Below are 72,089 nucleotides of genomic sequence, written 5' to 3'. Positions count from 1 at the left end.
ACATCAGGCACAGACTTGCTACATGGCGCTTTACCAGACCAAACACCGTCCAGTCATCAAAATATGCCTCCAAGAACTTATGGATGAACTCATTAAAAACTGCTATAACTATGTGAGAGAATATCACAGGTGCATGCTTGAGTCCAAACGACATGACAATATATTGAAAACAACCTCATTCAGTTGCAAAGGTTGTTTTTCTGCTATCCTTTAGTGCAATCTTGATCTGATGGTACCCCAAAAACCCATCAGTGAATGAGTAGGCCTCCTACCCTTCAACATTATCCAATACCTCATCAGTAAATGATGTCGGAAAAGGATCATGGATGCAGACATCATTAAGTTTCCTTAGATATACGAAAATCCTTATTTCTCCCTTCTATTTCTTCTCTTGAACCACCATCGGGCTCACCCAATTAGATTCCTCTACAGGTTTGATGATGCCTGCTTCTAGCATCTTATCCAGTTCCAAGCAAACATTTTCCTTGTATTTGGGATTAAGGTGATACAACCTCTTCTTAATGGGCTTCGTGTCTAGTTTCAAAGTGATTTTCATCACACCCAAGTCACCTATGATGCCCTTCAGGTCTGAAAACTTGGTAGGAAAAAGATCCTGGTACTTGCGAAGTAACTCAACAACTTTATCCACGGTGGCATCATCCCAGTAGTCCCTGATCTTCACAAATTTTGGCTTTGCTTCAGTACCAATGTTTACTCGCTTGGTTTTCAATGGAGCGGTGATTTCCAAGATTTCTGATTGTGGACCTTCAACCTCGCGATGGCCTTCTGCCTCTGGAATATTGATATTTCTTGGATCTTCATCCTCCCCCTCAACAATCACATTATAGCATTCCAGTGCATGGCACAGCTGGGTGCTCCAATCTAGATTAAACAACACCAAAGGATCATGTGGAATTCTGAAGATTGTCACCTTAATCTCCTGCAGAGCTTCATCAATGCATTCAAACCCATCTTCAAAACCAAAGGTCATTAAGAATCCTTCCCTTAATATATCCCACTCCGTGGTGCCATGGCAGAGCTCCATTTCCAGATACCAATTTATAGGGATTGTATCCAAAGTATGAGGTTATCAGGAATTGATGGTCTCTACTTGAATTGAATTTGGTACTCTAACAATACTGGCTCAGGGATTTTGAAAGAGCTTGCTGAGACAGCTAGTGAGTCAGCATTCATATTTTCATCTCTAGGAATAGAAGTTATTTTAAATCCTTGGAATAAATTTTCAATTGTGTCCCAAGCTTCATTTCTATAGGACCTAAGCCTTGGGTGTTTCGTTTGACACATATTTCTAACATGCTTCACTATAAGCTCAGAATCAGAAAAGACACTCAAGTTTTGAACCTTTAAACTCTTAGCTAGCTCAAGACCAAGAAGAAAAGCCTCATACTCAACCACATTATTGGTGACCTAAAATTCAAGTTTACATGAGTGAGTTATGTTTTCTTTATTTGGTGAAATTAAAACAATTCCTACTCATGTTCCTTCTTTTGAGAAAGAGCCATCAAAAGTAAGTTTCCAAGTATTTGATTCTACAATTTTAGGTTTGGAAACTATATTTTCAATGGAAAGTTGAGTGTTTGATGAATTTTGTGAAGATAACTGAAAGCAACCAAAATCCTGATCTACTGCATAGATAGGGTGGTTTTCACTTGATCAGACCTACAAACAGTATGAAGGAATCTAACTTCCCTATATAACCTTAAATGTTCACCTCCATAGACTGGAATAGTAGAAAAATACATGTCCATCTGAAGTGATCCTCCAAGTTTAGCACAACATGATCTAGATAGGAGCATGCCAAAATTGGCAGGAATATCAGTGACAACTATGTCTAAAACTATACTCTTGATAGGTATTTGAGCTAAGGTCACAACTAGGTCTTTGATTAATCCTAGGCATGGTACTTTGTTTGAGTCAAAGGTGTAAATATCATGATAAGAATGAGTAACTTGTAACTGAACCTGGTCCATAATTACCTTTGGCATAAGGTTATGTGAATCTCCAAAATCCAATATGCAGTTATACAAAAGAAAGTCATGAGCCTTTAAAGTTACATAAAATGGTGGAACAATTTCATAAATCATATCAGAACTAGGGCCAAACAACACTGAGGGCTTTTCATCTTGCAAACTAATAACATCTCCCTTAGTGTCTACACTAGAGGGCTGTATCCATTTAGACACTTGAATTTTATAACCATGGTTTTTGGAAAGTTCAGCTGAAGGTATAGGAATCTTAACCCTTTCCAATTCCTTTTCAATATTAAATGTTTTCAAAATGGTATTGTTAGATGAAAAGGTTTCAGTGGATGACTTCGTATTCTGAGGTGTTGGATTTTGTGTTTGAATGGATTTTATTGCAGGTTCAATTATAGTGGTAGATTTTGAAGGTCTACCTGGACCTGATCTTGGTCTTAGATCATACCTCTTAATCAATTTTCAATCAAAAATTTAGAGAATGCTTGGTATTTTGAAATTTGAGCATCTCCTTGTTCTTGTTCAAAAGACTGAGGTGAAGATGAAGGAACTAATGCCATTTGTACTGTTGAAGAATCAATATTATTGACATCTTCAGTGATTAAAGGGCTTGTATCCTATGGTTTTTGATCATCAATCAACAAAGGTGGTTGAACATTTTGATCAGAACCTCATCTTTGAAGAATCTGCATTTGAGGAGTTCTTCAGAATTGAGTTTGAGCTTGAGGTCTGACAACAGTTTGCTGAGCAATTCTAGGTTGTGTTTCAATTTTAGAAATCCTATTAGAAAGGTTTCTAAGTAAAGATGTAATTTCATCAATTTTCTGATCTTCAAGTTTAGACTTGGAAGATGATGAGTCATCAACCCTAGCTTTTAGTTTTCTTTCTTCTTTCTTTGCTTTAGCTTTAAGTTTGCTAGAAGCTGACCTATTAGCTTCTACCTCTATAGCATTTGTTTGCATGTCTTCTAATGTATTAGAAACCCTTTCCCTTAGCATGACTGCAAAGTCATATTCAAATGATTTGGAAAATATGACCTTTGTAGCTGCTACTGGCGGTTTACAATCATCAGGCATTTTATGATAGAGTTTGTTAAATCTTTTGATGAATTCAACAACTGGTTCACCAGGGTTTCTCTTCAATTCTTCAAATTTAGTGAGAAAGTAAACATGATCTTTCTTTACCCCCCATTGGTTTTTAAATATAGTTAGGAGCTCATTCCATTTTCTAATAGAGTCAGCTCTAAGTTGCCTAAACCAAATCCTAACATTTCCTTCTAAAGATTGTACAAATAATCTCATATAAACATCTTCCTGTTCTATGTTCATATTGTCAGCAAAATCTAGGAAAGCTGATACATGATCCTCTACTGAGGGACTTGTTTCTCCATTAAATCTTGGTAGATGTTTTAGATATCCATCAAGAAAATTTGCCAAGTTTGCAAGGAGAACTAGAGCAGCATACCTTGCTTGCACAATGGGTCGAAAATCCATAATAGCAGGAGGAGTCTAGGGTGAGTGAGTGGATGATGAGGAGGAAGAGAAAGATGGTGAATATGAAGGGGATGAAGATGAATCGGTAGGGATATTAGTATGTGGACGAGAGAAAGAGGGAGGAGACCTCTTTGAGGATTTCAAAGGGTTTTTAATAACCAACTTCTGAACTCTTGGTGGAAAGTCTTCCCTATTATCAAACAAAGGATTTGAATAGACAGAAAATGTCTCTTCAAGATCAGTAGAGGTTGATGGAATAGAATAAGGAGTTGGAGAAATGAAGTCTGTAGGTTTGAATTCAGGTAAATGTAAACCCAATTCTTCCTTAGATGAAGGTGATTTGATAAGAATGGATGGGACTTGATATGACTCAAGTGATTGTATTAAAAAGGCTGATGGAAGATCTACTCCTCTAGAATGGAGTTCAGAAACCCTAAGAGGTAATTCAATCCAATCAGGATGGGATGGCACAAATGAAAATGGATCTACATAAGAGATGTCTTCAGGGTGTAAAGTTGAAGAAGAAGAAGGGGTTCTAAGTCTTCTCCTTAAATAGGCTCCCCTAATAAGTCTTTCTGGATCTGGTAGAGGGTTAACAATATCAGAATCATAACGTGGTCTAGTATGATTAAAAAGAGCCAGCTTGGACCAGTGGAATTGCTAGGTGAAAGATTTTGACCTATATCCTTATCCTTTATTCACCTTAAAGGAGAGGGAGAATCGTCTCCCCAGGGAAAACTTAGCTTTCAATCCTTCACTCCCCAGCAACAGTGCCAATCTGATGTTGTCCTTTGAGATAACCTAAGGTCAATTAGTTATGCCAAAGAATCTATAATGTTTTGTTGTTTTAAATGATTGGATGACCAGTGAACTGTTTATAAACATGTGCTTTAAACTTAGATAGATTCTTAATAAAATAAAAGGTTGTTCTTTAAATGCACATGGTTATTTTGATTTTAGTGGGATGGAGAAGTAGAATATGAAGAGGTATAATTGATTTAATAATAAAACTGAGTATTTAACCATTTATAAGCATAAATTAAGAAAACAATGTTTTCTTAATCAAAAAAATATAATTAGACTATCACAGAAATCTAGTGCAATTTATAATCAAAGAGGAATTTACAATAACAAATAGTTCTGTAAATTTATCTCTTATTTAAATTACAACTTCACATAGGATCCAAAATGAAACTAAAATTCAATTAAATTTTAAATCAGATAACTACAAAAGTCTTAATTTATATGAAGAAGACATAATGAATAAACAAGATGAAAACAAATCACTGAGAGACAGACCATATGAGGCAAATCCAAAATCTTTTATTATTTCAAAAATGCTCCAGCTTAGTACAAATCTGCTTGATAACATGTTTAAGGGTTTAACCCTTAATATTTCGACAACATGAAGTATTTAAACAAAATTTACAAAAAGATTACAATTAATGCCTCATTGACACGACATTCTATTATTGACTTTGAACTAATAGAAAAGAAATAATGTGATCAAAAGGAATGAATCTGGTGAAGTGATGTGGACATTTGGCCCTACTTTGGAGGAGAACAGTTGTTGAGTGGCCACTATTCGGGTGTTGCGCTGGTGAAGCTAACCTATCTTTTTAATCCTTGAATTCACACAACTTATCCCACCACTCTTCATCTGGAATATAAATATTTGTTACCTTGCGGTAGATCTCATCTACCTTAGTATACCGAGCAAAAGTGGGTTTTACTGCAAAAATGTGTTTAATCTCATGTTGGATAAAAATTATGTTGCTGATAGCTTCATAAAAAGCTCTCCCTGTCATAGTACCTTTGATGTGGGAAGACTTAGTTGTATCCTTTACAATGTCTTGAAGCTTCTTCTTGTAATCTTCTCTGGTCATCAATTTTTCATTGATCACAAATAGAGAAGGCAAACCTTTCTTGTTCAATCCATTTATTCTAGTGAAAAACCTGTTAACTGCTACCTCCAAAGTGTGACATTTCTCTGTCAGTTGTACAACCAACTTCTTCTTTATTAGAACTTTCTTTACTTCTAGGATGGTTTCTGTTCTGTCATCTACTCCTAGATCATCTAGCTCATATCTATTTTTGGAATTGAGGAACTTTATGATATTGTTGGATGTAGCAGGCATTTCTCCCATTTCAGCATTGATAGTGGAAATGGTTTGCTTGGATTTCTCCATCAATTCCTTCTGCTCGAATATAATCTGGATACATGGACAGATGTCATCTATTTCTTCAATGATATTGTTCCATATGATTCTTTAACATGGGCCAGTGTGTAGCCAATAGAGGACTCAACTGCTAACTTCTTCCATACCTCTATCTGATTTTGAGCTCTCTGTAGCTCTGCTATGTGAAAAGTTTCAGTCTTTGTCTGATGATCCTGTAGAAGTTTGACTTGAGCCTACAACCTTTTGATCTATTCAGTCTGGAGAGACTTGTTTTGTACTACATTTGCCAACTGATCTGCAACATCCCCTGTACTTGTTGTAGAAGATATGGATGTAGGAATGACTGTGATAGGGAGTGCTTCCAAAGGGAGAACAACCATTTTGGTATTTTTCTCCTTTTCTTTAATCATGTTTTCCATTTTCTGTCTCCATTTGCTTCAACTGTGCACTCTGCTCCATGATGAGCTTCATCATATCTTCCTTTTGTGTCTCTATTTCTTCAATATCCTTGGCTAGAGGATCTTCTGTAGATGGAAATTTCAACTACTTCCTTAATGTTGATATGTCTAAATTCTTTTTCTTTACAAGCTCTTCTACAACATTGATGTTTGTAGGGTCATAACCCACTTTGATCACCAAGTCCTCCAGAGTTTTGATCTTGGTGTCTTTGGAAAGTGCAGATATCTTCTCCATCTTTAGTTGTGATTGAACATTGGCTAATGTAACTTGCAGTTTAGACAAACTCATTTTAGTGTTAGTGACAGTGGAAAAAATCATTTTCCAGTCTTCTTGTGCATCTGCACTTGGTCAATGGGATGTATATATTTTACATCAAACTCAAATGTTATCTTCTTGTAGTTTGATGTTGCCTTGGGTTGGGGAACCTATGCTTGGAGGAATTCCATTTTCATTTTACCTTTCTCTGAATTAAAGGCTGACAGCAGCCTACTTTGAGAACTGGAAGTCTGCTTCCAGAATTGATTGTAGGTGTTAATCTTCAAGGTCTCATTCCTTACTTTTATCTCCTTAAAAATGTCCATTATACTTTTTGTTGTCTCCCCTGTAGTAGATGTGATGGTCTGCATTTGCTACTAATCTTGTGAATCCATGGAGGTAGTGGTAGAAAGTGTCGTTTGATCACCCACTAATGAGGAAACAAGTGGCTCATTAGTGGTGATAATGTTCTCCTGTTGTAATATTCCTAATTAGTTATGGCTAATTGGAATATTCGATTTTGTTCGATTTTTGCCTTCTATAGTTATTTGTAAATAAAAAGTGAGGAAGGGGGAACATAACTCACTTTAGAATAAAAAGTCACTTCCTAGGTAGCACAACGTTGTGACTTAAGGGGGAACCAAGGGGGCCAAAGGGGGACGCAGAAATGGGGCCCACGCAGACACATGGAGGGACTACGCAGGAGGGAAGGAACACATGGCAAGAAGGGGATCACGCAGGAGAAAGTGAGCCTAGGGATTGTGAGAGGTAGAGGCTATAAAATAGAGAGGAACCCCCTCATTTGGGATCGTTCTAGTTATGAGCATTTGTGATAGTGATTTTGACTTAGAGCACGCTGGCTGTTTAGCTAGGCTACAACACTGTTTAGTGCATTGAGTGTCTCCGTTTGGAGATCTCACCCTTAGCCCCAGGGGACTTCGAGTGCCTGCTCGGGCAAGGTATTTCCATTGGCATTCCAGCAGTAGTTTCATCAGCATTTCAGCAGCAGTTTCATCAACATTTCAGCAGCAGTTTCATCAGTGTCTTTGAGGAACTACACAATACCCCAAGGGGGTGATTTTTGGGGGTTGGCCATTTCAAAAAAGCTTTCTAGTTTTTTCTAGGTTTTTTTTAGTAGAGTCCAATTCCAGAGTTTTAGCCTTTTCTGAGGAGGGGAGCAGCCCCAAATCCTCATTCGATTTCTAGCAGCAACAGTAGCACAACAGTTTTCCAACAGCTGGGACGCAGATCAGTGTGAGGCCATTCCAGGAAAGCTTTCTGGGTTTTTCTGGGTTTCTTGAGTAGAGCCCGAATCTAGAGTTTCAACTTTTTCCGAGGAGGGGAGCAGCCCCAAATCATCATTTGTTTTCTAGCAGCAGTAGCAGCACAACAACAACATCCATGCAGAGAGGCCATTCTTGTCATTCTGAGAGTATTTCTTCACTTGCCTTGTGCAAGTCAAGGTGCCATCTGTCTAATCACCTCTTGTACTCATTTATTGCTCAGTATAATAAAATGGCTTAGCATTTCTCGCTTCATTTCTTGTGTATCTGCTTATATTTCCGGTTTACATTATTATATGTTGTTCCACTATTATTTATCACTTCTGGGTTATTATAACATTTGCACGTATTTGGTTGGAGTTTTGCTGGGGTTTGAGGAATATTCCAGGTTAAGGATATTACACCTGCTCTGAATCCTTGATGAGGCTTAGTTTGGAACTAAGCTTGGCCTTCTTTCTATACATAATTTTGAATCCTTCACTAAAAATTTCAGTCCCTGAAGGGGACTCTTCTTCTCTGCTTCTCTTAGCTGTTTTCTCTTGCATGGTAGGAGTCTGTACTGTAGAGGATGATACCATCTGCTCTTCTACCTCTTGTAGGGTATTCTCAACCCATTCTAGCTGGTTTTTGTACTTCTCTATCTCTGGTCTGGTTGTGTGAAAATAAGCAGTAGATTTGGTTTCCACTCTTAATTTAGAAATGATCCCTAATGGATCATATGACCAGGTGAAGCTAAAGCTGAACTGCATTTCTTTTAGTAGATTATCAACTTCTTCCCTTGCTGCCCTGCTGCTGCAAATGAAAGGCCCAATTTGTGTTTTAATTTTGAACTCAGACTTCTTCTTGGCAGCTACAAAGTGGATCTCATCCATATTGAGCATCTGCCTTATGTACTCTAGAGAAAAAATCCTCATTGGGAGGAATTTAGGCATCTTGTAAGGTGCAAGCTCACACCCAAATATTCTCAATTATGTATAGTTTTGATAGAGGTACCTGTTATCACTCAGGCTGTTCCCAAAAGTTGTAAGAAAGGGAATACGGCCGAGGTAACCACAGACCAATCTTTTAGATACAGGTTCTAGCCAATCTGTATCCAGAGAGGGCTCTCTCTTTATGATTTAACTTTGTTTTGAAAGGTTTTAGGCTAGTTATGAAGTTCAGGGGTTTTGTTTGATTTTTGGATGGTGAAATTCAATCGAACAGGGTGTAAGATTGAGAAGTTCAGTCCATTGGTCTAATGGAGTCAAAGATGGTGGTTTTCTAGATTTGGTTTCTTATCAGAGGATATTTTCACAGAGCAAGGTAGTCAAACAGGGAGCAAACAAAGGTTTGTGTTGGATGGAATGGGCTCAAAATGGCTGCAGGGCAGTTAAGAATCCTACAACATATTCAAGGAAGGGGAATAGATGATTATTACTAAGAAGCAATTAAGTATTTCTTAGCATGAAATAAGCATGATAGGATTAGGAAACAGGAGAAATTAAGAGTTACACTGTTTAATCTAATCCTGAAGAAAACACAGAGAATGATAGTGAATGAAACACAAGGTGTAGTCAAGAAAATTCTGAATTAATCTTTATCATTACCATTTAGATTATGAAACACAGGTGATATAATGAAACTAGAAAAGTTACAAAACATAAGATAAAGGGACTTATTGATCCATTGATTGAGTCAAGAATCCTGTGACAAGTCCTCTGCTACAATTCCACATCCAGAAAATCCAATAACAATTGATTCCAAGCGCTTTTGTATTCAGAAATTCCAATATTACAGCGCAGTCTAAGAATGGAATCACCAACCCCAAATACTTCGTGAAGGGGGGTATTTATACAAAAAATATTACAAAATATCTCAAGGAGATAATATCTAGTGATGATTCATCATTTTTCTACAAGAGATAGAGACACGTAGTCTTGAAAACAGGGAAGAAATAAATGAAGAAATAAATGATGTTGTGCTGGCTGCTCCGTTTGGTGAAATGTGCTGGCTGTAGGCTCTGTAAGTCGGTGTACAGCTATTTTCCACTGACATTCTATGCTGGTTACTCCAGATTTCTTGGGTGTCTTCAATTCTGATGTGATACACTTTGACCCATACGACCTTGATTCATTTCTGTTTACTACCTTATGGTAAATGGTGCAAAACCTTCAATTTACCAAAGATACCAAAGATATCAAAGATAAGTTTATAAAATTTCTAACATACTTTGCCACCACTGCTCTTCTGGTAACTTATGTCTTTGCAGCTTTCTTAAAGTCTCATCAGTCTCTGTGTACCTAAAGAAATTAGGCTGGATTGTGAATAGATGTTTCACTTCATGCTCAATATAAAACAGATTTTCTAAGTTGTCATAGAGGCTTTGGCCAGATGGAAGTGCTTTCACTCCTGAAGCACTTGTTGATGAAGTAATTTGATCAGTAGCATATGTATTCAATCTGTGTGCATAATCTACATGTTTCATCAGTCTGTAATTATTTGTTAATAGACTGGGCAGACCATTTTCCTGCAAAGCTGTGAACCTTTCTGTGAAAGAATTTATCTCCACCTACATGTCCTGGCACCTCCTTTCCAAATTTTGTGTCAGAGTTCTCTTGGTCAGAACTCTCTTGATTTCCAGTATGGTGCCTGTTCTATCTGTTATTTCCAGAGCTGCTAGTTCCTTGCTGGTCTTGGTGTTAAAAAAGTGTATTAGACTATTGGCTTGTTCAGGCATCTGTCCCAATAAAGCTCTTGTCTTTTGAATCTCTACTTGGGCTGCTCCTATTAAGTCAATCTACTCATGAATCACCTGGATAGATTTCCACACATTACTAAGGGATTGACCGATGTTGGCCCACAAAATTCCTTTGATTTCTGCCAGAGGTTTATCTAGAGAGAGATCCTTTTCTAATGCTCTCACTTTGTTCTCCAATGTTTTAACTTCCCTTGTTTTCTCTGCCACAGTCATCTTGGACTTGTCATAGCTTTTTTCTACCTTTGCCATTTGTTCCTTGACCTGTTTTAATTATGATACTTGGAGTTTTAATTCCTCCATGGCTTTTATCAATTCCTCTGTGGTCATGCTAGTACTGCTGCCAGGTGCTGTTGCTGTTGCTGTACCTGTGATTATTTCTGTTGTGGTTGCTGGGACATTGGAAGGCAGTGTTGCTCCAAGTGTGGAGGGGGCAGTTATAACTGTAGGGACTACTTCAGGTGGCTGGGAGGTTGACTCTCCCTGCCTTTCTTTGATTGATTTCTCCAATGCTTGCTCTGTCTCACTCAACCTCTCATTTAGTCTCATGAGCAAGTCCATCATGTCCTCTTCAGATTTCTGTTGCACAACTTCAGCAGTCTGTGGATGCATAGTAGGAGGCAGTTTCAACTGTTTTCTGAGGGCAGTAATTTCCTCCTCTTTCTTCTTCATCAGTGCCTTTATGCCTTTAGCATCCTTGGGATCATGTCCGAGTTCAATGATAATTTCCTCCAAAGATTTTATCCTGTTGTCCTTGGCTAGAGAGGAGGCCTTCTCCAAATCTAGTTGAGCAGAGGTGTTGTCCAAGGAATTTTGCAGTTTATGAGCTAAAATTGCCTTATCTGCCAGTGTGGAGTAGACCATCTCTCTAGCCTGTTTATGAAGCTCAATCTGGTCTATGGGGTGAATATCCTTGGCCAGGACCTCCAGATTTGTCCTGATGTAGTCAGCTGCTGACTGTGGCTGTTGAACCTTGGGCTTAAAGTAACTCATGATCATTTTACCCTCCTTAATGTCATATGCAGACATCAACCTTTGCTGGTTTGTGGGGGCCATCTTAAGATACTGATTGTAAATTTTCATTCTTAGTGGGTCATTCCTTGCCTTTATTTCCATGAATGTCCTTTTGATATCAGAGGCCTGCTTGCTTTGTGGCCTAGTAGATGAAACCTCCACATTGTGATGCCTTTCTAGATCTTGCTTGTGCGAGCTAGTTGATGTATCTATCACCGGGAATGTCTCCTGTTATTTTTCCCTATTAGACTGCCTGTGGTTTCCTCAATAAATTTATCTTTTGATAGAGGATTTAGTCTTTGCCTTTTTTCCCCTGGTTGCTCTGCAGGCCCGCTGATAGGTGTGGCATCTTCCTTGTCTCTTTTCTCACCCTTTTCCTCATTTAGAGGAGTCTGTAATGCAGGAATCTTTGCTGCTTTGGTTTGGACAGGAGGAATTTTCCCCTGCTGATCTGTCATTTTAGGTTGTTCTGTGTCTACCACTTCCTTGCCCTTTGCTGTCCCGATAACTGTTGTGCTGATTTCTTGTGCAGGCTGCTGAGAAGTTCCAGTAGAGGATGTACCAGCTCTTGTTTGTTGTGGCAGCTTGAAAGGTACATGTCCAAAAGAGTCCAGGTCAAGGGTTTTTTCAAGTTGTTTCATAGCTTTTTCCATTTTTTCTTACTCAGTGATTTCTTCTATTAATGTACCCTCTACCCACTCATCTTGATTAACAAACTGTTCAATTTCAGGGATGTTATGATGTACATACACTGACAGCCTGTTTCTTACTTTTCTGTCACTTATAAAACTATTTGGGTCATATGGCACCCACCAAAACTCTTCTTCAATCTAAGGCGTTCCCTTAATATCTCCTCAGCATCTTGCCATGCCTCCCTCTTATGGATGATAAAAGGGCCTAACTGGTTTTTTATTCTCAGCTGAGCCTTTTTCTTTGCATTACAAAAGTGGGTTAAGTCTGCATTGATAAGTTGTCTGAAATATTCTAATGCAAATAACCTCATGGGTACATATTTGACCAGCTTGAATGGACAAAGTTCACATCCGTATATTCTGATTTCTGTGTGATTCTGGTACAAGTACCAGTCACCTATCTTGTACTGTCTGGAAAGCTGTAAAATCTTCTTTATATCACCAGTGAGCCTAGGAAGGGGATGTCCTATCAACAGAGTGGATGCTGGGTGAACAAATAAGTCAATAAATTCACAGTAGGTGTAAGGACACTCATAGGTTTTATGGAAGACTGAGCTCCAGAAGATTACAGACCTCCTATTTCCCTTTGAATCCAATTTCCTGATGTGAAATGGAAAGCTGTTTGGATGATAGTATAATAGAAGGTGGTATATGAAAGATGAATACTTGAAGACTCCTTCTCTCTCCAAATTTATGAATTGGTCATGGATTTTGTTGGCAATGAAAGTGGCATAGTCATATTTGACAGCAGGGGGTTGTCCTGGAGTAAACATTGACAACAGAACTAGGGTTATGTCATCAACATATTCACTGGTATTGAACCCCAAAACTAGGGCTATCATGTCAACAATAAGCCTTCCTATTTTAGTGAACCAGACTTGAAGATAAGGGGGTGGGTCTGTAGGCTGACGCTCTGGTAGCATGAACATTTTAGCAACCCGGGTTATCTCTGAATTGGACAATTTAGTAGCTTGGTCAAGTAAAAGTCCCATGGAAAGACGGGTAGGGGGCTCAGTGGGATGGAAATGTATCATCTCATTGATGGATTCAACAGTTATGTAAAAAAGGACAGTTTCAGAAGGAGACCTACCGGTTTTGGAAGGACACATAACCGCTCTTCAGACAGGGTCATTGTTGGCGCAGCATTGGTGAATTATGTCTAGGAAGACATGGACAAAGGGAAGGAAATATCTGGGTAAGTTGGATTCCCAAATTCCAAAAATATCAGTGTTATTTGAGTGACTGTCCCTGACTTGGCAGAAGGCTTGGAGGTGGTTGACAGTAGCAGTCAGGTCTTTAATTTGAAAGTCTTTGTCAGCCAAGGACAAATAATCCTGGTCTTTATGAGGTGCATTCAGGGGAGCGACATTGAGGGCTGCGGGGGCTTCCATGTTTGGTTCTTGTGTCTTCAAACTTGGAGGTGGAGTTTCTATGGAAAGAATGGTCTAACCAGCAGTTCTGGGTGCCTTTCTCTGAAAGTTACAGGTTGAATTTAACTTGAATTCAGCTCCTTGGGTAAAATTCACAGAGGAAAATTGAAATTGCAGGTTCGGGAAGCGAATTGGGGTAAATCCCTGTTTTTAGAAGCGAATAGTGTAATTGAAGGTTGCGGGATGAGATGCAGAGCACGACGCTGGAGTTTGTTTGGCCGAGTGGCGGACTTGTACACTTCGAGCAATCAACTGGACATAGTTTGCATGCAAACAGCTTCGCAGTAACAACGGTGAAATTGACATTTTTTCACGGTTTTAACAAAATTTTGGCTTTGGCGGAGGATTTTCGACATTTATTGCATGGTGACGTCATGGTGACGGGATAGTTTGTTGTGACGCAGAGGGGTGGTAAGCGGTTTTCCCCCGCACCACCTTTGGAGTCAAGCGGTATCGGGTGGGGAGGCAGCGATCACCGGGGGAGCGCGACGCGTGGCATCTGTACGGGGGAAATACCATCGTTTCCCTGGGGGTTAATGTTTGGCAGATAGGCGGGTCCCGATATGAATGTCAGCCGTCGGATGCGAGGGACGAGATCAGACAGTTGGTGCTTTGCGAAGATAGTGGAGGGTTAATGCGCGGGGGCCCGATATAATAAACGTTAATAAATCATGTCGAGGCTGTGTTTACTGGTTGGCGGGTTGTTTAAGTTAGGTTATTAATTAACATGGGGTTAATTAATTCCTCATGTGTGCGGGGGATGGTTATTATAAGGTTTCAAATAAACCTATAATTCCATTTAAAACAACAATATATGGCTATAGTTTAGCTGTGGGGTGGGAATAATAAAGTCTTGGGGTTTTGCATATATTAATATAATACGGGAAAGGGGAATAAGTATAGGGAGTTATACAATAATGTTAATAGTTAATATGAAACTTTGGAAAATGAATGCGCGCTAAGCATAATGTTATAAAACTTAGGCAAAAGGGGAAAAAGAGGGTTTTACACAAGAAATGTGGGTATTTTTCCTAAGTAAAAATGGAGCTTCACTTAGGCATCTGATGAACAATGGGATGAGTGATTTTAATGATATTAAGCAGATCTCAATACCTTTAAGGGAGGTTAGTAAGTGACTTGGGGGAAAGACATGAAGGGGAGGTAGTGATAAAATCTGCCTTACTTGAGCTGCATCCAAACATTTTCCATGGTACTTGTGATAACAGTAAGATGAACATCTTTGAGAAACAAAATCAATCACAAGTATGCCTTTGCAACACCAATTTACCTACCCAGCTTACTTTGCCTAACATTTTTTCTTCTTTTTCTATGGGTGCATTTAGGCTTGCAAACCCTTTTCACCTTTTCTTTTCTTTACATTATAAGCCTATCTAAATCTACACTTATAACATCCAAGAGATCAGGTTTAACAGTTGAGCTCCTTTGTTTCTCTACCTATCTACTTATCTTCCAAGATTGAACAGTTTGGACAGATCTTATTCTCTATCTCTAAAACCAGTAAATTGAAACATGAATAAGCCAAGATTAAGCTGTTTGGCCATTCATCAATGGTGGCATGAATCAGCAAGCTGCACACCATCAGATTATTGCAAAAATGAGATAGTAGTGGCATTTTGAACTTGCCCACTTTCCTGGTCTATTTGATCAGGGTTCATTTCTTTCATTTTCTTGACCATTTCATTCTTTTTGCCCTTTGATTTTTCTTTTAGGGCATACCCTCTTTACATTTTTTGATTTTTTGATTTTTTGACAATATGGAAACCTTTGCAACCAGAAAAAGGTATGAACATATTACAGAGCTCACCAATGCCAATCATGAAATATGACACCTATTGGTATAGGAGTATAACAGTACCAAGCCCCTATGAACTATTTGTATGTGTATTCCTTTTATTTCTTCATCACTAGAGTAGTCCAAATGATGACTTACTGTTGGTTCCCTTCTTCATCTGACTTTTGTAAAGCAAGCTTGATGTTGTCTCCCTGAAAATATAAGAACATATAAACTAGCACAGAGGCATACTTGAACACCTCCTCAGTCTAGAATTTGATAAACTGCTCATGAATTGAATCTGCAAGAAATTGGCTAAAATTAAACATGATGGAGGGCTTAGAATCAATAGAGAAAATGGATAGAAATCCTATGATGGCCTCATCTACCCACTAATTTGAGTAGTAGCCAAGGAGGTAAGAGATGACTGCGATAATTTGCTTGGCTCTCTCAAGGAAAATAGAGGAGGGATAGGGAGGATTTTTCTTTGGCAATGGGGCATCTTCTTTCAAGAAAAGTTCGAGGGTTTTGTCCCTCTTGGCAAAGTCCAATTTCTGGTATAATTCAATAAGTGCTTCATAGGAAAAGGGGGTGGCGTTCTCTACTGTAGGGGCTTGCATCATCTGGTCTATGACTTGAGGAGTGATAGTGAATAGGATTTCTCCTGTGGGGGCAATGATGGCTCTTTGGGTTGGCAGATAACAAGCATGACATTTCCTCACAAATTCTGGGGTGTTGTGGGTACGAGGAAAAATATAGTGGGGTAAATTGGATTCCCACTCAGCTGAATGTCATCGGATTTGTCTATGTATTTGTCCTTGAGGGATGTGGTGAAAATAAATGGGAGGATAGATCAGAGGATTGACAAGTTCTTCTGGTCCCTTTTCCTTTGGAGGAATCCTCGGATAAGGCTAAGGATAGTAGTGAAAACTGGATTATAGGCTTCAATACATAGAGGGGACTTAGGATTTGAGGACAAGAACAGAGGTAATAGGTTGAAAATGAGTAAACAGACATTGTCGCTACTGGGTGAAAATGTCAGAGTTTGGTCCAGCAAACCTATAACAGAGCAATAACAGTGGTAGTGTATGAATTCAGTAACCAATTAATGAGTGGAAGGGAGGATTATATAACAGTCTGGTTTTTCCATTGAAGGTGGCGTAGGTCTGTTGGATTAACGGTTAAACCATTTAATTATTTAACACCTTAGTTTTGGAGGGAGTGGATGTGATTGGTGGAATCAACGGGAAAATGACGTGGCAGAAGGTGAGTGGTGGGAGCACAATGGGTAGAAGAGTGGTATCAGGAGGCGAAGAAACTACTTTTCGGGGGGGGGGTGTTAACGGTTTCGCCCGAGGGGGATCTGAAATGCTGCAGTGTTGACACGTAGGGGCGGGCGCGGTTTCAAATACTGCCCATTTTGGACGCCCCCCTGACTGTAAAGTTCATATGGTGAGGGGGGGCCGAAACGCTGTGTGGGCCATTGGATCTTGGGAGATGGGCGCAGATGAGGTGAGAGGTGGAAGAGTGTTAATGTGAGGTGATGGGTTGCTCGGTGGGGACGTCAAATCAAACTTGCATGTTACAATATAATTGAAATGCCAAAGTTTTTAAATTAAAGAATTAATCCCGATTAAGGAACTAATTATATATTAACATAATTTGACATTTCCCAATGTGGCGCATTTTGACTAGCAGCCTATGCATTTATAAAAATATGAAATGAAGCCATTCTTTTCTTTTTCGCTTCCCTAACATTTTATTTTTCTTTTGCCTTCTTTGTTTAGGGCAGCTAACACCTATCATTTTATTGATATGGATGTCTATAAAAACATTAAATTGGCCTAACATTTTAACTTTTCTTTCTTTTGCATCCATATCCTAACTTAACATTTTAAAATTATTTTTGGCTAATATACTAACTTATCAAAACCAAATAATGTTACAACAGTGGCGACTCGCTTCCTGAGCTTCTTGGTTTTTCCATTTGACTGATTTCTTCACTGACTTGAATTTCATGCATGTCTATTTCACTCAGATCTGCACCAGCTTCACGCACACTATTGGGCAGCGGATCCCCCACAGCGCAGTTTTGGGGCTTAAAGCCCAGATTTTGAGGAAGAAATATAGTGTAAAGTCTCCGCGAAGTGTGCGGAGCGCGAAGTATGGAGTCAAGTCAAAGGGTTGTCCGCCCTAAAATAATGTAATTTAATGTAAAGTGTGTCAGCCTACCCATGGTCCGCGGACCATGGAATTGTATAAATAGAGCGAGGCTCTAAGTTGAAAAATAGTCTTGGGTGAAGAATAGAAAAGGAATAATGAGCAGGGAATAGTAGCTCTGAGTCTGTAAGTCCAAGTCTGGGTCGTAGGAGTAGATAGAGGCTCCGCAGCTGAGTGCGCAGAGGCCTAGAGTCCGCAGCTGTGTGCGCGGACCCCTGTAGCTGAGTGCGCAGGGTAGGAGTTGGGATTGTAACCGGAAGAGATAATAATAAAGATAAGTTGATTTTGAAGTATCGTGTAATTGTATTTCTGTTATTTGCATGCATTGCTTTACATTTCATGGTTGCACGTAATTGCTATGAGTATTACATGGTAAATAAGAATATTGGGCCTACATAATTTAATCAAGAATTATAATAACAAGCACGGTAAAGAATAAAGACTCATCGTGCTCCTCACATAACTGCGCGAAGGTAGTTGCGCAGGCTGCGAAGGATAAATGGTTGTGCAGAAGCAGCGCAATTCGAAGGTTTGGATCACATACCTTCCAAAACTCATCAAGACATCCCAAGGGTGCGGAAACCTAGTTCCAGCACCCTCCCATACTACCTCGGGTGAGACCTCAGTCTGCGCTCCACGGACTGTTGCTGAAAGGGTCGGTAGTGTTGGGATTTGTTTGGCTAATTCACTGCTAAACCTGCGTGAGGCCTGTTAGAAAATTATATATTACAGAGCAATGGAACACATAAAATATTGCAGAAATATAAATACAGAAAACACATAAAACAAGAGAGACACAAATATACGTGGTTCACCCAGTTTGGGCTACGTCCACAGAGAAACAACCAGTCCTTCCTTTTATATTATCCAGCAAACTAAAGAGATACAACCTACAGTAGATCTGTTGTAATTCCCTCTTCGCTCTCAATCTCCTCTCTCTTCCTCAGTTAGAATACGTATCTACATAGACGCAATACAATTCCCTCATATATAGCGAGGGGTTGCCTCCTAGGGAAAAATACCCTAAATTAAACATAACTTCTACCATCAGATCTCTACCTAATGAACGATCCAGATTGACTACGAAATTACAACATTTTACAAGGTAATTTTACATCTATTCTTAGCTTCGGGGGCATTGGCCCCGATCCCCCCGCTAGGGGGGCCCTCCCAAAAGGTTGCAGCCACCCCCCCTGCAGTGAATATTTTATGGGTGGCGTTGCTGCCCCATTTTGAACTGGGGTCCAATGTGGCGATACCTTTGAATACAAAAGATAATCAGGCTCCACACCCAACAAGGCCCCCTCAAGCCAACACACACACTCAGTCCTTCATGTTTTCAGGTTGCCATTGGGCAAATCTAGGCTATCTAGGCTAGCATGCTCTGCGCATTCCTGGTAGTCAAGGCACTGCCTTGCCTCTAGGAATTGCACAAAGGTTGCCCACACTGGCTCCCAGATGTGCTCCGTGCAATCCTCGGAGGCAGTGCCCAGTCCTGCCCACTAGAATTGTGTAATGCGTAGTTTTAGCCAGCAACCCAACGTGATTGTTCTGCACATTGCGCAGTTTCAGTCAGCAGTCAGCCTCAATGGACTGGACATTGCGCAGATCCAGTCAGCAGTGAGCCTCACTGGCAACTGAGACTAATGCGCAGTTCCAACTGATAGTCTCCTAGCTTCCCCAGTAGTCACCAATTTATTTCCTGAATGTTTCTCGAGTTGCTTGATGTTTTTAGTTGACATTGTCTCGCCTTGCGTGTCTTCTCTATCTCTAGGTACCACAGGCTTCTGAGCAGCTTCTCAGTAGTACAAGTATCATGGCCTCCAAGATATCTGGATCAAAAGACATTTGAAAGCAGTATTGGGGATGTGGTTGTAAAGGGGACTATGAGATTGCCCGTGTACACAAACATGCACCTGTTCATTAAGAAGGATATCAAGATCACATGTCAAGGCATCAACACTATTTTCTCAGGTAGCTCTGAGGAGAATCTGTAGGACTGACAAGTCTATGTCAATATTCATATGTCAGGATTGTACAAGGTTTCATGCAGGTTTCAGGATGGAATATTATCAATAAATGTATTAGTTTCCACTATTGGTGAGAAGGATGGATGCATCATTCTACACTCCCAACAACAGCATGAATACAAGAGATATCTTGAATCGTTGGGTAATGGAACCATTACATTTCAGGATAGCATCCAACCAGATATATAGAGGGAAGACACTTAGGAAGGCATACCAATTCTTGGTCATTTTTTCTTGCCGCTTGTATGGCCAAGGGAGTATAGAGACCTTCCCGTAAAATTGTGTTGCTATGTTGGATCAGATGGCAAGTGAAGGAAAACGTTTCAACTGGTCAGACATGTTGGCTTTCCAGCTAAAAGTGCATGTATCCAATGCCCGAAGTCTGCCCAAGGTTCAACAAGAAAAATTCTTCATGTCTGCCTACCTACTCGATGCAATCTATGCCTGTCAATAGTTTCCTGGCATGGGTTGGGCATGGACAATTTCAGAGAGTGATGTGAACATATATTGCAAGTTTCTCTCAGACTCCAGCTACCGAAGAGTCATGGATAGAATATCTGACCATTTCATCGCCCCTCAATACATGATGATATTTGAACAAGATCTGCCTTGCATATCCTAGGCAGCAATGGAGGCATTGTTGAACATTGCAGATTGCTATGCCTCACCCAAGGGAACCTTCATCAGGATGTACAATGAGGAGAAAGATCTGCATGTGTTTCCAAGGTTTTCCATGGACAAGCTGGTCATGCAGGAGGTTGCAAACCACATCTCGATAGGCTTATCAGCTGGATTGCATAGGAAGAAGAAGGCACCATGGCCTATGCTCCCTGTGCGAATTGGGTTGTACGCGATCTAGAGTTTGAAAGAAGTGGATGCCAAGGTCGAAGACTTCAAGAAGTTTAAGTTCAGCACCAAGAGTTTCAATCCATATGATCCACATGGTTTATGAAGGACCACTATGTGAGAGTGTACTATTCTTGGATCCACGGGGCATGTCATTGGCCAAAGGAAGAGTCATGGAGATATTGTTATAACTCCTCTAGGTTCAATGAATCAGTTAGCATGACAGTAGAGTGGCTAGCAACACTCATGGCAGTAGCACCATAGGGAGCAGCAACAACAACAACAACAAGAAGCAAACCTGTGCAAGACAAAGGCAAGAGGAAGATTTTCAAAATCACAGAGATGGAGAAAAGCTACAAGTTTAAGGAAGACCCACTTGTGGAAAAAGTAGCTTTGGAGATAGATGTAAAGAGGCAAAAATGCGATAGGAGGATAGTGCAAAGAAAGAGGGAGAAACAAAGGCTGGAAGATGTAGAAAGGAAGTTGCAGGAAGTTTACCAGAAGCTCAAATAAGAACAAGATCTGTGTAGACGAGAGAAGGAAGTGCAATGTGAGAATGAACAAGAACATGAACAAGAACAGGAACAAAAACAAGAATAGGAGGAATTGCAAGGCACACAGACAGTGCAAACTGTGCTGATATAGGTTGAAGACTCTAAACTAGCAGCAGATGAGGAACAAGGTGAGCAACCACAGGAACAGGAACTTGCTCCATAGGATGAACCGATAGTAGAACAGATGGACATGGAGATGGAGTAGCCAAAACAAGATCAGGATACCAACCTCATGCCAAAAGAAACTGAGGTCACTCCACAAGCTTCACTGATCCGGGTCCGGGTGGGACAAAGGGCCCTTCCAAGACCTTTTACTTTCATGATGTGTTAAATTGCATTTTTAAAAGAACATAAATGAATACATTTGCATGTTGTAAAGAAGAGGAACATGACATTCATCAACACATGAAAACATAAGCCGTTGATAATAGAGTTCGTCCAGGAGGGACTACGTCTCCGGCCTCGGTGTCAAGATGGTGTAGGCTGCTGCATTAAGTGTTGTCAATAGTGATGATGTACATAAGAGGTGATGTCGCTATCATACAAGGAAAATTCCCTCACGCAGGAGTGGCTCCAAGAGATGTTCCGCTATAGGAACTCTTAGTCAAAAAGGACTCATATCAGTATGACATAAAACTCATGCATGATGATAATGAGCATCCCGCCGACATGGCATAAAAGGGATCTCAATGCAAAAATACATGGTGACACATGAGTATCCCATCAACATAACGACAAAGGGATCTCAAACAAAACATGATGACTCATGACAACAAGTACATCTTAAAAATGATTCCACATCACAACAAGCAGGAATCATGAAAACAAGTAATAAATAAGATCCCACATCAAACATCAAACAGGGATCTGTGTAGCACAATGCATAGCAAAAAGAAGTACATTAACGCACTGCATATACCTCACATCCAGGGCCATCTGAAGAAAAGGATGTCAAACTGTTGAAGCTAGTTGTACCATCAATCTTGTGGCATCGAATCTCATGGAATGGTTGCTCACACATGAATGTTGACACCTACACTCCACTTAGAAAAGTGGCCGAAAAATAGAATGAGAAAATGGAAAATATGAACACACCATCAGATTTGTGGTGTCGAATAATGCAAAATCGACTGTCAAATTTTTGAATTCTGAGAAAGTGGAAATATGGGGCTTAAGGAATCTTTTAGATTCCCCCTACATTCCTCAAAGATTCCCTCCTCCGAGTCCTCTGCAAATCTGCTACTCAGATAGGGAAACTAACTATGTCATCGGGTTCGTGTCACCGAGAGGTGTAAGATTGACATAAAATTTGTCCAATTTGGACATTGCAAAAATTTCACGCTCCTGGAAATTTCACTCAATCATGGTTCCACCTGCAAATAAATTAATTAAAAATTTCCTCGGTTTTCGTGCGCGCTCCTCTACTCCTCCATGTTTTCTTGTACTGATGAAATGACAGGTTTATATCAATGTTTGCAGGTGAATTAACCAATGATTCGGTTGTAGGTAGATTGGTATGAAGTCCAAGTTACAAGGAGGAGGTCAGGTGGTCAAACCACGATCCCTCCATATTAAAACATAATCAGTTTTAAAAAACCCGCATTATATTTTTTTGTGGGGGTCGGGTCCGCATTGGGAGGCCTGCCCCCTAACTCCCCGCAACACCTTGTATTAAACTGTTGGCACATTAAATATTTGAGGGCGCATTGTTTTTAGTTTATTAATGGTGCATGGAGGTTTGAGTTGGTACGATGGTTCATGGGTTGTACATGGGGCTGCCGCATGGTGGCGGGCCAGCCCACATGGCTGGCACGAGCTTGATACCCATCGTCCTCCTCATTTAATATGTATGGTATATATATGGTGAGGGGTGGGGTGGTGGGGGTGGTGGCCCACCACCTCCTAGATATATATATATATATATATATATATATATATATATATATATATATATATATATATATATATATATATATATATATATATATATATATATATATATTTGTTTTTATATATAACAAATGAAATTTTGAAAATTCCCGAACATTGACCGAAGGAGTCAATTTAATGAGGCCATAATTTTTCTCGGAAGATGGCCGGAATCCGGTGGCTGGATTTCTGTGAAATTGTGCCTTCCTTAAGCTTGCCAAGTCACCTGGTCAACCCTGAACTTTGACTGCCTCTAACTTTCGCATACAAGCTCGGTTTGATGAACGTTCACACCACCGCGATCACAACGACGAGATCTTCAACATGAACCTAATTCGAGCACAATCCAAACACTTTGATTTTTTACCCTTCCTGAGTCCTCTAGGACTTCTGCTTGTGTCTAGAGCCACCTGGATCAATCCTCACCACTGAGGAGCTTTTGGTCCTCCAAAAGCATGAAAAATAATCTGTAACTTCTTTGTACCTTGTCTGCATCACAAGTGTCCTGAAAATTCTTTCTTGCATCTCCTTCACCTTTGTTCTTCGGAGCCTTAAGCGATGGTCTAACACCTGTAACCTGTAGTACATTGTTTTGCAAATTACATGCTTGACTTCCATGACCCACTGATGATCCAAGCATCCCATACTTTTCACGAGTTTATAACACATACTCAATGGTCAAGTTTACATCAAGATGGATACAAATACCTCAGCTGTGAAAACAAGGCCAACATATCATTGTTGCTTCAACAAGTGATGGAAAACTCATCATCATTGCAACACATGATTTAGAAAAATAAGGCCAAACAATATTTTTCTTTGACAAGTGATGGAAACACAACATCACTTTCAGACGGTAAAATACAACACATAATAAGACCATACATCATTGTTGTTGAACAAGTGATGGAAACACGTCATCACTTTTACATTTTAAAATGCAACAAATGATTTGCAAAAGCACCACCATGACAAGCTAACATATCTAGAAACCATTTTTCACTTATCAATGTGAATGGGTCACCTCCTTGTGGTGGTTTTTCTTGTCAAACAACTGTTTCATCTGGTTTATGCATGGACACTTTGTCTTTAAGGTGCTGCTCTGAATGGAGCCTCGAACAAGTGGCTCATTGATGGCCACTTCTGTTGCAATGACTGCAATACATCTTCTTCCTCCAGATTTGCTTAACATGTATCTTTACCTATTGTTGAGAGGGTCTTTCACGCCTCTTCTTTGTTTGTGCTGCTATTCTTTTCCAACACTTAGAAAAAGTATGGTTATGTAATCCACAAAAGGTACATGTTTTTTGATGCCATGTCTTACGCTCATCATTAACAATATGATTATAATCGAAATGAACATTCGAATGTCGAGAGTGGTTATACCTTTCCTTGTTGTCTCTTGTGTAAGTATGGCTATGAGAGCTTGCCTCTGCACTTTCCCTGCAATGGGCACTGCCATGGGATGATGGGGATGTGTTCCCATCATTCTCTTTCCTCGACGATTTCAATGATGTCTCGAGCATTCTCCTCGGTGTATCTCAAGCCTGCAAATTGAGGTCTCTGCACAACCTCCAACGGTTGAGTCATGTCTTTGTTATTAACACCAAGTTCTTTTTCCACCTCGTGCCTCGTCCTGGTAAGGAGCCTCATGTTTGTCCCTGTAATTGGGATCTCCAAATTTCCAATAGAAATCATACTATGTGAAGAGGAAACCGAAAGGAAATCAACATCTTTTACCTCCTTTTTCAATTTGGAAATAATTGATGAGGGCTTCTTATCATCTGTTGTTGGTGGTTTGCTTGCTGTCTCGGTGCATTCCTCAATTTCTTTCCTGGCATAACCAAGTCCTGCCTGACGGGGTAATTCTTCTACATTGATGGGGTTGACAATGCCTTGGCCTTTAATGCCCAAGCCTTTTCCTTCATACCCCATTTTCTTCAATAGTTTGGAGCCAATCCCTGTGGTCTGATTTAAAAAAAAAACAAAATCATCATCATGAAACATACATAAACTCGTAGAATTACTTTTTACCTCACATGGGTCATGCTGCAGCTTTTCCAAGGCCTCATCCTTAGCTTGTAGATATTGTAGCAAACTCTATTTTTCCTCTTTTTCTTCATGTAGAAGCATCTTCAATTCAACACTCTCTATTTGAAGATTCTAGTTGTTGTGCTTTAGTTCTTCCAAGGCCTCTTCTATGGCTCACAACTAAAGCTGCAATCGCTCCTTTTCCTTTGTCTCTTTCTGTAGAGTTTCATACATTATTTCCACCCTTTTGGAAATTTTGAGCATGGTCTCGTACATCACTTTTTCATCCTTTGTTGCTGCACGTTCCATTGTTAACACTTGCAATTCACATCCACGCAAAGACTACTCTGATACCACTTGATCCGGGTCCGGGTGGGACAAAGGACCCTTCCAAGACCTTTTACTTTCATGATGTGTTAAATTGCATTTTTAAAAGAACATAAATGAATACATCTGCATGTTGTAAAGAAGAGGAACATGACATTCATCAACACATGAAAACATAAGCCGTTGATAATGGAGCTCGTTTAGGAGGGACTACGTCTCCGGGCCTCGGTGTCAAGATGGTGTAGGCCACTGCATTAAGTGATGTCAATAGTGATGATGTACATAAGAGGTGATGTTGCTATCATGCAAGGAAAATTCCCTCACGCAGGAGTGGCTCCAAGAGATGTTTCGCTACAGGAAATCTCAGTAAAAAAGGACTCCTATCAGTATGACATAAAACTCATGCATGATGATAATGAGCATCCCACCGACATGGCATAAAAGGGATCTCAATGCAAACATACATGGTGACACATGAGTATCCCATCAACATAATGAAAAAGGGATCTCAAACAAAACTTGATGACTCATGACAACAAGTACATCTCACAAATTTTTCCGCATCACATCAAGCAGGAATCATGGAAACAAGTAATAAACAAGATCCCACATCAAACATCAAACATGGATTTGTGCAGCACAATGCATAGAAAAAAGAAATACATTAACACAGTACATATACCTCACATCTAGGGCCATCTGAAGAAAAGGATGTCAAACTGCTGAAGATGGTCGTACCATCAATCTCGCGGCGTCGAATCTCATGGAATGGTTGCTCTCACATGAATGCTGACACCTGCAATCCACTTAGAAAAGTGGCTGAAAAATAGAATGAGCAAATGGAAAATCTGAACACACCATCATATTTTTGGCATCGAATAGTGGAAAATCGACTATCAAATTTCTGAATTCTAAGAAATTGGAAATCTGGGGCTTAAGGAATCTCTTAGATTCCCCCTACATTCCTCAAAGATTCCCTCCTCCGGGTCCTCTACAAATCTGCTGGTCAGATCAGGAAACTAACTGTGTCATTGGGTTCGTGTCGCCGAGAGGTGTAAGATCGACATAAAATTTGTCCAATTTGGACACTGAAAAAATTTCACCCTCCTGGAAATTTCGCTCAATCATGGTTCCACCTACAAATAAATTAATAAAAATTGCCTCGGTTTCCATGCATGCTCCTCTACTCCTCCATGTCAGACCACACTGATGAAATGACAGGTTTATATCAATGATTGCGGGTGAATTAACCAATGATTCGGTTGTAGGCGGATTGGTACGAAGTCCAAGTTACAAGGAGGAGGTCGAGTGGTCAAACCCTAACCCCTCGATATTAAAACATAATCAATGTTAAAAAACCAGCATTATATTTTTTTTGTGAGGGTCAGATCCGCATTGGGCAGCCTGCCCCATAACTCCCCGCAATACCTTGTATTAAACTGTTGTCACATTAAATATTTGAGGGCACATTGTTTTTGGTTTATTAATGGTGCACAGAGGTTTGAGTTGGTACGATGGTTCATGGGTTGTACATGGGGCCGCTACATGGTGGCGGGCTAGCCCACGTGGCTGGCATGGGCTTGATACCTGCCAACCTCCTCTTTAATACATATGGTATATATATGGTGAGGTGTGGAGTGGTGGGGGTGGTGGCCCACCACCTCCTATATATATTTTTTTTGTTTTTATATATAACAAATGAAATTTTGAATATTCTCAAACATTGACCGAAGGAGTCAATTTAATGAGGCCACAATTTTTCCTGGAAGTTGGCTAGAATCTGGTGGCTAGATTTCTGCAAAATTGTGCCTTCCTTAAGCTTGCCAAGTCACCCAGTCAACCCTGAACTTTGACTGCCTCTAACATTCGCATACAAGCTCGGTTTGACAAATCGTTCGCACCACCACAATCAAAACGACAAGATATTCAACATGAACCTAATTCAAGCACAATCCAAACACTTTGATTTTTGACCCTTCCATAGTCCTCTAGGACTTTTGCCTATGTCTTGAGCCACCTGGATCAATCATCCCCACTAAGGAGCTTTTGGTCCTCCAAAATAACAAAAAATAATTTGTAACTTCTCTGTACCTTGTTTGCATCACCAGCATCCTGAAAATTCTTGCTTCCATCTCCTTCACCTTTGTTCTTCATATCCTTAAGCAATGGGCTGACACTTTGTCTTTAAGGCACTACACTGGATGGAGCCTCCAACAAGTGGCTCTTTGATGGCCACTTCTGTCGTAATGACTGCAATACATCTTCTTCCTCCAAATCTGCTTAACATGTTTCTTTCCCTGTTGTTGAGAGGGTCTTTCACACCTCTTCTTTGTTTGTGTTGCTATTCTTTTCCAACACTTAGAAAATGTATGGTTATGTAATCCACAAAAGGCACATGTTTTTTGATGCCATGTTTTACGCTCATCATTAACAACATGATTATAATCGAAATGAACATTCGAATGTCAAGAGTGGTTATACCTTTCCTTGTTTTCTCTGGTGTAAGTATGGCGATGAGAGCTTGCCTCAACTCTTTCCCTGCAATGGGCACTACCATGGGATGATGGGGATGTGTTCCCATCATTCTCTTTCCTCGACAATTTCGATGATGTCTCAAGCATTCTCCCTCGGTGTATCTCAAGCCTGCAAATTGAGGTCTCTGCCCAACCTCCAATGGTTGAGTCATGTCTTGGTTATTAACACCAAGTTCTTTTTCCTCCTCGTAACTCATCCTGGTAAGGAGCCTCATGTTTGTCCCTGTAATTGGGATCTCCAAATTTCCAACAGAAAGCATGCTATGTGAACAGTAAACCGAATGGAAATCAACATCTTTTACCTCTTCTGTCGATTTGGAAATAACTGATGAGGGCTTCTCATCATCTGTTGTTGGTGGTTCGCTTGCTGTCTTGACGCATTCCTCAACTTCTTTCCTGACATACCCAAGTCCTGCCTGACGGGGTAATTCTTCTACTTTGATGGGGTTGACAATGCCTTGGCCTTTAATGCCCAAGCCTTTTCCTTCATACCCCATTTTCTTCAGTAGTTTGGAGCCAATCCCTGTGGTATGATTTTCAAAAACAGTGAAATCATCATCAGGAAACATACATGAATTCGAAGAATTACTTTTTACCTCACATGGGTCACGCTGCAGCTTTTCCAAGGCCTCGTCCTTAGGTTGTAGCTATTGTAGCAAACACTGTTTTTCCTCTTTCTCTTCATGTAGAAGAATCTTCAATTCAACGTTCTATGTTTGAAGATTGTAGTTGTTGTGCTTCAGTTCTTCCTGGGCCTCTTCCATGGCTCGCAACTGAAGCTACAATCGCTCCTTTTCCTCTGTCTCTTTCTGTAGATTTTCATACATTATTTCCACCTTTTTGGAAATTTTGAGCATGGTATCGTACATAGCTTTTTCATCCTCTGTTGCTGCACATTCCATTGTTCACACTTGCAATTCACATCCACACAAATACCACTCTGATACCACTTGATCCGGGTTAGGGTGGGACAAAGGACCCTTCCAAGACCTTTTACTTTTGTGATGTGTTAAATTGCATTTTTAAAAGAACATAAATGAATACATCTGCATGTTGTAAAGAAGAGGAACATGACATTCATCAACACATGAAAACATAAGTCGCTGATAACAGAGTTCATCTAGGAGGGACTACGTCTCTGGGCCCTGGTGTCAAGATGGTGTATGTCGTTGCATTAAGTGTTGTCAATAGTGATGATGTACATAAGAGGTGATGTCCCTATCATACAAGGAAAATTCCCTCACCCAGGAATGGTGCCAAGAGATGTTCCGCTACAGGAACTCTCAGTCAAAAAGGACTCCTATCAGTATGACATAAAACTCATGCATGATGATAATGAGCATCTCGCCAACATGGCATAAAAGGGATCTCGATGCAAACATACATGGCGAAAGATGAGTATCCCATCAACATAACGACAAAGGGATCTAAAAAAAACATGATGACTCATGACAACAAGTACATCTCACAAATGACTCCGCATCACATCAAGCAGGAATCATGAAAACAAGTAAGAAACAAGATCCCACATCAAACATCAAATAGGGATATGTGCAGCACAATGCATAGCAAAAAGAAGTACATTAACACACTGCATATACCTCACATCCAGGGCCATCTGAAGAAAAGGATGTCAAACTGCTGAAGCTGGTCGTACCATCAATCTCACAGCATCGAATCTCATGGAATGGTTGCTCGCACATGAACGCTGACACCTGCACTCCACTTAGAAAAGTGGCCGAAAAATAGAATGAGAAAATGGAAAATATGAACACACCATCAGATTTGTGGCATTGAATAGTGCAAAATTGACTGTCAAATTTCTGAATTCTGAGAAAGTGGAAATCTAGGGCTTAAGGAATCTTTTAGATTCCCCCTACATTCCTCAAAGATTCCCTCCTCTGGGTCCTCTGCAAATCTTCTGGTCAGATCACGAAATTGACTACGCCATTGGGTTCATGTCGCCGAGAGGTGTAAGATTGACATAAACTTTGTCCAATTTGGACACTGCAAAATTTTCACCCTCTTGGAAATTTTGCTCAATCATGGTTCCACCTGCAAATAAATTAACTAAAAATTGCCTTGGTTTCTGTGCATACTCCTCTGCTCCTCCATGTCTACCCACACTGATGAAATGATGGGTTTATATCAATGTTTGCGGTAAATTAACCAATGATTCGGTTGTAGGCGGATTGGTATGAAGTCCAAGTTATAAGGAGGAGGTCGGGTGGTCAAACCCCGACCCCTCCATATTAAAATATAATCAGTTTTAAAAAACCTGCATTATATTTTTTTTTGTGGGGGTTGGGTCCACATTGGGAGGCCTACCTCGTAACTCCCAGCAACACCTTGTATTAAATTGTTTGCGCATTAAATATTTGAGGGCGCATTGTTTTTGTTTTATTAATGGTGTGCGGAGGTTTGAGTTGGTATGATGGTTCATGGGTTGTACATGGGGCCACCGCAAGGTGGCGGGCCAGCCCACGTGGCTGGTGCTAGCTCGATACCTGGCGGCCTCCTCATTTAATACGTATGGTATATATATGGTGAGGTGTGGGGTGGTGGGGGTGGTGGCCCACCACCTCCTATATATATATATATATATATATATATATATATATATTTTGTTTTTATATATAACAAATGAAATTTTGAAAATTCTCGAACATTGACTGAAGGAGTCAATTTAATGAGGCCACAATTTTGCCCGGAAGTTGGCTGGAATCTGGTGGCTGGATTTCTACGAAATTGTGCCTTCACTTGCCAAGTCACCATTCAACCCTGAACTTTGATTGCCTCTAACTTTTGCATACAAGCTCGGTTTGACGAACCGTTCACACCAATGCAATCACAACAACGAGATCTTCAACATGAACCTAATTTGAGCACAATCCAAGCACTTTGAGTTTTGACCCTTCCTGAGTCCTCTGGGACTTCTACGTGTGTCTGGAGCCACTTGGATCATTCACTAGCTCAAATAACAGAGCAAGTCCCGAGTGAACAAGGGGATACCATTATCCTTGAGGACAAATGGGAATAGAGGTGTACAACATAGCCTTTGATGAGCCACAACACAGAGTTATACAAGCATGTAGAGCGTGCACCCCGGATGAGCATGCATCACCTGCGCACTTTGAAGAACAGGTGATTGTGTCAGATGTACGAAGACATCCAGATTCCCTGGGAGATGCTACAAAGCTTTATGCCAAAGTCACGTGCTTGAGTGTTAAGTTCTTGTTAGCAGAAAATGAGTGCATGGCTAAGGAGTTGCAAGCAGCCAGGAAAAGAGAGGAACAACCAAAAGGATCCACCAGAGCAAAGATGAAGAAAGCCATACTTGATGAACTATCGGCTCTTGAGACATTCATGTGGAGACTGTATGACATGTTTGTCACCGTGCACAAGGAAGTTTTCGATCTACATGGTCATCAGCAACACTACAACAAGATAGCCTGAACACTCACATATATAGATGTTGCAGTTGGCCATGTACAGACATGGACAATGAGGTACTAGGGAGACCCGCTTCACTTACACAAGATGATGAAGTCGCAGGTAGAGTTGGACAAAGCATGCATTCGGAGTCTGATCCGAAAATATGAGGAACTCTCGCCACTCATCACTAGTATTGAGGCTTTGTATGCATGGTTGTATAGGAGTTTGGATCTCGTAGTCAGAAAGTATGGCGCCTTGTCGATTGGTACGCTCACCGAGGCCAAAGAGAAGAACCAAGTCATCCTAGTGCTTGATGCATACTTTGATCAGTTGATGCTCATGGCCACCAGCATAGATTTGCAAGTCAGTGTAGATAACGTGCGGATGTACATTGTCAGTCCGATATTGCTCAGGACTAAAATGCACATGTTACAGGACGAGTTGGATAGAGATTCCAAATAAGTATACCCATAAGCAATGGAGGCAAGAGTTCGTTTCCAGAAGGACATCATCAAAGAGTACGTAGACACCATTGTGCACTACTAAGAATGGCATCAGTTCGTCACTGAGGATCACGAAGAGGAGGTTGATGATTCCATGACCATTTGAGTCTTAGTGTTTTCTTGTTTGGCTAACTCAAGCCAATTTTGTCCCACATGGGTATATGTGCAAAATGTATCATTTTTGTAAACATGAAGTAAAGTTAAATTCCAATTGTCATTAGTGGAATACAAACATTCATATGTAATGTAAAGAATTATGTAATGAATTTGAAGAGTCATGAGGGTAGTCCAAAAGTCACAAACGGGAATATCATGGGTCACCCCACCCTTGTTTATAAATAAAACCTCATAATTCATAGAAGAGGCTTTTGAGAGCCAAGATTTGGCTAGGCATTCATTAGAGAGGGCTTGGACAGTAATTTGATGAGCCTTGGTTTCTCCACAATGTAGAGCGAGTGCATCTCTTTGGAGGAGCAGGTGGTGTTGACTGTAACATTCCACTATTGGGGCTAGTGGCTATCATGATTGTATGTATGGATGGAACTTTCACTTTATATAATATAACATAGCTAACACATTTCATGCAGATGTTGTTATTGTAGTTTGACTATTCTGGTTACTTTAGCAATGTATGTAGTTTTAACTTATGCATTTGTGTATGGACTATTCCCTATGTGATTGTACGAATCTTATTGAAGCACGTTGTTGGTTTAACTCATAACTTTGGATTCTCAACTATTCTGCTTTCCAGCTTGTGATGTCATTCATCTCGTGTGTTCCTTTCAGGTTGTGTACTATTACAGGCTTCCAAGGGACACACTTCTTTCCCCCTCTGTGTGTTAGAACCTCCCCATGCATCTCTCTTGACTCGTTACAAGGTCACACACTTACTTCCAACAAGGATATGTTGCTTACCTCTACACGCTATCGTAGTCAAGACATAGCTTTACTACCGACTGCGGGGACTCCTACTCCAAATGGTCTGAGGTCTAGTTGTTTTGGGTAGAATCACCCTAGGGTCTTTGGTTGAGAACCCCAACAAAGCAAAGGGCATAAAGAATAAAGAGACACACAAACAAGCAGTCCTAATACTTAATTAGTTAAAGTTCGTATAGAAGGTCTTACCCGTAGGTCCTATGTTTGAGGTCATTCCTGTAGGGTTCAAACCCTCTACTTCTTCCTTGCACTTTAAGACATGCAATTCATTCAAGGCAAAGCATATACACCAAAAATAATTGAAAGTGTGTTCATGATATCAAGGTTAGATCATATAAGTATGTAAGAAAATAAACATTAATGTGAGATTTTATAAGCAAATCATGACATAAATTAATGCATAAAGACTATAATCATCAAGAACAAGACATCACCTCTTTATTAATGTAAGCTAAAGAAAATATGAAAGAACTACAACCTAAGGTGTTCGTCGGCTCAAAGCAAAACAATCCTGAAAATAAGTCAAGAGACACTGCAGAAAGGTCGACTCAAGTTTACTTCCCTTGAACAAAAGCATGACTTAAATGTGATAATATGGCAGCATATGATAACTTTGCATAAATTTGTCATGCAAGAGGCACAAACAAACTATCCATATGATTGGAAGAGATAACCAATCGGAGGAGTACTGACTCAATGATAAGGTTAAGGCTCTCCTAAGTCAAACTAAAGCCCATCCCAATGGAGGAAAGACTTAATTTTGAGTGCTTTGTTCAAGGGCGACACAACTGACTCTAGTTGCCATCAATCATGGAAATAATTTCCCATTCCCACTCTTTTTAGAATATTTAATTTTTTTGTCTTTTTCATATTTAGAAACCCCGAAAAAATGAATAAAAGAATGGCTATAATACAGTGGAAAAGAAGGAGTGTCGAAGTACAAATTTTTCTAGTTCCTGGGAGTGGAACATGCCTATGCTCAATGCAGGGTGACGAAACTCATCAATGACACTCAAAGGAATGTTCTTTCCACAGGTATAAGGTGTCAAGTTTCAAAGGCTAAGTGATTGCAAGGTTGATTTTGTATAAAGACATGGTCAAAAAGTGGCCTATACACGAGACCAAGTGAATTCGGCTTAAGGCGAAAAGGTACAAATAGTCCACATGCAATGCAGTGGCACAACTCAACACAAAGGAGCCTCTAGGTTATAAAGTTAGAAAAATAGTGAAGAACTAAGAGAATGAAGCTTCAATGCACAAGTCATGGCAAGACTAAAGAGGACTCTCGAGCCTACGCAATATAGCAGCATGAGCAACATATACTAGCGAGAATCTAACTAGTATTCCCATGTAAAGGTTGGCTCTACCATCACATCATGATTTTATAAGTTGGAAAGTGAAAATGGTTTAAGAAACAAGACAAGATGGGTTCGACCCTACGACTAAGATATCACAGTATGGAGGCTAGTATGAAAAATGCAATGGAAAATGATATCCCCTAACCTATATTCCAGTGAAAAAATGATACCTGCCATGACAGGCCTGCGGTCATGGAATCAAAGCAGTCTCTCAAAATCTACGAAGTGTCCTGAAAAATTACCCATCTGAACACTCTAAGCCGAAAAGGTCACAAAGCTCCTAAATTTTTGCAAAGAAAAAATGAAATTTTGAAAAAATTGATTTTTACATGTCAACCTATATAAAGACCTTTTTACTTACAATTTTTTCATTTGTAGTGTGAACAAGTGAGTGAAGGAGCTCTGGAGAAAAAACTTAAGCAACCTCAATCCATTTGATTTGTCTGTCAGTTCAGCCTTCAACTATCCATGCAATCTTCTAAATGATTCTTAGATAAATTTTAATGCTTTTAAAATGTCTTTTTTGAAAATTTCACCGTAGAAAAATAGTTTAAATTTTTTTTCCTTGTGCGCATGTGGGTTGAACACAGCAGACTCACATGTAAAATGACCCTATACGTGACTGTGTATATGGTGAACCCGTGTGTGTGTAGTTTGAAAATTTAAAGCACCATTTCTAATGATCCAAAAACATTTTATTTTTAGGATTTCTATCACATGGAGAGAAAGGGAACATAGTGCAATTGATAATGAAGTGATGGATGATCAAATGGCATTAGATGTCTTAAAAGGATGTGGTTTATTAAAGAATTTCAAGATGCAAAACATGAAGGCAAACATCAGATTACCTCAAATTTTGATCCATTATTGGGATCTGGAAGAACATGCTTTCATCATTTGACCAAATGCCTCTAAGAATAGAAATAGAGGATGTCAATTTCGTCACTGGTCTTTCCCGAAGACGAAAGAAGGTAAATTCGATGGGAGGAACAAGAGGGAGCCTTAGTGTAGAGGAATATGTACACATCTACTACCCAAGGAATACAAAGAAGATTGGAACTCAAATTCAAATTAAACATGTAGAGAGATTAGCCTTGATAATCCTTCTCTTTACAATTTCTAGATTGAATGGGTCAGCCTCTCTGCACCAAGCTTCTCGAGTTTCGATGAGTCTAACAATAAAGTGTCTTACAATATTTTTTTATTGGTGTACATCCCTCTTGAATAACATGAAAAAGAAACTTACATCCATTAGAAAAGGTCAAACGAAAAAAATCGGATATAGAACCATTTTGTGCTCCTTTTTCTTCAAGAGAGTACCAGAGCTTCAACCCAAGGTATTTTCCACCATTAGCAACCTGAGGAATCCTCGAATGGGCAAATGGGCTGATTTGATGAAGAGACTATGGGACCATGAGGTCCCTAGAAACACTTTCGATGACGAGTTCTTCTCCTAGTGGGAGCAACAAGTCATAGTTGTTGAGGACTACCTATTAGAGATCCATTTGGACACATCAACCCCAACCTACAGATGAGTACTATTAGGGCCCATCAAACCCTAATTCAATTGTTACATGCCAGTTTCTAGGAAAACTAGTATTTCTAGGAAATGCTAACCCTCTAGGTTTGGTAGCTAACCTGGAAACAACAGTTAAAGCAATTCACTATTTTTCCTATGAATGACAAATAAGAGAAAGATTGTAAAGATCCAACCTGTAACTTACACTTGATTCCTCGCTTGATATCTCTCTCCTTTGGCTGATCTCATTGCTTCTCCCCATACTTAACACACTTGGAGAGTACCTTCACATCTACATAAACATAGACCCGTCAAAGCATAATGATCCATAATTCATAAACATCATAAAATCAAAAGTATGATAAACATATGACTACATTGAAAGATTACACAATCATAGGGGAAAAATCTTGAAAAGATTTATTAATAGAAAGAAGGATTACAACCCATAAGTTCGATCCAGCGCCATCCTCCCAGCTTCAAACCTTCTTCACCTCATGAACAGCTAGAAATTCCGACATTACAACAATACTTTGCCTCAATACTAAAACCATCAGCACTTCCTTATCACTTAGAAATATTCAGCCCCTAGATCTCTTGGATGAGGGATCCATTTATAGATGAGTGAAGGAGGTTGAGTCATCAATGATGATGATGAAAGCCTTTCTATTTTTAGGAATTGGTTCCATGAAAAAGGGGAATAGGAGGTGGATGTTTCCTAATTCCTTTGGTCATCCTTGGGCGAACTCAGATGGGAAGGTGGCACTAGAGAAGCTTCTAGAGGTTTCCATGAGTAACTGATTCTTTAAACTCTCCCAGAATTTTGTCTAAGCTTGACCATCACACCCTAAAGAGGGCCTAAATGCGATGCATAGCACTTAGATAGTGTGGCACCTGCTATGCATAGCACCCTAACATAGGGCTTCCTGCAATGATCTCTTTGAGGCACTTTTTGGATGAATTTTGTAATGGAACTTTTAGGGAATGAAGCATTCAGAGGACTTAGTTTCTTTAGGGCATAAAATAACTATATTAAGGGTTGATAAACCCTAATATCATCGACATGTGAGTTGGGGTTGATGTGCCCAATTATGTCTATAACAGTTGCCCCCTAAAGCATGAGGTCGTAAATATCTATGTCGGGTGAAGTGATTTATCATGATGATCAGAAGTTTTGAACTAGAAGGTGACCTGCATCAATTACAATACAATACATCATGATAATATGATTTTCTCATGAACTATCTGAGGGAGGCATTCCCATACTCAGCTTATAAACTTCCATTGCATGTACATAGATCAGATAGTCGTCTACAGATATAGACTTGTGATTCTATAGATATAGATTTGTGATCCATGATTAGGATGACCATCTATGTAAAGCCTTTGTACATTTGATTTGGTACTCCTAAATATACTGTAGCCCGGATGGATGAAACTAGATCCGGGGTCTTCAAACTCGTTCAATCTTCACTAAATGTACAAGTCTAACCATGTGAATAGATGTTCTGAGGTCGAACATGGAGAGACATCGCCTGATTACCAGCCAATGATGTAAGTTGTTAACAGACACGAGAGGGATCACTGATAATGATGATTATCCTCAAGGTACTACAGTACATCTCGCAAGGTGTGAAAGAATGATTCAATGTTGAACACCATGCAAAATCTTTCGGTCAAAGGCCATTGATGTCAACCTGTCACCGGAAGTGAGAAACTTGTCGTTGATGAATGCAAGCTTTAAAGCACTGAAAGGGTGTTTCTAAGTCAACTTCTTGGATGATGAGCTGATGTCGAAAAGAAGCGACTCATCGTCGGAGGGCCTTTATATATTCCACATCTAAGACACGAAACAAAGTAAATTATTTTTGGAGATGAAAATGAACTGACGACACAAGGTTCAGGAATGGCGGTCATGAAAATGAAGGTTTGTAGTACTGCAACGGATGAAACTTTAACTCGATGACTTCTCTTGAACATATCAACAACACTGAGATGAATTGGTAGCGTTGACCCAAAACAAAAGTGATGGATGGCATGATATAACAATGGTATGATAACCATCAAACGAAATGTTCCAGCCTAGCTTAATCATGGTGATGAAGTGAAAGTGTCATGTTCAAGAGCGACTTGCTACCATAAGTTCTCAAGATTTTTCCCATTTTCCCCAGTCATTGCTGACCAGCACCTCTTTATTTTTTATCAAGCTTGAGGAGGATAACATATGCTTATTCTATAATTCACCCTTCGGGCAAACCCATCACTATTTGATGTTTTAACGAGTCTAGCGACGGTGAAACTTGGTCTTGTCTAGATAGACAAGTTTGTCGCTATTATTTTAACGAGTTTAATGAAAAAGATAACTCGGTGCTTTTCATGTTTAGAGTGTTTGAAAAGGGACGAAAAGAAAAGTCCACAAGCTATTTTTCATAAAATAATCCCTCAGGTCCGAAAAAGGATAAAACAATACAAGAGAGATGTCATTTCCAATACTTTAACGAGCTGGAAAAGACAAGCGCTTGACTATCTCTTCTTGTTTAAAGAGTCTGAAAAGAGTTTAAAGAGGACTCTATGGTTTTCTTTTCATTTTTATATCAAAGCTCGAAAAGAGAATGAAAAGTTTGCTTGGTGATCAAAGATGCTCAATTTGCCATTAGCACATCGGATTCTATTTTCAGTCGTTCATCCTGCTCAAAACTCCACCAAAGATGATTAAAAATACATGTTCATGGATGAAAAATGAATAAAACCAACATCTACTTGATTTACATGTAAAAGTAAATATAAAAACAAGTTTTGACAATTCATTTTCACCATTTCATTTCTAACATTGGATTTTGGAGCTCTGAAGTAGTTTTTTCCCCCAAACTTCACCAGCTGATTGCAAAAGATTCCGTGGATCATTTCTCGTGCCATCAGGACTAGGTAGGAGCTATCCTCATGCTCTTCAATTCTATTCCATTCTTTTTCAGTTTTGGGCAAAATTTCTTAGTTTTCTAGGCCTCTAGGGTTTAAATTTGCGTTTTTTAACCATCGCACCTTGTCCCTATCAAAAAATGTGATGCATTTCAGGCTCCTAATAGGAAACCTGCTATGCATAGCACTGTCTCCAAAGAGAAAGTGTGATGGGCGCATAAAACTAAATTTAAACAATTGTTTTTCCTTGAATTTTTAACTGATTTTTTCCCAAGTTGGATCCTAACTTATCTAATGATTGTGTTTCAGATATTCATTGGATCAAAATGGTTATTACATGGCGAGAATGAGAACACGAGGAACAAGACATGATTTGTTTAAATGACTAGGGCACAGTTGATGCCTTAAAGAACTGTGGGTTGCTGAAGTTCTTCCACTTATCCAGCATTTGACAACTGATGGAGGTGTTGTAGTATCTTGTTCATGCTTGGGATCCTACTGACCAGGTTTTTCATATTAGGGGTAAAGTTATCCCTTTTACATCGAGGATGTTTATTTTATGATGGGTTTATCGAGGCCAGGGCCTCTTTTTCACTATTAGGACTCACCAGGGGAGGTGAATCGGTGAGAGATTATATTCGTCAGTGCTGTCGGGAAGGATCTCAACCCAGTAGAGATCGAAAGATTCATATACGAGATTTTATTGATCGACCTTTGAGAACTATCCTCTTTACCCTTGCTAGATTGGCTGGCAGTGCGGCTTTACATTTAGCAAACAGATTTTATATGCAATATGCCTTGGAATACCTGGAGCCAAAGGTATTCAACTGGTATGAGGCGATTCTTCCACTTGTGAAAGACCAGTTGACCAAAGTGAAGGCTGGAAAGACAAAAAATTTTGGCTATGGGTCTATTTTTATTTCCTTCACTTTGGAAAGAATCCTGCTTATGCAACCACAAAACATTTCTCTGTGAGTGCCTGGACCTAGAGAACCATGGATGCAGCGACGGGTAGACCTTATGGCTAGGCATTCTAGCCAGTCACTGATCGCATTTTCCTTCACTTGCTTTGAGTGGTTCGACCGTCAGGAGATGGCCTTTGTGGAATATCCATATGTTGGGATGGACTTCCGTGGTGATCCAGATTTAGCTTTGCCAGTTGGGGCGCAGTGGAGCGCTATTGGTAAATTGATTTGACCACACTTATCTTTTTGAGTTTTCACTTTTTTTTTGTGTTTTTTGATTGTTACCAAGACTAAATAAACTCATATATTTATGCATATATTAGACTAGTTTGACCTACGACACGCCCACGGGAAGTAGATGCTCTAGTGGAGAGAGCTGTCGGGAGGGAAGTTCTTAGAGATTTGGACATAGCAGAGACCTTGGCTCAGTTGCAGGATCATGTAGAGGGCTTAACCCTTAGTATTCCAGATATCCAGATTGATGAGTTACCCATGAGAATGCAATTCCATACCACTGGCGTGCCGAGTCGTTGAATGAGGCTCCTGTGTATGATAGCACAGGCGGTGACTTGTTATCATCAACATAACTAGTCTATGATGTTTTCTGCATTCATCTTTGAGTTTCTGGGTCAGATGACCAATTTTGTATTCGACACAAAATATTTGTAAAAACTTATATACAACTATCTATTTGACTTTCAGAGTTTTATTATGGTTAAGTGATGAAATCTCGTGCAAATGATGATGTGATTTGAAAGATGTTTTCTTTACATATGTTGCAAATGTCTATTTAACACATAGTTTGCTAGAGAGCCAGTCAATGTGTTTAAATTTCTGGAAATATTTTGATATTGAGTGAATTCAAAATGTCTTTCCAAAATTCGGACTCTAAGGAACATGTAATGAATAGCCGGGTTTCAGATGGAATAGATGCCAGTAAGCTCTAGAATGACAAGTTGTGAATCTAGCCTAACAATGATTCAGTGTATGCCATGTGAAATGACATCAGAGAGGAGTTCAATCAATGCAATATACTCAGCAATATTGTTTTTCAATCGATCAATACATATCCCTTTGAAACTCACTAACTCGCCGCTTGGAGCAAAGATGGCCCATGCTGCAGAAGATAAGTTATGCGTACTATGACTAGCTCTGTCAGCATACCCAACAAATGGTTCTGAAAAGTTCGACATCTGCAACAAATGTGAAGTGGATTTCCTAACCAAATCGAAACTCTAAAAGAAAAACCAACGCACAAAAATCCAATGAAAACATATGTACAGTGAGTTTTACTACACTTAATCAAGCATAGTAACTTTTAAGATACAACCCGTTCCGAGGCTGCGACAATGGAATCCCATCATAATCGACTAACTTGTAGGATCCTTTTGTCAACACATGTTTAAAAATATAAGGGCCCATCCATAATGGTTCAAACTTCCCTGCTCCTAATTTGTCAGAATCCTGATTGTAAAGCAAGACCAGGTCACCTTCTGAGAAGACACGAGGCTTAACATTTTTGTCATATTGTGCCTTGATTCATTTCTTATGTGCTTCGTTAGCCAATGCAGCATCATGATGGGTTTCATCCAGATGGATTAATTCCAAGAAACGTGCTTCTTCTTCAGAAGTATCGGGTAGAAGGTCAATTGCGAGTTTGAGGGATGAGATTTCACATTGAATTGGTAAGACTGCTTCCAAACCATACACCAACTGGAAAGGCGTAAATCTGGTTGCATTTCTCACCGAGGTCTGATATGCGCACAAAGCTGAGTACAAGATTAAATGCCAATTCCGTTTATGTACTCCAATCATTCTTTGCAACATGCACTTAAGGATTTTGTTGATTTCCTCAACTTGTCCATTAGCTTGTGGATAATATGGATTAGAACTATCATGAGAGAGTCCTAATTTGGTAGTTAACTCGATCATCATGTGATTGCAAAAATGCGACCCATGATCTATAACTATAGCTTGTGGCACAACGAACCTGGAAACCACATGGTTACAGAAAAGGAGAGCAGCTATTTCACCACTGTTGTTCAATGTAGGCATCGCCTCGGCCCATTTGGTAAAATAGTCAATAGCGACTATAATATACCCATGCCCCCCAGCCGAGGTGGGGTTACATGTCATAAAATTAATGTCTCATTTTGTGAATGCGCCAACAACAATGATTGGATGTAGTGGTGTAGGTGATAATATGGTTTTACAATAAAATATCTAACAAGCATGGCACCTTCTGACAAAAAATATGTAATCTTTAAGTATAGATGGCCAGAAGTAACCTGCTTGTAGGATTTTTTGTGAAGTTGCGTAGCCAGATAGATGCCCCCCACAAGCACCTGAATGGCATTCATTCAAAGCTTTTTCAGCCTCCTCATGAGTAAGGCACCTACGTAAGATTGTATCAACACCATGATGATAAAGTGTATCACCAACGATCAAATAATTTTTGGCTTGGTATCGAGTACGTTGTTGTTCAGAGCAAGAGGTGTTAGGCCTAAAATCTTGGGTTTGGAGATAGACTATTATATCCCCATACCATGGATCACTTGACGAAATCAGAAACAAAGACTCATCCAAGATTGATGCTTCTGATGTTAAATCATTGGAGGACGAGGGAAGGTCGCAAAGTAGCTCAACAAAGACGAGAAATTTCTTTGATTTGGATTTGATGAATTCCAAATCAAACTCCTGCAAGATAAATATCCATTTAGAATATTTACCCCCCAACAATTGGTGTGACAAGATGTATGTCATAGGGTTGCAATCTGATATAATGGTAGTTTTGCGAAGGAGGATGTAATGTTGAAATCTCTGCATAGCTTGAATGGTTGCTAAGGCTAACTTTTCAACATATGAATATTTACTTTCTGTATCATTAAGATTGCAACTCAAATAATATATAGGATGTTCAATTCCACTGTTTTCTTGCACTAAAACCATACCAATAGTTGTATCTGCAGCTGCGAGATACAGGTAAAAGTATTTTTGATAGTTTGGGGCATACATTAATGATGCTTTAATCAAGGAATCTTTGAGAGCATCAAAAGAAGCTTGCGCGACTTGGTCCCAATGGAAAGGTACCCCTTTCTTCAATAGACGTGTATAACCTTTAGCTAATTCAACGTAATTTGGAATGAACCTCCTCAGAAAGTTTGCCTTCCCTTGAAGTCTTTGAATCTGTAACAAATTTGAAGGTGGAGGCATGTCAAGAATTGCCTGAACCTTTATAGGATCGAGTTGAATTCCATCTTTAAAAACTACAAATCCAAGCAGATGAGCAGAACCAACACAAAACACACACTTGTGTGGATTGAGTCTTATTTTGTAGCGTTGACAACGTAAAAATATTGCTCTCAAATGTTGCGGGTGATCAATCCGTTTTCGTGAATGAGCAGGCAGATCATCAAGATATGGTTGAACAATGTGTTTGATGTCATGGAAGGCATAATTCATCGCCCTCTGAAAAGTAGCCCCTACGTTCTTCAAACCAAAAGGTAGTTTTCGATATGTGAATGTGCCCCACGGACATATAAATGTAGTTTTTGATTGGTCCTGTGGGTGGATATTGATTTGATTGTAGCCAGAAAATCCATCCATGAATGAAAAGATTTCGCATCCAGCACATTCGTCAATAATCTGGTCGATAAAAGGTGTAGGATAGTTGTCCTTCGGACATGCTTGGTTTACATCCCTATAATCGACACACACTCGAATTGTCCCTTGTTTTTTCATCATTGGAACAATATTAGATACCCAATTAGTGAGAGATATAGGGAAAATGAAGCTAGCATGCAAAAGTTTCTCAACCTCTGCTTTAATGGTAGCAGCTTTCTTAGGATGAACAGGTCGAAGTCGTTGTCGTATTGGTTTGACATCAGGATACATTTTAATCTCATGTTCAACAATTCTTGAGTCAATACCCGACATTTCCTCATAAGACCATGCAAAGACATCTCGAAATTCGTGGAAAAGAGCATAGTAATTATCTAGTTCCAGTGGAGAACAAGATTTGCCGACATGAATATTTTCTACAATGTTGGGCTTGGTCAAAATGTTTATAGAAATTGTTTCTTCTATGTTAGACAGATTATGCTCAGAATCTACAGTATTTACAGAATTCGACAAGAAATCAACGATTGATGGGTGATTGAGTTCATTTGAATAATCTTCATTGTCATCTTGAAGGTGGGAACAATGATGATAATCTTCCCACGACGTCTCTCCTATCATCATTGATTGGATGATTCCTTCATCCGAAGAATGTATATGTGAAAAAGGATCCAAAGAGGTGCCATATTCTAAAGACCTATTTACTCATACCACTTTTGATTGTGGATTAGGGTTTGCTGCACAATCCCAATAGATTGCTTGCTATAATGATTCGATAGGGCTTGGCGGCATCGCCTTGCGATAATCATCACTTTCAAAATAGTTGGAATTCTTCTTAAAATCAGATGGTGTAGAAGAAATCATGTTGCAGGTTTCCACTCGCGCTACTTCCGCGAAACTAGATGGTGACGGAAGGGTAAAAGTACCCATCAAGGAAGGATCTTTTAGGAGACCTACTCCAACATTTTGAAGTGATTGTGAATTTCCATGTATCAAAGGAATGCTTCATGTAGCTTGTGAACTATTAGCAAAGAAGGCTAGTTGATCAATGACTGTGATTCCACCTTTGAAGGGAAATGCAATTGTTCGAAAGTATGTGGAAACAACAGCAGCCATAGCATATACCCAAGGCTTTCCTAGAAAAATGTTGTAATCAAGGAGTACATCAACGACCTCGACTTCAACATTCATTGTTTTGCCCCCTAGTTCAATTTGCAGGTTACTCAAAATCCCATACAAAGTGTATGTTCTTCCATTGAAAGCCTTTAATGTTGTTGGTGATCGTGACAAGGGCGGTGAACCGAGAGTTTTCCAGCAACTCATAGATGTAATGCAAGTAGATGCCCCCTCATCAATAATAGTTTTGTGAACATTTTTATTGAGAGCTTTTACTTGGATTAGGAAATCCGGTTGCGCTGGAAACTGTGGTGTGTATCCCGTATGGTTAAAAACCACAAGATTAGAATCCGTAGGATCTATTCCACCTATTGCTGACAATAAAGCCTATTTTTGGGAGGGACAGTTTTGCAACACCTCAAGTGTCGACATAGCGGAAGGTGATTGAGCCAGATCTTCCACTATGTTATAGTTTTGAGCTGCTCGAGCACAAGGATTAAATGTCGATTTGTGTACAACTCCCTTTGGTGGCTTTATTGTTAATTCAGGTATAACTGGTGGAACAACTTCGTGTGAAGTTGTGGTCGATGTACTAGGTTGATCAGTAGCCTAGTTATTCGACGATGACAGATTTCCATAATCTTTATTCCTTGTTGACACTAAGACATCATTTTGGGTATTTGCGATAGACAACATTAGTACTTGGGATGTGGAAGCATTATCAGTGGCAACCAAATGTGTTTCTGGGTTCGAAAACAGATCTGTGCTGAGGTATTCGAAGCCTTTAGAAGTTTAGAGACCTCAGATCGATGTGGAAAATCTCGTGTAAAATGCTCGTCATTACATATCAGACATGGATAACAAGGTTTCCTAGCCGCAGAAGGGGATTCAGATGATTTTTTAGGAGTGGGATTCTCCTGTTTTTTCTTGTTATTCTTCCCCTTTTTCTTACCTCCTGGTTGCTTTGGATTTTTTCCTTTGTCAGATGACACGACATTAATCTCCAAGGCAAGAGTGTTTTCGGATTGATTTGCATTTTGATTGGAAATGGCAAGAGTTTGTCCAGATGGTGCTCTTGCCATTTGTGTGCTTGAGGAACCAATCACGCTGTCGCCGGCATGAGAGTCCCTACTCGATTTTGGAGGTGGTGGAACTGTGAATGTTGGTCTAGGTGCATCAGGAATTTTATCATAGAGTGTGCCTGATTGTGTGTAAATCAAATCCAAATATTGGGCACGAGCAATAACTTGCTCTTCTGTGACAACTCCTCCTTTTTCCACATCCTCAGTGATAGATGGTAGCAAGGACTTTATGAACCACTCAGCTAAAAGCTGATCAGGAACATATGTCTTAACCATTTGATGACGATGCCGCCACTCATGAATATGATCTGATATATGAGTGGAGGTAGTTTGTTTAAAGTTGGTCAAGAGTTCTATTCCAGTCTCGTACCTGATAGGTAACTGGAAGTGGGTCAGAAAGGTAGTGGCTAAAATGGTGAAGTTATCAAAAGAAGCTCTAGGTAATTCAATATACCATTTAGCAGCTGGACCAGTAAGCATTCTTTGGAAAAGACAAAGCCTGATCGAATCATCATTCAGGGTGTTGGATGAACACCATAGATGAAAAATCATTACATGATTCAATGGGTCTTCTCCTGGATTTCCACTAAACTTTGGAATGTCAGATGGAAATTTATGTGGAATCACCGACTACCAAGGTGCATATGCAATTGGATTATTAGTGAGCTGGTTTAAATCTGGTAGTTCTAAAGTTGCTACAAATAGCAACTGTCGATTCAATTTAGGTGGAGCATACCCAAGATAGGATGGAATCGCTTGTGCAATAGGTCATTGCATACCAGCGTAGGGCATCTGCATCTGGTAACCTTGGTAAGGTTGTTGGACATAACCAGTATAAGGCTATTGTTGATAACCAGTTTGGAAATGTGGTTGTCCATAACCTACAAAGCCTTGTTGCCCAGATCCTTGGTAAGCTTGATATTGACCAAAGCCGGTTTGAGCTTGTGAACCAAGTCCAAACTTGGGTTGGGACTGCTAGAATTGAGGTTGTTGAAATTCCGACAACCACGGTTGTTGAACTGACTGTTGCTGCCCAGTATTGAAAGATTGACTAAGCTATGGATCAACTGTACCATTGTACGCTTGGGTCATTCCGAATAAAGGTACACTCACCTGAGGTTGTTTTTGAACTCCAGAAACAAGTGGTTGTTGTAGAACAACTTGAGAAACTTGAGCCTCTTGCCTTGAAACTTCAGGTTGCAAGGAAGAAGGATCAGTTTGTACCAGTTGAGATACAATAGATTGAGCTTGTGACTGTGGCACAGTAGTAACAACAGGTGTAGTAGGAATATGAGACACAGGTTGCATTGGTTGTGTTGGATACACAACTCTTGGTTGATCTGGCAATACTGGTTGCCATTGACAAACTCTAACTCGAGTTTGACCTGAATACTGTGGGAAACTACCATATGGTTGTCCCCCGGAAAAAGGAGGAAATGGTGAGTAAGCATATTGCTCTCCATATGGCAGAAATCCAATGTTTAATGGATACACCGATATCTGATGACTAGATTGCTCAAAATGATACTTATGTGCAGGATCATATTGTTGAGTTCCCATGTGAGAAAAACTAGATTTAATTCCAGACAAGTTAATGGGTGTTGACCATGGTGTAGAATCAACCCCTGAGTGGGTTCTATACAAGGATTGCTAACCAACCGGAACAGATGATTCACCGTATAGGTGCAACTCAGGTGTGGTGGAAAACATCGAAGGAGTGACAACAGAAGATTGTGCTGCAGCTACATCAAATGATACAGTCTTGGATGTTGACGGTTATTCATACATAGTTAACTGGCCCAGAAGCTATCCTAAAGATTCAACGGGAACTTGCGATGAAGCAGGATTAAATGAAGCAAAGTAATCAGGAGCAGCAGGATAAAGATTAATTCCAGTTCCAAAATGAAATGGGGTGCCAGATGGGGGATCCTCTACTATCTCCTCTATGGCAATCAAACCAGGTGGAAGAGGTTGACCGTCAGGTCCGTAAAATATTTCTGGTGTCGAAGAAGGGATAGTTTCTACAGTGACTGATGTCGGAGGGGTAACAACTTCTGGATGCTGAAATTCGAAGTCCAGATGTTCAGGTAATTGAACTACAATCTCAAAGGGAGGTTTTTGAACAACTCCTAGTTCAAATGTAACCTCGGTTCGAGCTGGAATGGGTTCCAGACCAACTCGTGATGGAGTTGTTTCAGGTTTAGAAGTACTTCGTGGCTGAACAATTTCAAATTGAGGATCAATTTGTTGTTGGACAACCTTGGTTACTGTTACACTAGGATCAGTACTAATGTCCTCAGGTAACTATGAAACTTTCTCTTTAAAGATGGATGTACCAGAAATGATTGGAGTAACTTAAGTATGTTGAAACAAATGTTTCAAACAACCCATATGAACTGGACTCAGTTAAATAAGACTGCTTTGTCTGAATTGGTGTCGCTTCAGGAGGAAAAGACGGTTGACTCGCTAATCTCCGTGAACAACGGGGTTTGGATTGACTTTCTTCCACGATTGAGGATTACTTTATCAACTTAAAACTCAACTAAGGGAAAAGGATGTTATTCGTAGTCAATTAATTTTAATGACACTTGGACACAACTTCGCTTTTTCAATTTTAAAGAGTCAAGAAAAAGCAAAAGATGACTCTAGTCGCCTTTGATTTTTAATGAGCCTGAAAGGACAAGTGCTCAGATGATTCTTTTACTTTTAGAGGGTTTAAAAGGAACGAAAGTGACTACTCTAGAGACTCTAGACAAGAGGGTTTACCAGAAAAATCGCAAAACTACAATATATACCTTGGTGATAAGGTGATAAATTAAAGAGAAATTACCAAGGACTTTATGTACGGTAGTCAATCTTCCCGAATGCTGTGTTCAGTGCATTGCAATCGGTAAGGCGGCAGACTCGGCTTACTAGGGATAAAGGATTTAAGCCTATTGGGGTTTCCAACTATATATGCAATGGTACAGGGAGCACAAGTCCATACTAGCACTTATCATATCAAAGAGGAGGAATCACCCAACCTTCAGTGAAAATGACAACCACTAGGTTTAAAGATGCCGGAACACATCTCTAGCCTAGACCTCTAGATGTGTTGCGTTAAATTCCAAAGCGTTGTTAAGTTAATTGAGGTTCATTTTAAGTTGATCTTGCTTAAATATTTTCCTTTGAGGGTTCACTGTGAAATGTGTTCTGAAATTCCTAAAGATGCATCTAGAATGATAAGCAATCTTTTCGTTTATTTTCAACAATGAAAATCCTAACTACAAGGGATAGAGCATAGAAGTACTTTTGAGCAAACATCAAAGAGCACACACTAGTGCAATTCCCTAAGTCATTCTTTTAAGCACACAAACCAAAATTCTAAAATGCAAATGCATGTATTTGTTTTTAGCTTCCCTTAATGTGAATGAGACAACAAGGAAAACTAAATGCAGAAATGATTCAAAATGTTTCACACAAAATGGAAATTTTCGACAATTTTTCTTCAAAGAGAGAAAGGAGGATTAAACGACACTTTCAAGTTTGAAGAAATAAAACTTTTTGACACTTTGAATGAAATCAAATCAAATGCACAAAATAGTTTAATCGATTAGCTATGAAGGAGGATTTTTACGACACTTCACTTTTTCGATGAAATTGAAGACTTTACGACACTTTTTCTATTGAAATGACAATCGATCAATACCACTTTTTGACAATGGATTGTAAATGACAAAACAAATACATAAAAACATTCACCAATCCTAATCTAAACAGGGCTGAATTAAGCAATGAAAGTTGGTTTCAGTGATGAGACATCATTCATGTTCAGCAAGCAATCAAACAAAGATGAAAATTGGTCAAAAACCTCAATTCCTAGATGGGAAAATTGAGCTTCAATCAATCATTGCAGACTGTAGTGATAGATAGTGTGATGCATAGCACTTTGTCCATTTAGGAACTGCTATGCATAGCAGGTCACAGTTCAGGACAGTGCAATGGTCACATGGAGCGATTTTGAAGTTGTTTTTGGCTCAAATTTGATTCAATTTTCAGTGGATTAAGCTTGATTTCAATGAACAATAGCAAGTAAAGTGTAGTGGAATGTTCTAAGAGGCTACTAAGCTACCAAAATGGGCATTCAGCTCCCTAGCGGAGTCACCAATTTGTTTCCATGAAAATTAGTATTTCTAAGAAATGCTAACCCTCTAGGTTTGGTAGCTAACCTAGAAACAACAGTTAAAACAATTCACTATTTTTCCTATGAATGACAGATAAGAGAAAGATTATAAAGAGCCAACCTGTAACTTTTGCTTGATTCCTCGCTTGATCTCTCTCTCCTTTGGCTGATCTCGTTGCTTCTCCCCATACTTAACATGCTTGGAGAGTACCTACACATCTACAAAAACATAGACCTGTCAAAGAATAATGATCCATAATTCATAAACATCACACAATCGAAAGTATGATAAACATATGACTGCATTGAAAGATTACACAATCATAGGGGAAAAATCTTGAAAAGCTTTATTAACAGAAAGAAGGATTACAACCCATAAGTTCAATCCAATGCCATCCTCCCAGCTTTAAATCTTATTCACCTCATGAACAGCTAGAAATTCCGACATTACAACAATACTTTGCCTCAATACTAAAACCATCAGCACTTCCTTATCACTCAGAAATATTCAGCCCCTAGATCTCTTGGATGAGGGATCCATTTATAGATGAGCGAATGAGTTTGATTCATCAATGATGATGATGAAAGCCTTTCTATTTTTAGGAATTGGTTCCATGAAAGAGGGGAATAGGAGGTGGATGTTTCCTAATTCCTTTATTCATCCTTCGGTGAACTCAGAGGGGAAGGTGGCACTAGAGAAGCTTCTAGAGGTTTCCATGAGTAACTAATTCTTCAAACTCTCCCAGAATTTTGTCTAAGCTCGACCATCGCACCCTAAAGAGGGCCTAAATGCAATGCATATCACTTAGACAATGTGGCACCTGCTATGCATAGCACCCTAACACAGGGCTTCCTGTAATGATCTCTTTGAGGCACTTTTTGGATGAATTTTGTAATGGAACTTTTAGGGAATGAAGCATTCAGAGGAATTAGTTTCTTTAGGGAAAAAAACAACTATATTAAGGGTTGATAAACCCTAATATCATCGACATGTGAGTTGGGGTTGATGTGCCCAAATATGTCTATAACAATGCCCTAAAGAAGTCAATCATCATAATGCCTAGCTTCCCAAAAAGTTCCATGACCAAAATCATCCAAAAACTACCTCTAAGAAGATCAGTGCAGGTAAACCTTCATTAGGGTGCGCTTCAATGCAAACCATACACTGATAGGGTGCTATGCAGCACACTTGGTCCCTCTTTGGCCTACACTGAGTGAATTTGAGCTAATTTCCATGAGGGTTTGAAAGATTCCTTATCCATTGGATGCCTCTAGAAGTTTCTCAAGGCTATCTACTCATTTGAGCTTGAATTTGGATGAGGAAGGGAGTTAAGGAACATCAATCCCTTATCCCTTCCTCCATGGAACTAAATTCTAAGTTTGGGAGGGCATTCATTATCACCATTTATGGCATAAATTCCTTCATTCACCTATAAAAAGACAACTCATCTAAGTGATCAGGGGCTGGAAATTATTGAATTATAGGGAGATGTTGTTAGTATGAGACTTGATTTGATTTCAAGTATTGTAATGATGTCAAAATGTCTTGCTTGTTATGAGGAGAGGATGGGATTGAACTGGAGGAGTGATGCTGAATCGAGCAATGGGTTGTAACTCTTCCTTTTACTAATAAAGTGTTCAAAGCTTTTTCCATATGCTTGTGTTATTCATTTATGCTCTCATATTTATATCATGTACTTGATTCCATGCTATGTTTAATCAATAGATCATTATCATATGCTTTGATCGGTTGTTGTCTTCTGTCTGTGTGCAGGTACTCTTCAAGCAGAATAAGTACGGAGAGGAGAGACAAAATTGATCAAGGGAGATCAGGAGTAAGCAAAAGCTATAGGTAGGATTCTTTAGCTCTTATTTAATCTATTGATTATAGAAAAAGTAGAGAATGCTTTGCACTGTTGTTCTAGAATTAGCTACTAGTCTAGGGGTTTAAGCGTTTATCTGTAGACACTAAAACATCCCAAAACAAATTGGTGACTTCACTAGGGATTTGACCTTTCCTAGTAGCTTATCCACCTCCTTAGACACCTTGACATACTTTACTTGTTGTAATTCAGCCTTTGGCATTGAATTTCGGTCAAAATTTGAGGTTAGATGACTCTTGAGTGGCCTCACAGGAATCAGCATAGGCTAGCCTTAGAGACAGTGCTCTGTAGCACAGTTAGGCCTTCTTTGACCTACGCTGATTAACATTGAACCTATTTGACTTGTGTTGATCAGTGCAGATAGGCCCTCTCTGACCTGCGTTGATCAATCTTGAAATCATTGAATTCAACGTAGGCTTTAGTGAGAGACAGTGCTCTACAGCGTAGCTAGCCCCTCTATGACTTGTGTTGATCAACCTTAGGTCAAATTCCCACCTTTTGGATTGATTTTTTGCCAAAATTATTTTGTTTGATTGCTTGCTAAATGTCAATGATGTCATGTCTCAGAAAATAGGTTTTCATCTCCTTAGCCAAGCCTACTTTGATTGGATTGATTAATGTTTCTTTAATGTTTTCTTTGTCATTATCAGTTTATAGTCAAAGTTAGTTTTTGGTCGATTGATATTTGTTTAAAGAAAGTGTCGTAAAGTCGTCTTTTCCTTCAAAAATTGAATTGTCATAAATTCTTCATTCATAAAAGATTGATTGACTGATGTGTGCATATGATTAATTTTTGTTCGAAAGAAAGTGTCGTAAAGTTGTCTTTTCCTTCGAAAACTGAATTGTCGTAAAGTCTTCTCTCATAAAAGATTGATTGATTTATATGTGCATATGGTTTGTCTTTTCATCAAAAGTGTCGTAATTCCTCATTTCTTTGAAATCGAAATTGTCATAAATTCTTCCTTTCCTTGAAAAGAAATTGTCGCAAAATCATCATTTTTATGAAAAGAGATTTTTGATCGATCGTGCATATTTCATTTTTGTTCATCATAACATTAAGGGATTTGAAAATAAAAACTTGCATCGTTCATATTGTAGTTTGTGAATGCTTGAAAGGAATAGCTAGGGAAATTGCATTAGTTGTGCTCTTTTCTCTTTGTCAAAGACCTGATTGCTCTATCCCTACTAGCTAAGGATTTTCATTGTTAAATTGAATGGAAAGGATGCTTATCATATTAGTTGCATTTTAGGAATTGCAAATATACATCACGTGGTGAACTTTGAAAGGAAAATTCTAAAGAAGATCAACTTAAAATTTATCTAAATTTACCCAATGGAGCATTGTCACCTAACAAAAAATATTTAGAGGTCTAGGCTAGAGATGTGTTCCGGTGTCGTAAAACAAAGCAGTTGTCGCTAACCTTTTTGCAATACATCCCGAGTGTGATACCTCATTCCACATACGTGAGTATATCGTAGCTCATCCACGTACCTTCGGGTATATAGGGTGGTGTTACAGTATGTAAAGTATATGGGAATGCTCTCACTATGTGGTTTTGCATTAGACAATGCTTATACGGACTGGGCCTCCACGTACCTTCAAGTATATATGGGAGGAAAACACTATGTTGCTATCCATCCTTAGATAACCGAGTCGGCCACCATGTACACTGTGATACACCGAACACAACATTCGAGGAGATTTCCTGCTCATACTTCTTGGTTCGCCGGGAGGTATTTTGCAGATCACAGTTTCTTGGTAAACCTTTTGCCTAGATTATCCCTATTTTGTTTTGTTATGTTACTTTGATTAAAATAAAATTAATTGACTATGGATAACATCATCCACGCTCACTCCTTAGTTGATCTTAGGTTGAAGCATATGGCGACAAATCTGGAGTCCACCAATCAAGGAATTCCTTTTGATGGGAATCCTAGTCCCTTTCCTTCTTTTGGAAATATTGGTGCTCCTTACATGGCTACATTGTGCCTTCCGGGATTTACCATTGGGTTGCCGGTATGGTTGTTTTCAACCTCCTTGGTTCAAAATGTCGTGATTTCTCCGCAATCGAGTATGCCTCCAACTAGACAAAATCAACCTCCAGTTGATCCTAAAGTTGACCCTTTGACTTCTTCCTTGTTTGTTTCTTCCTCCCCTTCTTCCTCTTCGCCTAGTGAAAGTATTGGTACAAGTAACCAGGTCGCTAAGAAGAAGAAGAAAGGGAAGAAGAAGAAGAAGAAGAAAATTCTATAAAGGGGAAACCAAACAACCATTGCTTTGAATACAACATCTGATGAGAAATAGTCCATCAAGCCTCACAAAGTTCAACATCCATGCAAACTTTGTGCGAGAGACCATCTTCTTTGAAATTGTCCTGATATTCCTCAGATCTTAGAAGAACGGTCTTCCCGTTCACATCATCCCGTGTCATCAACTTCTGGAGATCATCTCGGTGACACACCATCAACTAGTGGTGGTAAATTTCATGGAAAGAAGGGTAAAGTTAATTTTCCCTGTAGGTTATGTGAAGGGAATCACCCCATTCACCTTTGTCCCTATTTGGATGAAGCCAAGAAGGTGTTGGATAACTGTCCTGCTTCACCGCAGCGACTTCCATTTGGTTATAGGAAACTCTCATTAAGTCCTTTACTAGTTGATGAATTAACTGACCAAAATTAACCGTCAGTCAAACCCAATCTCTCTAAATGTGAATCCTATGAGTCTACACCTGTCCCAAATCAACAGGTCGAGGTAACAGTTGACTCGATTTCACCTTCAGCTAATCGTACCTTTCCCGAAGAGAGTGAATATGATACCACTCAAGTTATTTTTGTTTCTTCCTATTCTATTGAGCTTGAGGGCAGTCCACCTGTTACATCAAGATAGCAGGAAAATCCTCCAGTTCTCGTAACTTAAGGGGTTAATTCTCCCATTTCTACGGTACCCCCTCCAAGTAGTCTAGTCACTTCCTTTGATTCGAATTGACTGGAAGGATTTTGTCTTCCTACTTATGTGCCTTTCCAGATCATAGTACAGGTTTGTAATATGATTGTATCCAACACTATTATAGGTGAAGGTGCATATGTGAGTATCATTTCCTCAACTGCTTGGCAAGCACTTAGGTTTCCGCTGCTTATGCCTGTTACCCAGAATTTGTTGGGTTTTAACAAAGGAACCAGTCAACCATTAGGGATCCTCCCTCAGTTACCTATTACTTTGGGAGGAAAAATCATTTACCTGAATGTGATGGTAGTCCCAGTTCCTTTAGATTACAACTTACTTCTAGGCCGCGACTATGTTTATGACATGGGAGCTATTATTTCAACACTCTTTCGAGTGATTTGTTTCCTGCATGAAGGCAAAATTGTCACCATTGACCAGCTTTCATTTCCCGATCCAAATATGGCTTCTAGTCAACCATCTTCCCTAAATGGTCCTTTTGTACAATGGTATCATCCTCGCCACAAATTAATTATGTGGCAACTTGTTCCATATCTGCATCAACTGACAATCAATTCAGTGATGTTGTACATCATGTACTGGGGGCATTGGAACCAGATCTCTCCTTCATGACTTCTTATGAGTTGTGATACAAGGAGTATGTGAATAGTTCTTTGTCTTGTGTCAACCTCATTAAAAAATGAAACCAAGGAGTACGAGGATAGTTCTTTTACTGTGTCAACCTTGTTAAAAAATGAAACAAGTTCACGAAGATGGTTCTTTTACTGTGTCAACCTCGGTAAAAAATGAAACAGTTCCCATGAGCATTGTTCCTTGTCTTGTGTCAACCTTGTTAAAAATGAAATAAGGAATATGAGGATAGTTCCTAGTCTTGTGTTGACCTCGTTAAAAAATGAAACAAGGAATACGAGCAGAGTTCCTTGTCTTGTGACAAGCTGATTAAAAAATGAAACAAGGTCCCCTAGAGAAAAGTTCCAAGTCGAGTCTTTGAGTAGATCTCGTAAAATCCCAGTCGAATCTTTCACTTGATCTCGTAAAAGAACCTTCACTCCATCCACCTGATAGCCATGGGTAGTCTACTTAGGTGAATATAATGAAGCTTGTGGGGCATACACCTAATGGTAAAGTTAAGTTTCCCTGTAGGTTATGTGAAGGGAATCACCCCATTCACCTTTGTCCCTATCTGAACGAATCCAAAAAGGTGTTGGATAACGGTCCTACTTCATCGCAACGACTTCCATCTGGTTATAGGAGACTCTCCCTTTCATCATGTTGGGGGCATTTAATCTAATCTCAAGCATAGTTTTTCATTTCAAGCTTGTGTAAAAATTAAACTGAATCCAAGCATAGTTTTTTGTTTCATGCTTGTGTAAACATGAAACTGAATCAAATCATAGTTCCCTATGGTTCAAGCTTGTCTAAAAATGAACCCATTTCCATTTTTAGCCCTTGTGATTGCCATTCTATCAACCTCTTTCGTTAGATGAGCCTTGGTTGTTTTCATCCCATCGCCACCATCTCTTTGGCCGATCATGCACTTTCACTTGGTGGTTTTACCCTTTTTGAGGGACAGTTGCAATGAGTGGTCTTATGAGCCAACCTCTTCACATAAATCAACATGTTTTGAGAAGTTCCAACATCACTGGAACCAGTTGCTACCCTAGACACCACTCATTCCTCAAAGTGGAGTCCTCTTTAAGATCTTTTCAAACTCTCTAAATATGAAGACATTGCCGAGCGCTTGTCCTTTCCAGCTCATCAAAGGATTGGAAACAATATCTCTCTTGTATTATTTTACGGTTTTTCGGACTTGAGAGATTAATTTACGAAAAATAACTTGTGGAGTTTCCTTTTTGTCCCTTTTCAACTCTCTAAACATGAAAAGGACCGAGTTATCTTTGTCATTAAACTCGTTAAAAACATCAAATAGTGACAAACTTGTCCATCTAGACAAGACCAAGTTTCACCTTTGCCAGACTCGTTAAAGCATCAAATAGTGATGGATTCACCCGAAGGGTGAAATTATACAACAAGCATATGTTATCCTCCTCAAGCTTGATAAAAATAAAGAGGTACTGCTCAGTAATGACTGGAGAAAATTGGAAAAAGGGGAAAAAACTTTATGGTAGCAAGTCACTCTTGAACGTGACACTTTCACCTCATCATCGTGACTATGTGGGTTGGGTCATTCAGCTTGATGGTTATCACACCATTGGTCTATCATACCATCCATTACTTTGTTTGGGTCAATGCTACCAATTCATCTTAGTGTCACCGACATGTTCAAGAGAAGTCATTCAGTTCAAACTTCATCCTTTACAATATCGTAAACCTTCATTTTCATGACCGTTGTTCTTGAACCTTGTGTCGCAAGTCGATTTTTCATCTCCAAATTCATTTAACTCATTTTGTGTCATTGATGTGGGATACGTCAAGGCCCTCCTACGACGAGTTGCTTCTCGTTGACATCAGGACATCATCCAAGAAGTTGACTTAGAAACACCCATTCAGTACCTTGAAGCTTCCATACATCAATGGCAAGTTTCTCGCTTCTAGCGATAGGTTAACATCAATGGCCTTCGACCAAAAGACTTTGTATGGTGTTTGACATCAAACCATTTATTCACACCATGCAAAATGTACTATAGTACCTTGAGGGTCATTATCATTATCGGTGATTCCTCTCGCGTCTGTTAATGATTACATCATTGGCTAGTAATTAGACGATGTCTTTCCATGTTCGACTTCAGATCATCTATTCACATGGTTAAACTTGTACTTGAGTGAAAGATTGAATGAGATTAAAGACCCTGGATCTACTTTCATCCATTCTGGTTGCGATGTTTTCAGGAGTACTAAATCAAATGTACAATGGCCTTACATTCATGGTCATCCATTCATGGGTCTATATGTGTAGATGACTATATTTGTACATGTAATGAAAGTTTATAAGCTGAGCATGGGTATGCCTTCCCTTAGCTAGTTCATGAGAAAAATCAAATTATCATGATATATGTATTGTAATTGATGCAGGTCACCTTCCGCTTCGAAGCCTCCTCTCCGCATGATAAAGCATTTCACTCGACATACATATTTACGACTTCATGCTTTAGGGGGCAACTGCTACAGATCCATTTGGGCACATCAACCCAAACCTACATATCAGTACTATTAGGGCCCATCAAACCCTAATTCAGTTGTTACATGCTCTAAAGAAGTCAATCATCAGAATGCCTAGCATCCTAAGAAGTTCCATGACCAAAATCATCTAAAAACTGCCTCTAAGAAGATCAGCTCAGGTAGGCCTTCATTAGGGTGCACTGAAATTCAAACCATACACTGATAGGGTGCTATGCAGCACACTTGGTCCCTCTTTGGCTTGCGCTAGGCGAATTTGAGTGAATTTCCATGAGGGTTTGAAAGATTCCTTATCCATTGGATGTCTCTAGACGTTTCTCAAGGCTATCTACTCCTTTGAGCTCTTATTTGGATGAGGAAGGGAGTTAAGGAACATCAATCCCTTATCCATTCCTCCATGGAACTAAATTCTAAGTTTGGGAGGGCATTCATTATCACCATTTATGGCATAACTTCCTTCATTCACCTATAAAAATACCACTCATCTAAGTGATCAGGGGCTGGAAATTATTGAATTATAGGGAGATGTTATTAGTATGAGACTTGAGTTGATTTCAATTATTGTAATGATGTCAAAATGTCTTGCTTGTTATGAGGAGAGGATGGGATTGAACTGGAGGAGTAATGCTGAATCAAGCAATGGGTTGTAACTCTTCGTTTTACTAATAAAGTGTTCAAAGCTTTTTCCATATGCTTGTGTTATTCATTTATGCTTTCATATGTGTATCATGTACTTGATTCCATTCTATGTTTAATCAATAGATCATTATCATATGCTTTGATCGGTTGTTGTCTTCTGTCTATGTGCAGGTACTCTTCAAGCGGATTAAGTATGGAGAGGAGCGACATAATTGATCAAGGGAGACAAGGAGTAAGAGAAAGCTACAGGTGTTGGGCCATGAATACGACTACTTTGTAGCACTTATTTCATCCATTTTTACTCTTCTCTATTATATCATTTGTTATAATTTATCATTTAAATCCATTTTATAAATGATTTATGCTCTTATGGATGAATATTATTTATCTTCCTTTATTTCTAATAAATTGATGATTATGCATGATTTTATCAATGAAAGTTTAATAAATTGGTTATAACATTATTCACCATTTTTAACCTCCAAGATAATTTCTAGACTGAAGATTTGACCATTAAATGTGTCAACTCAGAAATTCGCTAGAATAAGAAGTGACAGTTTTGCGGTTGAGATTCTGAGCAAATGAAGAAGAATTTGGAAAATCTGGAACATGGGTTTTGTCCAGAGCGGACCCAATTAACTTTCTTGAAGAACGGTTTGCCCAAATTCGGCTTGTACTGATAGAAACGTAGGGTTCTTCGAGCACGATTTTCTGAGATTTGTTGCTGCGGCCGTCCTCCAAATCTCAGCTGCAAAGCCAAATTCGTCTTGCTCTTGTTGAGAGATGGATGGAAATATATCTTCTTGTTGATCAATTGGTTGGAAACAATCCAATTTTGTAATAGAATCATGTTGTAATTATCTCTATTGTAACTGCTCTCTGCTCTCTCTCTATTTAAATGAAAATAGAGATCAGAGAGAGGGAGGGAGAATTGATGGAGAATTGATGGAAAAATGGTGGAGAATTGCGGATGAATTAGGGATTCAGAATTGAGGATGGCAGAGAGAATGGATAATGGCTGAGAGATGGAGAGATTTCTTGTTGTAATCCACTGTAACTCTGCTTTGATATTTTAATATAAATCTGGTTGCCATTCCGTCGTTGATCCTGAAGTAACCCAGCATCATCCACTAGCGGCTAAGGGCCCAGCCTCTGGTGGAGTACGTTGCTCCTACTGTATATTATCTTCTTGTTTTATGCGTGGTTTTGCTTATTAGCGTTATTTGGTAATCTGGTATGTTCTGTTATTTTACATCACGGTTCTGTTATATTCGATTCATGTTCAACTAAGTAATATCGTTCTCAATGCCAGGAATGTCGTATTGATTCATCTTGACTTGGTAACACATTGCTATTCTTTCAATCATTGATATAACATTGCTGATCCTTACAGAATATATTTTTGTTCAATTAAAGCATATCCGTGTTGTAACACTTGTTAATTGGTATTACTGAATTCATCTTAGAGATTATATTTCCTTGTGATTGTTGGATCTATTGATGTTGCTGTTCCATTATAAAATACAATCGTATTCTTTATAAATAAGACTGATAAGTGGATTACCAAGATCAGATTACCATTAAGATGTGTTGTGTGTTAAGTTATTATGCATTTGTATTTGGCTTTCAAGTGCTGTTCCATATTCTATCATTAATAAGTGTTGTTCTATTTACTGTGTGCTATTCGATTCATCTTTAAAGATAGGGGATTGCCATTTGATTTCTGTAGAACACGATTGTTGCATTTATTCTTGTAGACTAAGGTGTTGTTGCTTATTGAATTCAGTTGTTGTTACATTTCCTAGCTGTTGTTCCATTTCCTGTTATTCGCATTATCTTTGCTTTGGTGTTAAGAACGATCTGAAACTGTAGTGGGCATTGGCATTTGTTGTCTAGTTCCCAGATTGATGATCTGTTCCTTGATTATCTTCAGCTACATCAGTTTACAAAGGGATGAGTTACTATTACTGTACCCTTGACTGATCATTTGCTGTAGCTTTTTTGAATGCATGATTTTAAGTCTTAAGGTGCTTTGTTGTAAGTAGATCTCATTTTGAGCATCCATTTATCTTTGTATTTTGAGCACTGTACTACATCTTTCATAACATTACTCTTGAGTAAATAGCCACCTCAGACTGAGTGCACTCTTGGAATAAAAAGTCGTCCCTGGGTTGACAATTAATGTGAAGGTAATTAGGAGTTAAAAAGACACCTTTTTATCGCTCGACATTTTGGCGCCGTTGCCGTGGAGAGTGTAGCCATTTCTAAAGAGTAGTGTGCATCTAATAAGTGCTTGTTAGGAAAGAATTGGGTATTAAAAATGGAAGGTAAGAACCTACGTACGGAGCATGTACTGGAAGGATTTTGTCTTCCTACTTATGTGCCTTTCCAGATCATAGTACAGGTTTGTAATATGATTGTATCCAACACTATTATAGGTGAAGGTGCATATGTGAGTATCATTTCCTCAACTGCTTGGCAAGCACTTAGGTTTCCGCTGCTTATGCCTGTTACCCAGAATTTGTTGGGTTTTAACAAAGGAACCAGTCAACCATTAGGGATCCTCCCTCAGTTACCTATTACTTTGGGAGGAAAAATCATTTACCTGAATGTGATGGTAGTCCCAGTTCCTTTAGATTACAACTTACTTCTAGGCCGCGACTATGTTTATGACATGGGAGCTATTATTTCAACACTCTTTCGAGTGATTTGTTTCCTGCATGAAGGCAAAATTGTCACCATTGACCAGCTTTCATTTCCCGATCCAAATATGGCTTCTAGTCAACCATCTTCCCTAAATGGTCCTTTTGTACAATGGTATCATCCTCGCCACAAATTAATTATGTGGCAACTTGTTCCATATCTGCATCAACTGACAATCAATTCAGTGATGTTGTACATCATGTACTGGGGGCATTGGAACCAGATCTCTCCTTCATGACTTCTTATGAGTTGTGATACAAGGAGTATGTGAATAGTTCTTTGTCTTGTGTCAACCTCATTAAAAAATGAAACCAAGGAGTACGAGGATAGTTCTTTTACTGTGTCAACCTTGTTAAAAAATGAAACAAGTTCACGAAGATGGTTCTTTTACTGTGTCAACCTCGGTAAAAAATGAAACAGTTCCCATGAGCATTGTTCCTTGTCTTGTGTCAACCTTGTTAAAAATGAAATAAGGAATATGAGGATAGTTCCTAGTCTTGTGTTGACCTCGTTAAAAAATGAAACAAGGAATACGAGCAGAGTTCCTTGTCTTGTGACAAGCTGATTAAAAAATGAAACAAGGTCCCCTAGAGAAAAGTTCCAAGTCGAGTCTTTGAGTAGATCTCGTAAAATCCCAGTCGAATCTTTCACTTGATCTCGTAAAAGAACCTTCACTCCATCCACCTGATAGCCATGGGTAGTCTACTTAGGTGAATATAATGAAGCTTGTGGGGCATACACCTAATGGTAAAGTTAAGTTTCCCTGTAGGTTATGTGAAGGGAATCACCCCATTCACCTTTGTCCCTATCTGAACGAATCCAAAAAGGTGTTGGATAACGGTCCTACTTCATCGCAACGACTTCCATCTGGTTATAGGAGACTCTCCCTTTCATCATGTTGGGGGCATTTAATCTAATCTCAAGCATAGTTTTTCATTTCAAGCTTGTGTAAAAATTAAACTGAATCCAAGCATAGTTTTTTGTTTCATGCTTGTGTAAACATGAAACTGAATCAAATCATAGTTCCCTATGGTTCAAGCTTGTCTAAAAATGAACCCATTTCCATTTTTAGCCCTTGTGATTGCCATTCTATCAACCTCTTTCGTTAGATGAGCCTTGGTTGTTTTCATCCCATCGCCACCATCTCTTTGGCCGATCATGCACTTTCACTTGGTGGTTTTACCCTTTTTGAGGGACAGTTGCAATGAGTGGTCTTATGAGCCAACCTCTTCACATAAATCAACATGTTTTGAGAAGTTCCAACATCACTGGAACCAGTTGCTACCCTAGACACCACTCATTCCTCAAAGTGGAGTCCTCTTTAAGATCTTTTCAAACTCTCTAAATATGAAGACATTGCCGAGCGCTTGTCCTTTCCAGCTCATCAAAGGATTGGAAACAATATCTCTCTTGTATTATTTTACGGTTTTTCGGACTTGAGAGATTAATTTACGAAAAATAACTTGTGGAGTTTCCTTTTTGTCCCTTTTCAACTCTCTAAACATGAAAAGGACCGAGTTATCTTTGTCATTAAACTCGTTAAAAACATCAAATAGTGACAAACTTGTCCATCTAGACAAGACCAAGTTTCACCTTTGCCAGACTCGTTAAAGCATCAAATAGTGATGGATTCACCCGAAGGGTGAAATTATACAACAAGCATATGTTATCCTCCTCAAGCTTGATAAAAATAAAGAGGTACTGCTCAGTAATGACTGGAGAAAATTGGAAAAAGGGGAAAAAACTTTATGGTAGCAAGTCACTCTTGAACGTGACACTTTCACCTCATCATCGTGACTATGTGGGTTGGGTCATTCAGCTTGATGGTTATCACACCATTGGTCTATCATACCATCCATTACTTTGTTTGGGTCAATGCTACCAATTCATCTTAGTGTCACCGACATGTTCAAGAGAAGTCATTCAGTTCAAACTTCATCCTTTACAATATCGTAAACCTTCATTTTCATGACCGTTGTTCTTGAACCTTGTGTCGCAAGTCGATTTTTCATCTCCAAATTCATTTAACTCATTTTGTGTCATTGATGTGGGATACGTCAAGGCCCTCCTACGACGAGTTGCTTCTCGTTGACATCAGGACATCATCCAAGAAGTTGACTTAGAAACACCCATTCAGTACCTTGAAGCTTCCATACATCAATGGCAAGTTTCTCGCTTCTAGCGATAGGTTAACATCAATGGCCTTCGACCAAAAGACTTTGTATGGTGTTTGACATCAAACCATTTATTCACACCATGCAAAATGTACTATAGTACCTTGAGGGTCATTATCATTATCGGTGATTCCTCTCGCGTCTGTTAATGATTACATCATTGGCTAGTAATTAGACGATGTCTTTCCATGTTCGACTTCAGATCATCTATTCACATGGTTAAACTTGTACTTGAGTGAAAGATTGAATGAGATTAAAGACCCTGGATCTACTTTCATCCATTCTGGTTGCGATGTTTTCAGGAGTACTAAATCAAATGTACAATGGCCTTACATTCATGGTCATCCATTCATGGGTCTATATGTGTAGATGACTATATTTGTACATGTAATGAAAGTTTATAAGCTGAGCATGGGTATGCCTTCCCTTAGCTAGTTCATGAGAAAAATCAAATTATCATGATATATGTATTGTAATTGATGCAGGTCACCTTCCGCTTCGAAGCCTCCTCTCCGCATGATAAAGCATTTCACTCGACATACATATTTACGACTTCATGCTTTAGGGGGCAACTGCTACAGATCCATTTGGGCACATCAACCCAAACCTACATATCAGTACTATTAGGGCCCATCAAACCCTAATTCAGTTGTTACATGCTCTAAAGAAGTCAATCATCAGAATGCCTAGCATCCTAAGAAGTTCCATGACCAAAATCATCTAAAAACTGCCTCTAAGAAGATCAGCTCAGGTAGGCCTTCATTAGGGTGCACTGAAATTCAAACCATACACTGATAGGGTGCTATGCAGCACACTTGGTCCCTCTTTGGCTTGCGCTAGGCGAATTTGAGTGAATTTCCATGAGGGTTTGAAAGATTCCTTATCCATTGGATGTCTCTAGACGTTTCTCAAGGCTATCTACTCCTTTGAGCTCTTATTTGGATGAGGAAGGGAGTTAAGGAACATCAATCCCTTATCCATTCCTCCATGGAACTAAATTCTAAGTTTGGGAGGGCATTCATTATCACCATTTATGGCATAACTTCCTTCATTCACCTATAAAAATACCACTCATCTAAGTGATCAGGGGCTGGAAATTATTGAATTATAGGGAGATGTTATTAGTATGAGACTTGAGTTGATTTCAATTATTGTAATGATGTCAAAATGTCTTGCTTGTTATGAGGAGAGGATGGGATTGAACTGGAGGAGTAATGCTGAATCAAGCAATGGGTTGTAACTCTTCGTTTTACTAATAAAGTGTTCAAAGCTTTTTCCATATGCTTGTGTTATTCATTTATGCTTTCATATGTGTATCATGTACTTGATTCCATTCTATGTTTAATCAATAGATCATTATCATATGCTTTGATCGGTTGTTGTCTTCTGTCTATGTGCAGGTACTCTTCAAGCGGATTAAGTATGGAGAGGAGCGACATAATTGATCAAGGGAGACAAGGAGTAAGAGAAAGCTACAGGTGTTGGGCCATGAATACGACTACTTTGTAGCACTTATTTCATCCATTTTTACTCTTCTCTATTATATCATTTGTTATAATTTATCATTTAAATCCATTTTATAAATGATTTATGCTCTTATGGATGAATATTATTTATCTTCCTTTATTTCTAATAAATTGATGATTATGCATGATTTTATCAATGAAAGTTTAATAAATTGGTTATAACATTATTCACCATTTTTAACCTCCAAGATAATTTCTAGACTGAAGATTTGACCATTAAATGTGTCAACTCAGAAATTCGCTAGAATAAGAAGTGACAGTTTTGCGGTTGAGATTCTGAGCAAATGAAGAAGAATTTGGAAAATCTGGAACATGGGTTTTGTCCAGAGCGGACCCAATTAACTTTCTTGAAGAACGGTTTGCCCAAATTCGGCTTGTACTGATAGAAACGTAGGGTTCTTCGAGCACGATTTTCTGAGATTTGTTGCTGCGGCCGTCCTCCAAATCTCAGCTGCAAAGCCAAATTCGTCTTGCTCTTGTTGAGAGATGGATGGAAATATATCTTCTTGTTGATCAATTGGTTGGAAACAATCCAATTTTGTAATAGAATCATGTTGTAATTATCTCTATTGTAACTGCTCTCTGCTCTCTCTCTATTTAAATGAAAATAGAGATCAGAGAGAGGGAGGGAGAATTGATGGAGAATTGATGGAAAAATGGTGGAGAATTGCGGATGAATTAGGGATTCAGAATTGAGGATGGCAGAGAGAATGGATAATGGCTGAGAGATGGAGAGATTTCTTGTTGTAATCCACTGTAACTCTGCTTTGATATTTTAATATAAATCTGGTTGCCATTCCGTCGTTGATCCTGAAGTAACCCAGCATCATCCACTAGCGGCTAAGGGCCCAGCCTCTGGTGGAGTACGTTGCTCCTACTGTATATTATCTTCTTGTTTTATGCGTGGTTTTGCTTATTAGCGTTATTTGGTAATCTGGTATGTTCTGTTATTTTACATCACGGTTCTGTTATATTCGATTCATGTTCAACTAAGTAATATCGTTCTCAATGCCAGGAATGTCGTATTGATTCATCTTGACTTGGTAACACATTGCTATTCTTTCAATCATTGATATAACATTGCTGATCCTTACAGAATATATTTTTGTTCAATTAAAGCATATCCGTGTTGTAACACTTGTTAATTGGTATTACTGAATTCATCTTAGAGATTATATTTCCTTGTGATTGTTGGATCTATTGATGTTGCTGTTCCATTATAAAATACAATCGTATTCTTTATAAATAAGACTGATAAGTGGATTACCAAGATCAGATTACCATTAAGATGTGTTGTGTGTTAAGTTATTATGCATTTGTATTTGGCTTTCAAGTGCTGTTCCATATTCTATCATTAATAAGTGTTGTTCTATTTACTGTGTGCTATTCGATTCATCTTTAAAGATAGGGGATTGCCATTTGATTTCTGTAGAACACGATTGTTGCATTTATTCTTGTAGACTAAGGTGTTGTTGCTTATTGAATTCAGTTGTTGTTACATTTCCTAGCTGTTGTTCCATTTCCTGTTATTCGCATTATCTTTGCTTTGGTGTTAAGAACGATCTGAAACTGTAGTGGGCATTGGCATTTGTTGTCTAGTTCCCAGATTGATGATCTGTTCCTTGATTATCTTCAGCTACATCAGTTTACAAAGGGATGAGTTACTATTACTGTACCCTTGACTGATCATTTGCTGTAGCTTTTTTGAATGCATGATTTTAAGTCTTAAGGTGCTTTGTTGTAAGTAGATCTCATTTTGAGCATCCATTTATCTTTGTATTTTGAGCACTGTACTACATCTTTCATAACATTACTCTTGAGTAAATAGCCACCTCAGACTGAGTGCACTCTTGGAATAAAAAGTCGTCCCTGGGTTGACAATTAATGTGAAGGTAATTAGGAGTTAAAAAGACACCTTTTTATCGCTCGACATTTTGGCGCCGTTGCCGTGGAGAGTGTAGCCATTTCTAAAGAGTAGTGTGCATCTAATAAGTGCTTGTTAGGAAAGAATTGGGTATTAAAAATGGAAGGTAAGAACCTACGTACGGAGCATGTAAAAGCCCTGCTCCCCCGCCCGCTTTTCAACAGAACTGTTAAAGAACTTAGAGTAGAAATAGATGTTTGAATTTTTGTGTGAATGACTAGGAAAAAAATAGAAATTTTGAAAAACGAATCACATGATTTCACTCAAGTGGTGATGTAAGCACCACCCATTTCACTAACCAATTGACAGGAACATTTGAAGAAGGAGCCTCGAAGAAACACATGAAGAACATCTTCTATTATGGTAAGAAATGGCTCCCATTTCTACTTTTGAATTTCCTATTGAAGATTTAGGAGGAGTGACACAAATGCACATAATTCCCCCATCTTCTCTACCAAATTTTCATGGCTTGACAAATGAAGATCCAGATACATTCTTATTTGAGTTCGAAATACTTTGTAGAGGATATGATTATTCTACTAATGATCAAAGATTGAAAGTGTTTCCTCTTACTCTAAAAGGAGCAGCTCTTCGATGGTTCATGAGCCTAGGTGGGAATTGCATCCAAACATGGGAGGACATGAAGAACATATTCTTGAAGAAGTACCAAGACTATTGCAAGGCCAATGAAGATATTTTTGTTATGATACAAGCGGAAGATGAAAGCTTGGAGGACTATGTAGATCAATTTCAATACAACCTTCAAAAATCAAAATATAAGCATTTGGAAAAAGAGATCTTAAAAACACTCCTTAAAGGAATCAAAGATGAATTTTTAGAACTTTTAAATTTGATAGAAAAAGGTGATGTTTTTCAGTTGTCATATGATGATGTTTGTGAATTGTGCATAAGGTATTCAAGAGGAATCTCCAAGGCTGGTAAGAATTCTAGAGATGTTTGTTCTTTCTTTTCCAAATCTGCTACAAGAATAGGAGACATAAGAGCTGAAATCAATGATTTATTTGAAAATTTTAAAGTTGGTTTTATTATCTCTCTAAATTCAAAATTGGATGTTTTGCAGGTTCATAAAAATAAAAAATTTGATGAAGTGTTTTGCCCTCATGATCAAAAGGAGCATACCATAGATGGTTGTTCTTCCTTATCTAATTTGGAAGTGGCATATCAAAGAGATGGGGAAGCTGCAACAAGGTCAATAGGTATGGTTCAAAACACTTCCTCTTCATTCTCTTACTTGCATAATCCATTATGGAATACTCATATTTTAGGGCAGCCATGTCCATCTCAATATAACCCCCACAAATCTCAAGTTTGGCATGGTTCATCTCATGATTGCATAACTACTCTCCCTCATCTTGTAGCACAAGCACATTCTCCATATTATTCACCAGCTCTTCCACAACATCTTGTTTGCCTATCAAGATCATCCACTCAACCCAATCATCCACATCATCAAAATGCTCCATTCCATACACAATTTCCTGCTCAACTCATTCCACACCCTCACCATAATAAACCAGTACAACATGCTTACAATGTTGAACTGCCAAATTTACCCACCCTTCCCACCCATTCTATCTCACATGCACCATTAGAGAAAACTTACAATGAGATTCAGAATGTTTCAAATTCAAAAATTGTAGAAGCTATGGAAGAAAATGAGGTTTCTTATAATATGTATCAACAAGCTATTTTAAAATCTCAAGAACTTCATGATCTGATGGATATGAGAAATCAAGAAAGTAACGGATACATTGAAGATTGGTTTCACTCCATCATTTGTTTGCAACATCACTCTATGCTTCAACAATTTTTGATACCATTTTTTCAAGGGAAGTTGGCTTCTCATACCCTAATTTTCATTAATATGCATTTTTCAAATTTGGGTATGTGTATACGTGAAGCCTTATTTCGAAAATGGCTCCACTGGAAGTACTCATATACGTAGTCATATTCATTTTTCAAATCAAAATAGGTTAGTGTAGAAAATAAAATAAATAAGGGAATAAATAAATGCATTTTGTTTTTTTATGTAAAACTAGTTGTTTTTTGTTGCAACATGCTATGCAAATCAACATCGATGATAAATGTTTCAATTAATTTATGTATATAGATGATTTATAATAGAAATAACAATTCTAAAAACACTTATATTCATTTTTATCATCAATATCAAAAAATGCTTGAATATCATTTTTTTGGCTTGCGGACTTGATGAGATTTACGGACAAACAGTCGGGACAGTCATGTTTTGAGGAACCAAAAGTGAATATTTTTAAAACCTGTTTCTACCCTAGGTATCCCTTGATTTCTACTTTCCAACCCAATTTGAATCACTCAATTTGGATTTGAAACGAAAAAGTTAGAACCAAAACATTGACCGGATGTCTAGCGGGCAGCTCAGGAACAGAGTTGGGACAGTCAGTTTTTGGAGGCCTAAATGAATGAATTTTTAAAACCTATTTCTATGGTAGATTTCCCTATGAATCTAGTTTACAATTCAATTGGAATCACTCATTTTGGATATCGTATGGGGAAGTTATGATCAAAATACTAATTGTCTATCGTAAATCAGCACTCTTAAAACTCTGTCTTTCTGGATGTTCTTTACAGTATTTGACCTATCAATTTTTCTTTTCTTCAAAACCTGTTTCTATTGGAAATAAATAAATAAATATACTTTCATTTCCAATTTGAATCATTCGAATCCAACATGAAACGAAAAATCTATGCTTGAAATATCAATTGTTGGTCTAAGCTGGGTAATCGAAAATGACTTTGTTATCCAGGTTGTTCTAAGTAAAATTGACATATAATATCATTGAATTTTTAAAACCTGTTTCTATTAGAGATAAACCTTTGAATTATCTCTCATTTGACTTTGGAATCACTCAATTTGGACAAAAAACAAAGAAGTTGTGATTAAAACACTGCTCGTTAGTATGATCGACCACCGCTCTTTCGCAGGTGACAAATATATTTTACTTTGTTATTTTCTCTGTGGATTTGTTCTACATAGTAACTACTTGTTAGTTTTTTGCATAATTCTTGGATTAGGGGAGCCTGCGCACCTCTCTTTCTCCATGATTTAATGTTTTATTGCAGGTAGATACTCGTTTTTTGCAGGTCCTAGGAGAAAAAAAAGGTCAATTTATGGACAAGTGATTCTTGAAAGAAATTTTAATGAAACAAGGGAATTTCATCCAACTCATTACCCAATGGATTCATAACAGAAGAAATGAAGAATTGATCTCCATTTGAAGATTAATGTCTTGTCACTGCTGCCAAAACATTTTTCAAAGAGATCATTTTTTTCCATAATATCATAGCTGTTGTAACTTAATTTATTTATTTACATACTGGTTTTTTTAAATAAAATGTTGTTTCTTTTCTGATTTCTCTTATATTTTGTGTTTCAGGTGTTGCTTCATTCAAATTGTAACATATCTTCAGCATCAATGCCGTGAACAGCTAATTTTTTTTTTGCATGTTTGCATTTTATGATTGTCCATTTTGCTGTTCCTTTTTCACGTTTTGCTGTTTCTTTTCGAAATAGAACAGCACGTTTTGCTGTTCCTTTTCGAAATGGAACACCACTTCTGCACTTTCACGTTTTGCTGTTCCTTTTCAAAATGAAGCAGCACATTTTGTTGTTCCTTTTCGAAATGGAACAACACTTCTGCACTTTCACGTTTTGTTGTTCCTTTTCGAATGGAACAACACTTCTGCACTTTCACGTTTTGATGTTCCTTTTCGAATGGAACAACACTTCTGCACTTTTCATTTTTGCTGTTCCTTTTCCAAACGAACGACACTTACGTTTTTGCTATTCCTTTTCCAAAGGAACGACACTTGCGTTTTTTGTTGTTCCTTTTCCAAAGGAACGACACTTTTCGTTTTTGCTGTTCCTTTTCCAAAGGAACGACACTTTTCATTTTTGCTATTCCTTTTCCAAAGGAACGACACTTGTGCTTTTGCTGTTCCTTTTCCAAAGGAACGACACTTTTCATTTTTGCTCTTCCTTTTCCAAAAGAATGGCACTTCTGTTTTTTGTTGTTCCTTTTCCAAAGGAACGACACTTTTCGTTTTTGCTGTTCCTTTTCCAAAGGAACGACACTTTTCATTTTTGTTGTTCCTTTTTGCAAAGGAACGACACTTGCGTTTTTGCTGTTCCTTTTCCAAAAGGAATGACACTTTTCATTTTTGCTCTTCCTTTTCCAAAGGAACAACACTTGCGTTTTTTGCTGTTCTTTTTCCAAAGGAACAACACTTTTCGTTTTTGTTGTTCCTTTTCCAAAGGAACGACACTTTTCATTTTTGTTGTTCCTTTTCCAAAGGAACGACACTTGCGTTTTTGCTGTTCCTTTTCCAAAGGAACGACACTTTTGATTTTTGTTGTTCCTTTTCCAAAGGAACGGCACTTGCGTTTTTGCTGTTCCTTTTCTAAAGGAACGACACTTTTAGATTTTGCTGTTCATTTTTCCAAAGGAACGACATTTGCATTTTCACACTTTTTTGTGTGTATTTTTGCTTTTTGGTGTGTATTTCCTTTGTTGTTCCCTACAAGGAACAACACCTTTTTTGAGTGTTTTTGCTGTTCCTTTTTCCAAAGGAACGACATTTGCATTTTCACACTTTTTTGTGTGTATTTTTGCTTTTTGGTGTGCATTTCCTTTGTTGTTCCCTACAAGGAACAACACTTTTTTTGAGTGTTTTTGTTGTTCCTTCAAAGAAGCAACACTTTGGGATTATTTTCGAGAGCAACCCTTCCTTCCTCTTGTGGGATTATTCCTAGTTCATCTCAACCACATTTTCCTGATTCTCTTTCATGGCATGAAGTACACTACTTTTATGAGGACAAGAATTATGGATTCTTTTGAAGCGAGTTATTATCATTCACGTTATGATCTTTAACAAGACAGCTCCTTGATGATAGTTTCTTTTCAAAAAGGACAAAATTATTTATATACTACTTTACTGCATTGTTTTCTGTTGAACATGATATTGATTGATCATCTTAATACCATGTTGGTTCCACCATTCCTGGTTATAATCTTCTCTGTCTGTAATAAATGAGATTATGGGTATATTTTTTTCTATTGACATGTTCAACTTCTTCCACCATCCCTACTCTTAAGGAGCACTGAGCCTCCCTCTTTTTATCATAAAAATGTGTCATAACAACAAAATTTTGTTCGCAAATGGAGGATAGGGGGTCTCATTACGAGCCAGCCTACCATGTTCATAAAGCTGTAACAAAGTGACATTTCCATTATGGCCACCACACCAGGGTTATGATCCATTGGATAGCCAAATTATCCCTGGAACAGGAGGTCTCATCACGAGCCGGCCTGATCAATTTTGCTACATCCCGGTGAATGGCAGTGTGGTTATCTGGTTACCACGCCAGCACACTGATCTCTTATGTAGAACAGAACTATAATTCTCTATTTATAAATTGAGGATCCTGGCCCATATGGGTTAAAAAGCAACCCTGCCAAGGCTATGGACGCCTGCTGGCAGTAGAGGCTCTGCTTATGGTATTGAAGTTATATCTTAGCGTCAATTATTACTATAATACCCTTTTCTTATTCTTTTCTTTTTATCAGAGAAGTTATTTCCTTAATTTTTTTCCCTGTTTTGAACCTTTATGCATGAGAAATTGTTTTATGATCAATCGCATCATTTTCAGCTAGAATACTGTTAGTAAAG

This window comes from Pinus tabuliformis, chromosome 3_2 (genome assembly GCF_031772625.1).
Source record: "Pinus tabuliformis cultivar Carrire ecotype Pingquan chromosome 3_2, CPIR1, whole genome shotgun sequence".
In the NCBI taxonomy this organism is placed as follows: domain Eukaryota; kingdom Viridiplantae; phylum Streptophyta; class Pinopsida; order Pinales; family Pinaceae; genus Pinus; species Pinus tabuliformis.
This window is presented reverse-complemented; position numbering follows the sequence as displayed.